Source organism: Chenopodium album, chromosome 10, assembly GCF_948465745.1.
Source record: "Chenopodium album chromosome 10, dcCheAlbu1.1, whole genome shotgun sequence".
In the NCBI taxonomy this organism is placed as follows: Eukaryota; Viridiplantae; Streptophyta; class Magnoliopsida; order Caryophyllales; family Amaranthaceae; genus Chenopodium; species Chenopodium album.
Genome location: NC_137843.1, coordinates 60,065,463 through 60,135,661, shown reverse-complemented (window position 1 = coordinate 60,135,661; position 70,199 = coordinate 60,065,463). Strand labels below are relative to the sequence as shown.

At 36.3% G+C, this 70,199-nt stretch overlaps 9 protein-coding genes, 1 long non-coding RNA gene and 3 other non-coding genes across 14 annotated transcripts; 9 read left to right on the top strand and 4 right to left on the bottom strand.

The window, feature by feature from the left end:
- The first annotated feature begins 1,580 nt into the window (after positions 1-1,580).
- On the top strand, positions 1,581-8,968 carry LOC145562774 (N6-adenosine-methyltransferase non-catalytic subunit MTB-like). 2 transcript variants are annotated; one of them, XM_081623151.1, is made up of 8 exons: positions 1,585-1,735; positions 2,135-2,228; positions 2,324-5,064; positions 5,544-5,627; positions 5,726-5,830; positions 5,917-6,025; positions 6,388-6,539; positions 7,875-8,968. In XM_081623151.1, the coding sequence occupies exons 3-8, from the start codon at positions 2,380-2,382 to the stop codon at positions 8,295-8,297; spliced, it is 3,558 nt and encodes a 1,185-aa protein (XP_081479277.1). In that variant the 5' UTR covers positions 1,585-1,735; positions 2,135-2,228; positions 2,324-2,379; the 3' UTR covers positions 8,298-8,968. The 2 variants fall into 2 exon arrangements, with proteins under 2 accessions (XP_081479276.1, XP_081479277.1); XM_081623150.1 differs by lacking the exon at positions 2,135-2,228 and having other exon boundaries at positions 1,581-1,735.
- Positions 8,969-9,487: 519 nt separating this feature from the next.
- On the bottom strand, positions 9,488-13,313 carry LOC145562773 (BAHD acyltransferase DCR-like). Its single transcript, XM_081623149.1, has 2 exons — positions 12,662-13,313; positions 9,488-10,730 (listed from the first exon to the last, which is right to left on the bottom strand). Exons 1-2 carry the CDS (start codon positions 13,145-13,147, stop codon positions 9,825-9,827), a joined length of 1,392 nt encoding a protein of 463 aa, XP_081479275.1. The 5' UTR covers positions 13,148-13,313; the 3' UTR covers positions 9,488-9,824.
- Positions 13,314-19,109: 5,796 nt separating this feature from the next.
- LOC145564409 (UPF0496 protein At3g49070-like) lies at positions 19,110-25,055 on the bottom strand. Its single transcript, XM_081624715.1, has 3 exons — positions 24,993-25,055; positions 24,818-24,896; positions 19,110-20,275 (listed from the first exon to the last, which is right to left on the bottom strand). Exons 2-3 carry the CDS (start codon positions 24,870-24,872, stop codon positions 19,212-19,214), a joined length of 1,119 nt encoding a protein of 372 aa, XP_081480841.1. The 5' UTR covers positions 24,873-24,896; positions 24,993-25,055; the 3' UTR covers positions 19,110-19,211.
- Positions 25,056-39,546: 14,491 nt separating this feature from the next.
- LOC145562772 (uncharacterized) lies at positions 39,547-40,717 on the top strand. Its single transcript, XM_081623148.1, has one exon. It carries the CDS (start codon positions 39,632-39,634, stop codon positions 40,544-40,546), a length of 915 nt encoding a protein of 304 aa, XP_081479274.1. The 5' UTR covers positions 39,547-39,631; the 3' UTR covers positions 40,547-40,717.
- A 2,582-nt stretch (positions 40,718-43,299) lies between these two features.
- On the top strand, positions 43,300-44,361 carry LOC145564407 (uncharacterized). The gene has a single exon (XM_081624714.1). The coding sequence runs from the start codon at positions 43,359-43,361 to the stop codon at positions 44,157-44,159; it is 801 nt and encodes a 266-aa protein (XP_081480840.1). The 5' UTR covers positions 43,300-43,358; the 3' UTR covers positions 44,160-44,361.
- A 958-nt stretch (positions 44,362-45,319) lies between these two features.
- Positions 45,320-49,063, top strand: LOC145562771 (rRNA 2'-O-methyltransferase fibrillarin 2-like). The gene is made up of 7 exons (XM_081623147.1): positions 45,320-45,450; positions 45,547-45,860; positions 46,304-46,399; positions 46,498-46,575; positions 46,657-46,833; positions 48,521-48,589; positions 48,680-49,063. The coding sequence occupies exons 1-7, from the start codon at positions 45,429-45,431 to the stop codon at positions 48,854-48,856; spliced, it is 933 nt and encodes a 310-aa protein (XP_081479273.1). The 5' UTR covers positions 45,320-45,428; the 3' UTR covers positions 48,857-49,063.
- On the top strand, positions 47,219-47,290 carry LOC145565940 (small nucleolar RNA snoR60). The gene has a single exon (XR_014095290.1). It is a non-coding gene; the product is annotated as a small nucleolar RNA snoR60 (small nucleolar RNA).
- On the top strand, positions 47,359-47,430 carry LOC145565942 (small nucleolar RNA snoR60). The gene has a single exon (XR_014095291.1). It is a non-coding gene; the product is annotated as a small nucleolar RNA snoR60 (small nucleolar RNA).
- Positions 49,064-50,861: 1,798 nt separating the features above from the next.
- LOC145565611 (F-box protein At2g26160-like) lies at positions 50,862-52,115 on the top strand. The gene has a single exon (XM_081625557.1). It carries the CDS (start codon positions 50,862-50,864, stop codon positions 52,113-52,115), a length of 1,254 nt encoding a protein of 417 aa, XP_081481683.1.
- A 944-nt stretch (positions 52,116-53,059) lies between these two features.
- LOC145565610 (F-box protein SKIP23-like) lies at positions 53,060-54,298 on the top strand. Its single transcript, XM_081625556.1, has one exon. It carries the CDS (start codon positions 53,060-53,062, stop codon positions 54,296-54,298), a length of 1,239 nt encoding a protein of 412 aa, XP_081481682.1.
- Positions 54,299-54,503: 205 nt separating this feature from the next.
- On the bottom strand, positions 54,504-54,587 carry TRNAL-CAA (transfer RNA leucine (anticodon CAA)). Its single transcript has one exon. It is a non-coding gene; the product is annotated as a tRNA-Leu (tRNA).
- A 702-nt stretch (positions 54,588-55,289) lies between these two features.
- On the bottom strand, positions 55,290-64,784 carry LOC145562769 (protein DETOXIFICATION 35-like). The gene is made up of 7 exons (XM_081623146.1): positions 64,301-64,784; positions 57,810-58,435; positions 57,546-57,602; positions 57,082-57,320; positions 56,787-56,905; positions 56,609-56,695; positions 55,290-55,795 (listed from the first exon to the last, which is right to left on the bottom strand). Exons 1-7 carry the CDS (start codon positions 64,595-64,597, stop codon positions 55,718-55,720), a joined length of 1,503 nt encoding a protein of 500 aa, XP_081479272.1. The 5' UTR covers positions 64,598-64,784; the 3' UTR covers positions 55,290-55,717.
- Positions 58,470-62,912, top strand: LOC145562770 (uncharacterized). Its single transcript, XR_014094450.1, has 2 exons — positions 58,470-60,644; positions 61,159-62,912. It is a non-coding gene; the product is annotated as an uncharacterized LOC145562770 (long non-coding RNA).
- Positions 64,785-70,199: the final 5,415 nt, after the last annotated feature.

The window sequence follows — 70,199 nt, the reverse complement described above, 5'->3', positions numbered from 1 at the left end:
TTGAAGTTCGATAAGCAGGTAAGCCTGAAGCCAAAGTTAACAACAAGCAAGGAGTCAGAGACGTTGTCTATACAAAAGGTGATTACATTCATATAAAATGCATCAATTTTGCAAGCACAACTGTGAGTAATGTTGTGCATGAATATACTTTGCATCAATTTTGCAAGAACAACTGTGAGTAATGTTGCATCAATTTTGCAAGCACAACTGTAAGTAATACATCACAATTCGCAAACATTAACATATTTTGCACATGAAAATGTTGTACAACACCAAGATATCTGCTTTATTTAATCAATCTCAATTATATATCCAACAGTAATTTTTTTCGTGCTTCGCCTAATCTCTAATGTGTTTTGAACCAATATCACCTTAAATATAAGTTCAGAACCCAAAAAATCAACAATCATATTACACCACCTTAACAAGGAAATTAAAAATCATAGCTAGGTTTTAGAGCTCAATTAAATCCCTAATATTTGCCTATTGCAAAGAGTGATCTCAATTAGCACATTGTGAAATTAGCAAAACTTCCCAACACTTGAAATCCAACCATCAGAATGCATAAACATAAACCCTAAAACAAACAATCAAAACCACAAAAAAAAAAAAAAAAAAAAAAATATATATATATATATATATATATATATATATATATATATATATATATATATATATATATATATATATATATCAATTGGAGCACCAAAACAAACAATTAGTACCCATTTTCCACAATCCTAACCAAACAATTAAGCCACCCAAAATCCAATTCAAATCAAATAACTCGGGGGTTGTTAAACGTCGCTCCCCTTTTACTAGGCATCGCTCCCATTTTTTTTAGGATTTTTCATTTTTACCCCTATCAAATAAATACCCACGACTCACTCTACGAGACTCACAACTCTCATACTTCACTCTCATACTCTCATTCACTCTCATATATCTCTCTAAATATATATATATATATATATATATATATATATATATATATATATATATATATATATATATATATATATATATATATATATATATATATATATATATATATATATATATAATTAAATAAAATCAGGAAAAAAAAAAGCCACAACATTGATCACAACAACAATAAAAGTACTAATACTAATTACTCAATTAATCACAAAATTAATAATACTCATAATAAAATAATAATAATAATACAAAGATTACAATAATAAATTTGATTAATTAATCAAAAAAAAAATACATACATACATCCGCCCAAAAATTTTGGATTCACCGAGGTGGATCCTAATTTATTAAGTGGAGCCACTTAGGTGGATCCTAATTTGTTAGGCGTATGTTTTATTTCAAATTTTTTTTAAAAAAAAGTACGACAACTTACGAAATCTTCCGACAAAGCTTCCGGTGTAGTGTCGGGATTTTTTTTTATCACGTGGTAGTAAGTGGAGGGGTCGGGAATGATATTATACCATTATACTCTACAACTTACACAGAGGGCAATATCGTCCTTCCATGTCAAAAAGGGAGCATTACCGTCTAAAATAGGAGCAAGGTTTAACAGCTCGCTTCTCCTTGGACTAGATCTTTATTTTCCTTTTTTCCCCGTTTGGATGTATTTCACGTTTGCGCTGCCCGCTGCACTCCTCCCCCTCTCTCTCTCTCCTCCATTGAAGCATACTTCGAATTCTCCATTGAAGCGGCTTTCGAGCTTTCTCTCCTCCATTAAACCAGCTTCTCTTCTGAGGTAAGATGTTTTTTTTTTTTAATTATCGAATATCAATTTCGCAATCTTGTGTTAATCTTTAATTTAATTGGCAGTATTGCCAATTTAGGGTTCTTCTTAGGTGGATTATTGAACTATTGGTTATAAATACATCAAGAATTAAACCTAATTATTGGAGCCTAGTTTGATAATCGAGTGAACTTTGCTTGCTAATGTGTTGCAGGCTTTGGTTTATACTGTATAACTCTTTAATGTCGGGACAAAACCATGAAAATGGACCTTTTCTTGATTAGGGATGGGCCTGAACAATTAGGGTTTTAATTTTCGTTGCATTCATAGTTAGTGTGATTAAGTGTGATGATGTATGAAGCAAGGGAAGAGAAATGGAGTTATGGTTTACTTTTTCTCTGGTGATTTTAGGAGAGGGGCACCAGGCGAGGCAGGGCAGGGCAGGGCAAGTGACAAGTTAAAATCTTTCGGGTTGTCGGTTTTTGTGAGGACACTCCTTCGTGTGGTGATTGATGACTAGCTGCAACTTTATTTTCTTTTGAGAATTTCCCTTAATTGTTTTTTTCTTGATTCTATATATTATCTTATATAAATTGATAGGAGCAAATCAAGACACCGAGTCAAGAATCATTGTTAAAGTTTGGTAGTATTTGGTGATGGATTCACCTGAGAGGAGTCGAGGTTATGCTAAAAGGGAAACGGAGGATAGTGTGGATGGCAAGAGGGAGATAGGTGGTGATGAAGAGGAATGGGAGGGGAATGGAAAAAGGAGGCATAGGTTAAGCAGCAAATCAAGAAGAGCTAGTAATGTAGAAGATGTTGATGGATGGGATAGTAGTGGGAGGAGGAAGAGCTCTGGAGATAGAAATGAGAGTAGGAGGATGTCAGGCGGATCCACCAGAGGGGATGTGGATGATGGTGATTATGATGCGAAAAAGGATTCAAGCTCCAAGCTGGTAAGGAAGAAGCAGGAGGTCAGTGCTTTGGAAAAATTGAGCAACTGGTATCAAGATGGGGATTTAGAAAACAGGCATGATGCGGGAGATAAGTCCGGAACTAGAAGCCATACTAGAAGTGATGATAATGAACGGAGTGTGTTAAGGAAAACAACTTCAAAATTCTCTGATCATGAAGGCTCTCATAGGAGTAGTAGAAGCAGGGACGAACGAGCTCGTGATGGGGAGGATGAAAAGGCACTGGAAAAAGATTCATATCATTCAGAAAGGAAAGAAAGCAGTCGAGAGAAGGGTCATGGATTTACTGAAGAGGTAAAGAACAGGAGAAGATGGGATGACTCTGATGCATCCATGAAAGCTGAGGACAGCAGTTTCTTGGGTAAATCTGAGCCAAAAGGTGGGACAGTGTCTGAATCCAAGCATGAGTCCTCTCGTGAAAGGAGTGCATCCACTAGACTTGATACAGGTGAAGGAAAAGAGAGAGTTTTGGAGTCAACCAGTGACAAGAGTAAATCCTACAGCAAGGAGGAAAGGAGGATTGATGCGGATAGGTCCAAGAGCAGACGATCAGATGTTGTAGAAGACGATAGCAAAACTAGTTATTTAAGTCGTGAAGATAAAATTGGTAAGGAGAAAAATGATAGACATAAGGAGCTGAAATCTTCTGGTCGTGAAGCTGTAGATATCCGAGATAGGTCATCTAATCTGGAAGAGGATGTCAATCCCTGGATGAGGGACAAAATTGCAAGAGAGGTTGGGCATTCTCGGCGATCAGGAAGCCCTGAGAGAAGTGGTCGGCATCGCCATGAGTTGGAGAACTCTGAGATGGAATACGAAAGAGGTAGCAGTTTAAAGCGCAAAGATGTAGAGAAGGATAATTTTAGAGGGGATGATAGAGCAAAAGCCAGAGATAATAGCTGGAGCGACAGGAATAGGGAAAGGGAAGGCTCCAGAGAAGGTTGGAAAAGAAGGCAGCAGCCTGGCAATGACAGGGATATGGATTTAGTTCATGATCGTGACAGAGATCGTGACTTGCCCAGACGTGGTCGTGATAGGATGGATAACGATAGGGGTCTAGGCAGAGCTGGAAATAGAAAGGATGGGAGGAGCGAAGCTGTCAAGGCCTCTTCGAATTTTGGAATTTCAACTGAGAACTATGACGTTATAGAGATACAACCTAAGCCTCTTGACTATGGAAGAGACGATCCTGGATCTGGTTTTTCTAGGAGAACAGAATCCGTTCCACTGCATGATCCAAAATCAAATATTCCTGATGAATGGGGACGTTCACAAGATGATCTACGGAGGGCTGATGCAGATGGGGCAACTGCTGATGATTCAAGTGTAAAGTATGTGGATGAAGCTGCATCTTCACAAGATCAAAATGCATGGAGGGATGATGCTGATGGTAGGCAAGGGAGACCAAGGGGCTCACAAGGTTCTTCATCTGCCCGACCTTCTGCTAGCCAAAATTCTGGTGGTGGTTCTCAGCCTCCTAATAGCAATCAAGAGCCGAGTAGCTTTGGCAGGATGATGCAGCAGGGTCCTAAAGGCAATAGGCCGGGTAGAGGAGGTAGAATCAGGCCGCCTGGAAGAGACAACCAGCAGGTCAACATTCCAGTGCCGTTGATGGGGTCTCCCTTTGGACATCTAGGTATGCCACCACCTGGTCCAATGCAGCCCATGAACCCTGGTTTATCCCCTGGTCCAGGTCCTCCAGTTCCCCCTGGCATGTTTGTTTCACCATTTTCTCCACCAGTTGTTTGGTCTGGTGGTCGGGGAGTTGATATGAGCATGTTACCTGTGTCCCCTGGTGTTTCCTCACTTCCTCCTGGGCCACCTGGACAGCGATATCCACCAAATATGGGAGCTCCTCCTAATCCTGGCATGTTTTTCAATCAACCAGGCCAAGGAAGAGGAGTGCCTCCTGGTGCATCTGGCCCAGGGTTTAATGCCATTGTGCCTGTTGGTCGTGTGAATTCAAACGATAAAAGCTCTGGTGGTTGGGTCCCCTCTAAAAGTGGTGGGCCTGCAGGTAAGGGGCCATCTAGAGGAGAGCAAAATGATTACTCGCAAAATTTTGTTGACACTGGATTGCGGCCCCAAAATTTTATTCGAGAACTGGAACTTACTAATGTTGAAGATTATCCAAAGCTTCGGGAGCTTATACAGAAGAAGGATGAAATTGTTTCAAAAGCATCTACTCCTCCCATGTATCATAAATGTGATCTTCGAGAGTTTGTTCTGTCTCCAGAGTTTTTTGGGACCAAGTTTGATGTTATTCTTGTGGACCCACCTTGGGAGGAATATGTTCATCGAGCACCTGGCGTGACAGACCACATGGAGTACTGGACATTTGAAGAGATAATGAATCTGAAAATTGAGGTAATTTTCCATAGATGTTTATTTACATATCCCCTTCGTCCAATAATAGTTGTCACATTGTGTTTCCCCCTCATTAGTTGTGATATATTAGTACTTCGAAACTGTTTCCAATAAAGATAGTTTCACCATTCCAAAACTCTCTCCACCATCCAATCTAAAAGTAGAGGCATCGTGTGAAATTTCATCATGAATCAGTCTGCCCTTTGTTGGCGCATCAGGTTATGTACACATAGACATAGTGGTTTTTTAATCTGACAAGTATTTTGTATTGATAATGTAAATGACATGGAACAGAATAAGTTAAATAAGTGGACAATAAAATGGAATTGATGATATTCTATTTAGATTAGATAACTAATGTTTTGCATACCCCAAAATTGTGTTTGATTAAATCTGTGTTGTGGATTGACACAAAAACATTGTTAATGGCTTGTTTGTATGTTGGCCCAAATCTTTAACACTTTATTGATGGCTTGCAGGCAATAGCAGACACACCATCTTTTATATTTCTTTGGGTGGGTGATGGTGTGGGCCTTGAGCAAGGGCGACAGTGTCTCAAGAAGGTAAGTAAGTAGAGCCATTCTTTTGGTTTTGAGGCCGTTCAGAGACTACAGACATTAATGTTTACACTTATTATTTCTTTCTTCATTTGTATAATCAGTGGGGGTTTAGGAGGTGCGAAGACATATGTTGGGTAAAGACAAACAAAAACACAGCAACTCCAGCTTTGCGACATGATTCTCATACCTTATTCCAGCACACTAAGGTTAGTCATAATCTCGTCTTGATAAGTTGATATCATTTTAACAGAATTGTTTGTGCCCTGAAACTGTGCTATGAATCATGGTGAAGGAACACTGTCTAATGGGCATAAAGGGAACTGTTCGCCGCAGTACTGATGGGCATATAATCCATGCCAATATAGACACTGATGTGATTATCGCGGAGGAACCTCCTTATGGTATGCTTCTTTTTTCCCCATTCTTTTTGGTATAACCTATGACCTTATAAAATTTTATTTTAGTTTGCTAAACTTTTGGGCTTTGATTTTAGGAAGGTATGTGCATCTACATGTTTAACTTTATTAATGTAATCTATAGAAGCAGATGTGGAATAATTATAATGTTTCTTTTCCCGGATATTAATAGTTGTGAGGAGACTCTTTCTGAAAGGGTTTTAATTTTTGCTTGTGTTGACAACAGAATTTTGTTTAAATTTGTTTTTACGTGCACCAATGCTCGATTGAGAGTTACTTCTATGTATCTTTTGATTTAAGTTATTGACAAGGACTTAACGAGGGTCTGGTCATCAATATTTATGTAGGTTCCACAGCTAAGCCCGATGAAATGTATCGAATTATTGAGCATTTTGCACTTGGTCGTAGAAGGATTGAGCTCTTTGGTGAAGATCACAATATCCGATCAGGATGGCTGACAGTTGGAAAGGAACTATCTTCGTCAAACTTGAATACTGAGGTCAAGTGCTTGAACTTTAAAACGCAATTGAATTCTGAATATATAGATGCATACACACACACAGAGGAAACTAGGTGCTTTCTCCATTCCATTCCCCAATCCAATTTAAAAGAAAAGAGATGTGGAGCAAGGATTTCCAGGGTCAATAGTATCATCTAATTTAGCAAGGAATGAAAGTGCTTTGATTGATGCAGTAATGATAGGAAACTATCTCCTAATGTTCCCTATTTTTTTACCAATATAAAATACAAAAATAATAGGAAGCTATTGAATTCTTATTCCCAGGCTATTGATTTCTAGGCTTTACCATAGGTTGACATTAGTTTTATGAAAACATGGATGGGACTTCTAAAATTTGCACATACATTTGATCTGTATCTTGATGTTCATTAGGAAGATTTAAAGTCCCTCCTTTACAGAAAAGATGATGGTTGGATCAGGAATTATACAGGTTATTTCTTTTTTATGTAGCTGTCATTTTCTTCTTCTTTCCGAGTAAAATGGTTGTGACATTAATGGGTCAACTGTAGGTTTGGGCATTGGTGAATAAATTCAGATCTTTGTGTGGTGATTGGTGATAAAGAATGTATCAAATGTCTGGGGTATGCCTTGAGGTTGCATTAGGATTTTTTTAGTATTTTTGTGCCAGTTGAAGGTATTAACTCAAATATTCTTGTGACCTGAGAGTCTAGTAAGTAGTAACATAGTTTTAACATTGTTATTAGATGTGTTTGGTTATTTTGGCGGAAACAAACAGTTGAAGGCTAGTTTCTCACTTCATGAGAGAACAAATTTTATTCTTGGGTTATATTCTCCAGTTCTGTCCATACAGTGAAATTTTCTTGTATTTTTCTTTGGTTAAAATTTCAGTAGTATCACTAGTATTCTTGAAATCAGAATTGGACATTTTTTTCCGGGATAATGGGTGGACAGGGTGGTAGTTGTGCAATTCTGATGAGAGGGGATTTTGTTGTGTCTGCTAATACCTTCCTAGTGCTAAGAGGTACCAGTAGTAGGCAACTTGTAGGTCCCAACTGAGTCTCTTTGTATGAACTGCCCCTTGAATTCAGAGGTATTCTGTCTCAGTAGACTGCTTGTCAGGTCCTAACCTTCCACTCCTTTTGCGTTGCCAGTCTCTAAAAGTAGATAAGATTTCTTTACATTTTATGTATGTAGTATAAAAAAAGAAAGGATTTCTGTTTCCCAACCTAAGGGACTAGAGGAGAAGAGTAGCCAGCCATCATATCTTGGTCTCTGATTATGGAAGTTTATCAAACTAGGTCTTTGTTCTCTGTCCATGCAAAGTACTGAGTTAGTTCATGGGCTCTTTTGCAGGCATATACAAGGACCTTTTCGGACAAGGAAGGGAAGGTCTGGCAGGGTGGGGGAGGAAGGAACCCACCACCAGATGCACCTCATCTTGTCCAGACAACACCTGAAATAGAGGCTCTTCGACCCAAGTCACCTATGAAGAATCAGCAGCAAATGCAGCAACAGCAGTCTAACTCCATTTCTCTTACAACAGCAAATTCCAGCGGCCGAAGAGCCACTGGAAATTCTCCTCAAAATCCGGCAGCTTTTAGCCTTAATCAGGAAGCTTCTAGTTCAAACCATCCTCCACCCTGGGCTCCCCCAATGGAGGGCTTCAAAGGTCCCAACGAGAATGCTTTTGACATGTATGGTTATAACATGCATCCGATGCCGCCAAATGGGGAGTTTCTTGATTTTGAAGCTCAGAGGATGATGAATATGATGTAGCGAGATCCTTGTCAACTCTTTGAGAGTAATCAACAGCCAAGTACCTTTTTTTCCATATTACAATAGGCTGTGAAAGCAAATGCTGGTTTGGGAACAGAGGTATGAAGTAGATCACGATATATGTGAGTAGACATGTCTCTCAGAGGGAATGTATCATTAGTCTTAGCAATTGTTATTTGGTGATCTTGGAAGCAGGGGCACATTGCTGCCTTCATAATAAGAGATTCATGCATGTTTACATGCACAAGTCAAAGCATGGCGAAAGTGAATAGAAGGGGAATATGAAGAAGCTGCTCAAGACGGTATCTTCGAAGACATTGTAGTATGAAGCTGCACAGTTCGCTGTACACTATTCACCGGATTCTTATTGCAACTCGAATGGAACACTGGGTATGGAGATGGGACAACTACGCCGAGTATCAGAACCAAGAGAGAACTGTATTCTAAAGCGCTCTTGAGTATTCTCTCAAGTCAATTTCTATTTGAAACTCTTGGTAATTCATTTAATAGATGAGCAAATGTAAGAATATGCAATTTTGTCTCGGTTGTGTTGTAATATGTTCAAACAATTTTGCCTTTAATTTCTCTCATAATTCTTCTCTCTGCCAAGATAATTGGATGGTACTCAGCTACTAGTGGTAAAGTTCTGCCATGTGTATTTTTATTTCCCACTTCTGAGTTTTTTATCATCCAATTTAAACCAGGCTTTCGTCCCTATTGCATTACATGTTCGCTTGTTCTATAGGTTGTTAATGGTGAAAGTGGTAACGGAATTGTGTTACATATTCGCTTGTCTAGGTTGTTAATGGTGAAATTGGTAACGAAATTGCGTTACATATTCATTGTTCTATAAGTTATGTAATCTATTCTTTAGTTTAAAGACAGTACAACGTTTATTTCGTCACCTTTAAGATGTACTGTCTTGTACTCCACAATATTGGTGAACACATTTTTTTGTTCCAAATTGTTGAATTGTATGGCTTCACATTGACAATATTGGCAATATTATTTGCAAAATACTGGAAAATAAATAAATAAATCCACATATTATAATTTCAAAGAATTTAACTACCTTTAATACAAATTTATTCAACATGTCTTCATTATAAATATAACTAAATCAAAAACAAACAATATACCTATAGTCCTATACAAATATAAAAGACTAATAATTTATCAACCAAACTAGGTAACACAATTTAATTTTTATAAAGTAAAAAAGGTAAAAGGATACATTTCTTTAGAAACACATTCCAATTATATAGAACTCTAAAACAAGAATTCAAAACTAAAATCTTACAACTAATATCCTTATTACAAAGGCTCCTAAAGACAAGAAAAATGGAGCTAGGCAAAAGTAAAGTCTTTCCCACTATCAATTGTCCATTATTTTTGCCTAACACCATTTTTGTTGTAGCCTTTTCATCATCAAATAATACCAATCCACAAACATAAAAGTAAAACTTATATCTTAAAATAATTAAAACATCAAATTACCAACATTTCTTTAATGATCAAACAATCAAATTAAACCACTTCACCATCCATCAAGAACTTCTTATCCCTCTCCAAATTATCCATTGCCTTAGTTTCCAAACTAATCTCCACATCAATCCCTTTCCCTCCATCCTTCTCCGGGTACAAATAAACCATCCCATCAAACCGGTTATTCGCCCCACTTCTAACCCGCTCGGGTTTTCCGAACCCAAAATCGACGTCGTAAACCTTAAACCTCGGCGAGCTGCCGACGGCCACACAATTCATCCCGGCATCCTTGTATTGGAAAATAATAGGCTTATCCTCCCACTCCTTGCACCTCTTATCTATCGCCGCATTATCGTGTGCCCCAATCGCCGCCTTGACCATCCCGGCGGCGAACTCCGGCGGGTGTCCGAGCAATAATCCGGCAGCAGTTCCGGTGAAGATTGCCTGAATCAGGTTTCCGAAGTAACTTTCCGGCATGGGTGGGTCCACCCTTTTCCTGCAGTCAGCAAAGATGGTGAAAACAGTTGGCTCCTCAGGTTTGAGCTCACGCGCCTCCGTGACAGCCCTCCAAAGGTGGGAGGACAAAGCCTGGAAGGTGGAGAAAGGCGGTCCAGCCGGGGCAGTAGTCCCATTAGTGGGCCCAACATCATTATGGGCCGCCTTAATTTTCTCAATCGCGGCACCCGAGAACTTAAAAAGCTTCTCGCGAAGCTTTGGCGCAGCAGCGGCAGCAGCGATGAGATCAGGCTGCGGCGGCGCGTCAGGAATCTCAAGACTGACGCGCGTGGGGCGGACCTTGACACGGTCCAAGACAGGAAGTTTAGAGATTGATTGGGCCCCATTGCAAAGTTCGGCCCATGAACTCATGAAGTGCCAAGTAGCGGACCCATCTAGTACAGCATGGTTAAATGCTAGCCCAATTGCCAGCCCATCTCGGAGCTTGGTAAACTGTTACATCACAAAAGTAGGAGAGAGAAAATTAGTCCAGTGGGCCTTTTCATTTTGAGCTTTTCATAAATAAATAAATATGGAAAAATTTAAACCGCAAAATTTAAAGGAGCCTATTAATGATCACTTTTCAGTACCATCAATAAGCCCATTAGTAGCGACATTGATTTTTTATTTATTTATTTTTTTGTGCAATTAATATTTGACCGAAAAGTTAGGCAGAAATATTATTGCAAATCAAATTACTCCGAATCAATCTATATATAGGACAAAGTTGAGCCGTTATTGTAGTTGTTTTGTTACCATTGTAGTCATGCAAACTCTTATTACATTCCTCTTTTATATGCTAGAAATTTTTACCTTAACAAATTTTGTGTCATATTATGATCTACATGAAATAAATCACACGCCGTTAGAAACATAAATAATATATTTCATATATTTTTTGGCTATGACCTTAAGCTTTATCCATATTTGGACATTCTTCAATAGTACAATTGTACAATCAAAAAAATTCTGACCTAATAATTAAATGATCTACACTAGAGAAACATTTTCTTAGTTTATAAGTTTGGTAAAGAATATAAGGGAGACAAAAAATTGACAAGTATGTAAAAAATTTTACAAATTTTGACTTGCAAGAACTATCTACCAACATGTAAAACAACAATTAATAGATGGAAGTCTTATTAGTATCTATACTTTAATAATTTTATATTCGTGGGTTGATGAAGCATTCTCCGAATAATTTATTTAATTCAATCCATTTTATAAAAGTAATTATTATTATATATATAAAAAAAAAATCAACTTTACACTTTGAAAAATATATATATATTTTATGACTATGAGACTACGACAATGAGGACAAGTCCTCCTCATTCCTCAACCACGGCCATTACTTTCTATTTCCAAGACTAGAAAGACAGCTAACGTTATTTATCATGCATGTGAAGTCAAGTAAATAGATATGGCAAAATACTAATATTTGTATTTTTAATTATAAGTAGTATTTGACGCGTTTAATTAATCATTTATAAAAATAAGACATTCTTTCTAGTCTTACATAGTCAAGCTAGGAACCTAGCTTGTAGTATGGGTTTGAAATTATAAAATACAAATACCCTTTTCAGCTCATAACGACTCTAAGTGGCCGAGAAATAATATTACGGAGTACATGTGTAGTGTGGAGTATATGCGTAGTGTGCGCGCAAACATGAATATGTTCAAGAGATCGAGTAAGATGCATGTAATGTAGTCAAAGAGGTGAACATTAATTTTCTTATCAAGAGATAGGAAAGAAAAAAAAAAAAAAAAAAAAAAAACATGAACTAAATTACTAGCACCCTATATAATCTTGGTGACAAACCTTACAATAATGAAAAAATAAAACATGAAATCAAGAATTAAATTACTACAATGAAGAACAAATATGTATCCAATTGGGGTACTCGGACCCCACTGAAATCAATTGCCACATCTAAATTTTGTGACTAACTATATGATCCAAGTAAATGCTTGGTCTGACTTTCAAACCCATTATTTTTTTTATTTATTTCAAAACGTTAGACCTTGTATTCAACCACCCATAGTAATAAGCAAATAATAGTCATGCATAAATTTTACTGAAGATTTGTACAACGTGGCTTGTGAGCCAAAAAGAAGAGCATTTATATTTGAAAGAAAGATGTACCATAACTACTATCTAGATCAAATCAAACCCTACTTCATTTTATATGTCAGTGAACAAACACCCCTCCCCTAGAAAGTATCTATCTAGAGTGTTCCCCAATAATAAAAATAGCCGGTCGATAAAATATTAGTATAGATATAGATATAGATTATTCAGCACATAAGAACGTTACTTAATATATCAATCGAGTAACATATATGACATGCGAGTAAAAAATGTTTAAAGGATAATTCATTACCTGAATTGCCAGGAGGGGACGTTGGAGACCCTCCAAATTAAGGATACCATTGTAAGGAACCAAATCTTTCATCATAGTAAACTCATCTTTTGATGATAATTCATCAACACTAACCATGACACCATCATGATTAACATCAACAATGGCATCTAAAACTTCAACACCATCCATATCATCATCATACATGACTTTAAACACACCATCATCATCTCTTCCTAGTTTACCAGCTAATTGGTAAAACTCTTCCAACACAACACTCAAACCTTCCTTCAATTTCTTCACAATTTCTTCAAAATCATCACTATTTGCTTTGTAAATCAACAACTTTTGGTTGTAGAAAAAACCCAAGTAAGGAAGATCAAATGTGATCAATTGACATTCCCTTCTTCCAATTTTCTTTTTGGGTTGAACATGAGTTGTTTGGGTGATTTTCACCTTAATTGATGAATCTAAATCTATCTTTTTCTCCTTAATTCCATTTTCCATGGTTAAAATTAAAATTTCTTGTTTCTTTTTGGTGGGTTTTTTTTGTCGAAAATTAAGGAAACAAAAGGGTTGAATTTAAGCTAAGAATAAATTAGAAATCAAAAAGAAGATGAATGAGAAGAATGGGTTAAGGATTAAAAATATGGAGGTGAAATTTATAGAGGAGAATTTCAAAGCTTATAGTTGGCTCAAGGGGGGGTGGCATTAAATGGGTAATCACAGGGGTAGCTGTGGGAACATTTAATTTCTTACTTCTCGTTCTTATGTGCCTTTTTTTGGTAGGGAACTTGAGTGTACATGCTTAATTGCTATTTTCATGCTTTGTGTTTAGGGTGAAACTTTGTGTTAATTGCAATTTTTGATATTTTTAGGTTTGAGGCTTGGGTTAATACTATATTTTTGTGTGGAAATTGTGAGAATGGGGTAAATTAAGAAGTTGATCAAACTCCAAGACATAGAGAAATTCGTGGTTTATTCCCTTGATATAGAAATAATGTATATTAAGTAGAAATTTGTGATGAATAATTAAAAATTTATGCAATGAAATTATTGCATGTGCAATTAGTCTGGCTATAAATTTGTATCTCTATATTTTTAATGTTTTTATTGTAATATTTAGTTTAATGTACAATCAGAAAATCTTTATATAATTTGAGCATCAATCACATAGACTAATAATAGAGAAACTCTTGGTTTATTTTCTTGATAGGAACAAATGTTGTACTTAGGGGTGCTAATTGAGTTGAGCAGCTCGCGAGCAACTCGTACTCGACTCGGTCAACGCTCGGTCAAAACTCGACTCGAATTAGCTCGACTCGAATTCGACTCGACTCGAGATGTTAACGAGCACGAGTTGAGCAAGCTCTAACTCGACTCGATAAGCTCTTGAGCAACTCGATTATATATTATTAATATAGAATTTAAAAACAAAGTTACTATGTTTAAACAAATTTGACACTTATTAAGTCTTAATTTATATCATAAAAAAAAGAAAGAGTAGATCTTTAATAATATCTATATATGATAAGGAAAACAATATAAATTGATCAAAAAATAAATAAAGGCATATAATAATAGAAGGACCAAAATTTTAACGAGCAGATCGTGAGCTACTCGACTCGACTCGAAACTTTAACGAGCAAGAGTCGAGCAGGTTTTATTTGCTCGAAACTTTAACGAGCACGAGTTGAGCACATGTAAAAGTTTTCGAGTTGAGTCGAGCACCCCTCAGCTCGTGATCGACTCGCTCGATAAGCACCCCTAGTTGTACTAAGTGGAAAGTTGTGGTAATATAATTGAAAATTTATGCAATAGCCAAAAGGTGCTTAGTGGGGGAATGACTAGTCCCACACCTAGAGACATTGGGAAGAAAATAGGAAGAAAATTATTGAATATGCAATTAATCTAGCAATATATTTGTATTGCATATATTATTGTTTAAATTATGGTATTTTGTTTCATGTACAATCGGAAAATCTTGATATAAATTGAGCGCCAATCATATAGATTAATAGTTGAATGATCTTACAACCTCTATGCGGTGCGCGCGTAATACACAATAAGGCGGGTTAGATTTAGTTTTTGTTGGACAATTCTAGCTATTTGTAGATTGATGAACAAGAATATAACATCAATAGAAGACTACTAGAATTAGATAGGCTCTAATCTAGTAATAGAATATATGAAGGTTTTGCATTTAGAGTAATATAATTTTATTAGAATAACGCATTTTCTGTTTTTGTCTTATGATATGAGACCGTTTCACACTAGTACGTACCAGTCGATGATTAGGTGTGAATATTGTCCACCCTGTCAACCAAGAGAATGTAACTGTCAGTCATGCATGCATGGCATGAGAAGTGAACTGTGGAAGATTTGGTGTATTATTATGAAGGAATACGATGTATGGTGTATAGAATGCTACGTCTAAGAGTACACCAAATTAACACCACAAATCCAACTAACTTTGGAGGTGCCAATTAACTTCACCCGGCCCGTTTATTAAAGACGGTGATTAATTCTATAATACGGGCCCCATTTTATTTAACTGTTGCCATCCCTTACTGTTTTAACACTTTTCAGCCCATACTAGGTAAAATTGGGTTGGGCCAATTATTATTGGGTCCATATTCTGTCAAATCTATGCATCTTAATTTGGGTAATATTAGGTAAAAAAAATGTGACAATTCTTAGCAACAAAAAAATAGGATGGTTACTTGAAGAGTTCTAAGTTCTAAAATAAAATATATAAGGAGTAACCTAGAAACATCACTAAATTAGAGGGATAGCTCAGCTTCCCTTCCAATGCCGAACGATTTTGGGATTGATTCTCATCACTCACCCTTGTGGCTCTCTAAACACCAAAAAAAAAAAAAAAAAAAAAAAAAAAAAAAAAAACTAAATAGTGCAATTGTGATCTAGTAACATATCTGATACCTTAGGTATTATATGGACAAAGTACCAACATAATAATTTAAAAGAGGGTTTAGTTTGCACAAATCCGCGTTTGTTATTTCATTATTTGTACTATTTAATAATAATTTATTAATGTATGATAAAATATCAATTAAAATAGCTAAAGTATCACATCAATCTCTTTCTATGTTATACATTTAGTCTTTCTCCGCATCTGAATTATTCCCCTACACATATTAAGATATAACAATCTACTGGTAATTTGAAATTTCGTTGTTTAATTGTCGAAGTATGTAAACTTACTTAATTATTCGGATCTTAACAAGTGGTCACACAACTTTGTATATTAAATTAGCAAAATGTACATACTTTGTCATAAATTGACACTATACCTTGTATGCTTTAAAACCCTTCTTTATCAAGTGGGTACGTTTTTGTTTCTCTTTCAAAAATGAACACAAAATGGAGACATAGTTTTTAATTGACAAAATTTTCTTTTTTCTAATTGGTCGCATTATTAAGGACTAAAGAAAATAGACGACGAATATTGTATTATGATTTTATGACTCAAAAGTGTCTTGTAGGCTTCGTTGATAGTTATATGCGATTTTTTGCAGAAACGTCAACCATTATTTTAAGCCTTATTACAAAGTCAAAGAAGCGTTGCCTATTTTGTTAGTTTTAGGTAGTGTCGCAATTAATATACAAAGTGATTTTTTTATATGTGAATATATATAACATTGGAGGTCCATACAACTATACAAGTGGTTATTGGTTAAATCTTCGTCGGTACTCCCTCGGCTGTTATTTAACTACTTTAATTTAATTTATACATGTGTTAATGCATAATTTTAACTATTGTATATAATTATTTTTAATCATAATTATAATTATATTTTAAAAGTATTGAGACAAATCGAAAAACATTTTACTAATTGATATATTTTTTTAATATTGGTAAATATATATATTTAAAGTGTGTCTTGTTATTAGTATCCTCAAAATGAATAAACTACTTACATACACTATTATATTTTAATATTAGTAAATACAGAGTATATATTTAAAGTGTGTCTTCTTTATATACAGAGCTATGATTATCATTTTTTTAAAAAAAATAGAGGAAGTAGTATCAGTCTTGGTATTTGTGCACTGCTCCTAACCAATATGCCACTTTATTCATTTTCAATTTTTTTTTCATTATTATCATCATTATTTTCTTCTCTTTGAATTATTGTCAATTTGTCATACTACATTGAAGCACATGACCTGAAGTTTCAAGTGCCAAAAATTCTTACAGCCCCATGTTGTGGGATTGGAGTGCCAATTAATAATATTTTTCAGTATTTATTACTCGTATTTTCTTTATAATCTCCACTAGATTTGATTCTGGTTTAACTCCATTAATCATTTCCGCTGTCAAAGGCACACAATCCCTCTGTTCCCATTTGTCATTTACTTAAAAATGAAAAGCAACCAAATGCAAATATATAATTATTAATTAACTCATCTTTATGTTCGTTAGGTGTGAAGTTATAATTTGATATGGATTCAAATAAATTAAGTTATACATAAATTCATATAAAATAACTGACGTAATTACATGAAGTTTACGTTTTGTTATAGCTAACATAAGTTCAAATATTATAGTTTAAAGTAATTTCTTACCTTGCCTCGACTCTTGCTCATTTTAACCTTTTCGAATATAGCCCTAATGTGAACCAAGACACTACCCTTTATTGGACACCACACCTACTCATATCAAACTAGTTGACATACACATGAACTATAACAAGTTTTATTGTGATTACTACCTACAGGTAAATTAGTTTTGGCATTGTATGTGCAGTCGTGCATTGTACAAGTCAAATACAATTGAATTTTTAATAATGTAATGATTTTTTATTTTTAAATTTTTGCAAAATAATTTCTCTAATTTTCTCCTCTTATGGGTCACTGTTTTTTTAATAGTCACATGCTCACATCTTGTTAAATTATGTGCATATTCTATGTTATGGGATTATGGTTGTTAGAAAAAAAAGAGATAATGGGGAGTACACATTATATATTTACAAGAAAATTTTCTCAGTCTCATCAATTTATGTGGAGTACACATTATATAAATGGGGCCTATGTTGTGGGCCTTGTGGCTTTAGTACTTTTGACGTCTTTCACATTACTACTCTTGTTTCTTGTAGGCTTGTACTGTAGTTGTAGCACATAAATTTGCAAAATTTCTAATTGTATGAAATTTTGTGACTCAGTTAATTTACATGCACTATGATAAATTTCCTTCATTTCTTATTAATACTAGCAACATTTTGTCATTTACATTTGTCAATGCACTATTTTAACCAGTAATCCAATTGATGTCATTGATCAATATTCATGAGTAAAAATTATAAAGTTATAACATTTGAAAATATACATTATGATCGATTAAAAACATTTTACTAAGGAGTACTTTCTTCAGGTCTCTTCATGCTTCTCAAATTGATGCAATACCCCCACCGGTGTTGGTCAGGCTATGGTAGCGATGCACATAGATGGATCACGCTTTGCTTTAAAGATGCACAACGAACAAGAATGAGTTGGTGCCTTGATAATGCTAAATACGAGTACTATGGATCACATAACTGTAGAAGAGGGCAACAGTATATTGGGAGTTTGGCTCCATACTATGAGGCTTTAGTTTGTCTTCATAGATTACAACGGGCTTGTCTATTTTAGTTACTACCTCCGTTAAATATTATGTGCAATTTTGGGGGTATTATTTGTGAGATATAAAATATTTCAAAATTGCACATAACATTTAACGGAAGTAGTATTAGAGACTCTTAGTCTCTTACGCTTTACTAGTTTAGTGTCTCTACTCTCTAAAATTTACAAGCATTATTTTGTCAGCATTGAACATCTTTAAACCTAAAAATGGACTTACAATTGAACAGTTGTACTCCAATTTGAATGGAGTATGTATTAAAGTCGATTATGATGTATCAGCTCATAATTTCTCTGTTTTTCATTTTTATGAAGGTTTTATAATTAGTAAAAAATATTCTGACATTCAATGTTACCCTAAAAATTATACTACTAGTTTTATGAAAATAATGTGTGTAGTATATATGAAATGTCATCTTCAATTCCAAATAATAGTGACATATTGGCCTGGTTTAGTGGTTGAGCTCTTTCTTGTATGTTCAAAGGCTACTTATTACCAACAAGAGTTGACTCAAGTGGTAAGTAACTTGATGTCGTTTAAAAGAGGTCTCGGGTTCGAGCCTCATCGTATGCAGATTCTCTTGTTGGGAGACTCACCCACCATAAGCCAGGTGTGCTACCGAATCAGATCTGAATGTAGTTGGAGCTAAGCTCCGGTGAACCGATCGGGCAATCTTAAAAAAAAAAAAAAAAAAAAAAAATAGTTATTATATGATCAAAACACAATTACGAGAGTCTAGGACAATTGAAAATCAATTCTTAACAATTAAATAGGCTATCATCTATATATCCTTTCAAATGATTACATACCACAATTAAGGGAGGACATAACAAGAGATTTTATAAGAAAATGAAAGAGAAATACTTTCTACTACAATGAATATATATATATACATGTAACAAAATATTTAATTTGTTTTGTGTCATCTAATCATCTTGGATGTAAGTCTAATATTTCTTTTACCACTAAGTTCCTAGCCCTATTGATGGTCATAAAACAAAGATATAGGTGTTCTTCAAGTTCATCTAATTGATCCATAAACTTTGCGTCATTTCTCTTAAGTTGGCGCGCCACTTCTTCACCGGCTTGAGCGTGTAAGTGATCATCAACTCGATCCATCCAAAACTCGACCATGGCTCGAATATGCTCTAGCTCATCATCAAGCCGAGCCACAAGCCGACTAATTGTATCCAAATCCCTATTCAAAATGTAGGTTCCTTTGGCAGCTGCATCAAGCTGAGCCGACGTCTTGGCTAGTTGTTTTGTTGAAGTTGAGCCTCTAAACGCAATTATAAGACCCGGAACAGCCATAGACATGGCTACAAAATGAGTTATGACAATTATAGTAATTGAAGTTGTTAGGGCTACAAGAAAAACAGCCGAGCTTACTTTAAAGCTATTTAGTACATGTAGCTTGGCTTTAACCCTATCACGTTGGGACTCGAGCCGTTTGAGTAGCTCGGAACAGTTAGATTTCACGGCTTGAAATCTAGCTAATGAAGAAGAAGAATTTACAAATGGGTTAATAGATTTAGTGATTTCGGTTAGTCGTGGTAAAATTATAGGTAAATGGTTAGAGGATGATGATGAAAATTGAGGAAAATCAAAGGATTCTAGGGTTTTCTTAAGGGAACGATACTTAATACGTAATCTGTCGGTGTCTTTTAGTAATTGACCACATAAAAAAGATGCGTTAGCAGTATGTTCAAAATAGTTAGTAAGAAGAGACATGATTTTTGGCCGATTTTTGGTTAAGGATAACAATTTTGTCACGGTAGGTTGATCTGGGTCTAAGAGATGATCAACAAAAATCCTATAAGAAAGTAATCGTGTTGTTGAGGTTGATCCCAAAGATTTTTTTGAGAGTGACTCTTTATGTGTTAGTGCCAAAACACGACCCCAAAACTCATTATATGATTCGGTTCTAAAGGCATTTGCATATTCCTCTCTAACATCCACGTTAAAAGGGACATGAAGTTCATTCGAAGTTGAAACTGCATTACATGAAATGCCAAAAATAAATGTTAGTTAGCCAATTATTACTAATTTACCTAATGAAAAACTAATTTAATTATTTTCTTACATAATCACTAAAATTCAATACAAGGATATATCATATATGTGAATGTGATCTGATCTTCTTCATGTTCTTGTGACAAATTATGGGTATCACAATTTAGTTAGTTGAAAACTTAGCTTGATGTTAGATTAATAATTTAATACCTAGAGTAAAGTGTGACAATGACATAATAATAAGAAAGAGATGTGAATATAAACATTAAGCCACAAAAAAATAAAAAATAAAATAAATAAATAAATAAAATAAATAAAATCCAGCAACACTAATAACATGAATGTGAATAATATTTAAACAACCCACCAACTACCTAATCTATCTTATCTAGTTGTTGCTTCAACCACTGGACTTGCTATGATTAATAATGAATTTACAGTGTGTTGCGCAATCTTTATATAGAAACACATCCAGTTTATTCTCAATCGTCTAAAGTAGAAACTATTTTTGACTAAAATAAAAAGTACAAGTAGTTAAATAAGAACAATAATTTGATCCAATGTGATAAACTTTTTTTGTGAAAGGCAATGTTATGAACTTTTAAGGAATGTGTTAAACTTGTACTCCTAATTCATCGATCCTTATGATTGGGTAAAAAAGTTTGGACTTGAGTTTTTTTATTTTTGAAGTGTTCTTGGTCCAATTTCTACGGAGTATATGGTTGTAAGTACGGACGAATTATTTATATTATTGATCACTACCTAACCCGTATTATAAGTTACCCTAATAAAAGCTTTTTTAAGTAGGTTCCTAATTAAAAGCATTGAAACAAAACATATTCAAACTTAATGATTTGACAAAAACAACCCTAAATTGGCCTAATAAAAGCCTTTTTAAATAGGGTCTTAAAAGCATTGAAATTAAACAAAATCAAACTTAATGATTTGACGAAAACACCTGAGTAGCACCGCCATAATTTGAACTTACTTACAATGAAGTCTAAGGTCTAACCTATTTTCGACAATTTCTTTAAAAGAAATTTGATAGAAGAATGCAAGGAATAAGAAGTATGTTGTCATTGTCTAAAACATATTTAGTATTTTTGGACAATTTTAGTTTTTAAAGTTGGTTTTATTGACTATAACTTCTCGTTTCATATAAAGGCAGACATTGCTAAATTGTTGGTTGTTATATAATACTATGTTTATATACATACTTCTCAATCACTCTTCACTCAACTCCTATTTTGATGGACGTTGAAGTTTAATAAATTATTAATATCCGTAGATCTCTTGATTTTAACAATTTAATTAATGATAGCGTTTGGTTAATGACAATGTGTTACACACTTGAAGGGTCGAGTTATAGAAGGTGGCATTAATTTTTATTGTTCGATTGACCGGCTCATGCGCACAAATATTGTTTTTGTACCTATTCTACAAATTAATGTAATTTACGGATTTACCCTACTTTTGCTCTAACATACAAATGCATTAAAATATTTATCTCCTTAATTGATAAAACTTTTACAGTATCAAACTATTAATTAATAACAAATTTTATTTAAACTTTTAATTAAAACCAAGTTCTCTATAGTTAAATTTTACAGAGATGTATAAATTAAATAGCTAGGCTTATCTATCTTCAAATGGTTTAGGTTAACTTCACAAACAAACTTCAATTTAGTGATTGATCGTACAATTTATTTATTTTTTCCCTAAATGGTTGATCGTATTACATCATTACTATACTATCCAGTATCCACCTTATAATTAAGGTAACAACTACCTAAAGATTGAGTTGGGGACTTGGGGTACATTAGAGAGATGAATAATTCCTCATTCTGGGACCAAGAAGGGACTACATACATGCTGTAAGTGATCAAAATGAGAGCAAGGTTTAACTATATTTGCCTGCTCATTAATGCATGCATATTTCACACACATGGTATACATTATACTTTAACTGTTTTTATCTTGGTGCGACTCTTTTTAATTTTTTTTTTTTAAACTATTCATACATATTGTGAATATTTTGAAATGACCTATAGTAGATAAAAATGTACGTATTGTAAAATTTTAAAATACAATACTTAGTAAATTTAAAATTTTACATACCATGATATTGTAAAGATAAAAATAAAAAAAAATTGTGTAGGGTGTTTGATAGTATATTTTTATACTCCTTAATATGGAGTATGATTAGCTCTTACAATTGAGTTTTGCCACAAAAAAGGGTTACATACTTGCAACTAATTAGATTATACAAGTACAAAGGTTTTCTTTATTTATTTTTTTTTATTTTTTTAATTTATATATCTTTCATTGACTTATTTTTTAGATTTGAAAATCCAATTATTATTAATCCATTGATGTGGACTCTTTTCTAACATTTATAATGCAGATGAATTATAATTTCTCATCAAACATTCAAACACCATGATTTTAGAGAGTTTGTTGGTGGCTGAATTAACTTGAGCCTTTTATTAGGTAGACATGAAATCTTCCAAAACCATCAAATATTTATTATCCGTCGAAAATTATCTCTATATTGGCTTCTTCAAGCTAAGTCAGACAAAAAACTACATTTGTAACCTTAGTTTTTCATAATTTCTTTTTAGAGTAATTTACATTAAAATATTTTTATGTCGTGTGACGACTCAACTTAGATGGAATCATGGAATTGACTTTTACGTTAAAAATGTACACTTTCATCAGAATGTCGACCATTTTATTTAATTTTTTTTTTTTTTAATGTAAACATTATAAACAAAGTAGTTTAATAATGGTTTTTAAGACATTATTTTGGACATGATCAAAAGCATGTTTTCAAAAAGCTTTTAAAGTAAAAACCTTTACTAAAAGTAAAAAAGTCATGTTTGGTAGAAATTGTGTTTTATGATGCCGTTTAGTTAACTCTTTTAGTGGTTAAAGACCTGAGATAGGTCATACTCATACACAAACTTTCAAAATACTACCTTTTGAAGGTAAATATAGCTAATAATCTTTTATATACATCCAGTTGCACATAAAATTAGGTGCACCTAAGGTGTTTTTTTTTTTTTTTTTTCATTTGATAATTTTTTTTGTTTATTTTAAAATAAGAAAAAAAAACGAAAAAAATGTTAAATAAACAAAAAATACCCTTGGGTGCACCTTGTACCCGGGTGCATATAAAAATTTTCAAATATTGCTGAACTATATGAAGCTTGTGCGATGCACGGTTTGTTTGAATTTTTAAAAATAATTTTTTTTATACATGTGCTAAAATTTGTTATATATTTAGATAAAATTCCTGATATCAAAAGATAATATTTTATATTTAATTAATTTAAACTGAGAAAACTCATTTGCCAATTTTGTTTACGTGTCAATTAAACTATTTAATTCTAAAAGAAATTAATAATCTCATATTTAATTGGATACCACTAAAATTTATTATCCTACATGGCACACTAAAAAAATTAAATCCTACATGGCTCTCTAAAAACCCGAAAAAAAACTCCTCTTTATATATATATATATATATATATATATATATATTAGATTTTGAAATGAAATTAAAAGTAGTACTTTTTATAGATGTACAGTTTTATACATATAATTTATCACCGTATTTAATCATACAGACTATAGAGTACGGAGTACTTTTTAAAAAAATTATTACCATATCTAATCATATGGAGTATTTAACACTGTCTTTTTGACTACTAACATCTACCCCTTAAAGCCTTAACAACTACAAAGTACAAGTAGTCAAGTAAAACTAACTACCAACTAGTACAGCTAAAAAAAAAAAAAAAAGAAAAAAAAAAGGAAAAAAAAACAACTACCAACTAGTACAACAATTATAAGGTGAATTAATACAGAGTAATTTTATGTCAAAAAAGTTATAACTCAACCAACGAAATCTTGGCTTAGTTGGTTAAGATTGAAGGTCAATATATGATATGTCTGAAATTCCCTTAATCATATGAATTATAATTTGTATTGTTTTTATGACTCATTTCAAAGGAGCCGAGAGAACACGATACTCGTATTTAGCTATTGACTAATATCACAAAATTGCTAATATGCTGCAACATACTCAGTCAAGACCAACAGACCTGAGAAATGGTGGGCTAGTTTTGGAACATACAAGATCTTTGTTAGTCTTTCATCGATGGGCCTATTTTTATCTTAAATTTGGGCCAGCATAGTAAAACAAAATGGACAGATATAAAGAGGCTGGCCCAGAACAAAAACATGGAATATCTAAAATCAATTGTTTAGCGAGATAACAAGTCACTTCAATTAACTACTCTCTTCATTTCTTATTATTTGCACCATTTAATCCAAAAAGTTCTCACAAAAAGGAGGCTCAGGGTGCAAACAAAAAGGGACCGAGGGAGTAGTTTCATTATACAAAAATATCTTATATTACAAATACTTCAAACTATTTAAGCAAAACCATAAAAACATAAGGTAAAGAAGTTAAAAAAATTGATAATAATAAATAAATAACGAAGGGTAAGAAAATTTACCGTTGCAAGAAAAGGCCTTTTTTGTTTGCAAAATTATTCTCCTCATCTTACCCATTTATAGTAGACTCTTAAAATATCACTGCAATGATAAACGATAACGATTCAGTACTATAGTTGTATAAGAATAAATGAAACATTAAAACAAAAAATGTTATTTGGGAAAATAAAGAGAAACCTTAAAATTAAGGAATTCAAGAGAGAATAATTATTAAGTTGTTTGGAAGAAAAGAAAAATTTGTAGAAAATAAAAGGGCAGAATTAAGAAAAGTGAGAGAAATGGAAGAGGCAGGTTTATATAACGCAATATTGTATAGATTGCTTTAAAGGGAAATTAAAGAGAAAAATTAAGCATTGATTAATAACCTCAAGTTTTTGAACTTATAATATAAGCTAACTATAATTAATCACGCGTCATGTACTTGAAACTTAGAAGCAATAAAAAAAAAGAGCACAATATTATTTTGTGTAAATGTTAGTGGTGCTCATTTTATCTCATGTTGATGATATGGACTTGTATAGACTATAATATTGTGATAAAATAAAGTGGTGTAAATTGGAACTTGTTGTGAAAGTTAATCAAGAAGCAATTACTAGCAATAACCGACTAAGAAGAAGATAAGAGGATCTAAGGAAATCATACATTCATTCATACATAAAGCATGTCTAAAAACAGAATCATCAATTCGTCACTCTTACTTGCTATGATTTTGGAGGTTATTTTCTGAAGTAGAACGTACCATCCTAGCATTATTATATAGTTCCGCCTAAACTCAACGATATAATTTTATGCCTTTTTGTGGCGTTGTGTACTTGTGTGAAGGTACAAGTATACATTGATTACAATGACTGTTTAGAGTTCGTTTTAGTCCTCTAAGCCGTGTTTAGACATACCAAGCTAAGCTTGGTCTATGGTAAGATTGTCACCTTCTAACTATGAGGCTAGGGGTTCAATCCCCACTAGGGACACTTAGAGGGTGGAGATCCCTTACCCTTCCCCCTCACTCTCAAAGTATAACAAAAAAACCGTGAGGGTTGAGATACGGTAAGGGTCTTTCTCCTTACCTTTAAAAAAAAAAAAAAAAAAAAAAAAAAAAAAAAAAAAAGTGGTGTTCATACATTGTCATTTTCTTTAAACAATTGGGTTTTGTACAATCTCGTAACTTATCATAAATATCGATCATTAATTAGTATAGTTATTCTTAGATTCATTTTTATTTTATTTTGTTGACTTTAAGGGTGCAAATTCAATCAATCATATATTATGGATTCGATAAAGCCCAATATTGAGACCAAATAACTTAAATATACGATGGCCTACGAAGTCAACTAGGGCCCAATGGAAAAATCAATCAACTCGAAGACAATCAAAAGTTACATTTTACATTCGCTTTATCTTTCCTTAGTTTTAGCACTTTAGCTTAGAGACGTAGATTAGTTCGTGGTAGCAATAGCATTAGTATGCTATAATCTTTAGAGAAGCTACTCATTTTCGATTGAGATTAATCATAGAAGTACCTCTTCCTCCTTGGATTTGATTCAATCGTCAACCTGTTTGTTTCTTTAGACTCTAAACTTCCTACTTGTATTTGTTTTTGGATTCTATTTCGACAACATCTAATTTAAGTTAAAGTGTTGCAACTAAAAGTGAACTAAAGAAGAATGTATTTTACGGGACTATTATTCATTCATTCGTTCGGTACTCCATAACTTTTATAGCCCAAGTTCAAATCCTCCATTCAAAGCATAGGAAGTATTACCGTGTTGGTTTGTTTCACTTCCTCGTTCACATGCATTGGGCCTGCAAAAGATCCGATCTAAATTTCTAGCGGGCTAGGCTTAGAACCCAGACTAAATTGTGTAAGCCCAGAATAATTACCTTTAGTCCAAATCCAATTTGGACCATTTACGTTAGTTGCAATTATTCTCGTTATGGTCTGTCACATTGAATTATGCCTTTCTTCCTTTGTTCTCTCCTGAATTCTGATAAGTGATCAACTTTGTAAATTCGTTTGTAAAACTTCACCAACCTAGCTTATCAATTGCTTTTGCAAATTGCGCAAAAAATTTAAGCCTAATTGTATGCTTAAGTTGTTTAGGGTAAAAATTACCTTAGACAGGTGTCCCAATAAGAGAAGGCCACGTGTCAAGACCAGGATGACCCAAGTGGTCCCCTAGCCATCTGACACGTGGCTCTTTCAGATAGATTCTGAAATGGCGGCTTTCAAGGGCCCAAATCCCAAGAAAACGCCGTAATTCGGCGCAGCCCACTAAAATCTAGGTCAAGTGACCTAGATAGGGGCACACCTACCAATGACCTTATAAATAGGGAGATATTTCCCCATTTTGGGGACACATTCAATCATTTATTACACCTACTTTCTCTCTCATCAGAGAAACACCTGAGCTTGGAATCCAAGCAGATCCCCACCTAAATTTTCGCACTCTTTATTCTCTTTCAAGTTACTAACTTGATCTTCGGAGGCGGAGCTCCCACCACCCGGAGTCTCCGTTGTTTTTGCAGGTACAGTCAGCCGGACCAATCTTTGTGACTTAACTTTCCCGAGGGACAAAAACACCCAAAACATTTGGCGCCGTCTGTGGGGAGAGTACCTCAAGAATGGTTCAAGAGTCTGTACCACCTCCTGAGCGTCCGGTAGACCAACCGGAAGTCTTTACTGACCAAGAGGACGACGATCCTCAGGTCGAAACTTATATAGCCAGTGATGGCTCTCTGATAACCAAGCGCATCCGGCCCAGAGACACTCTGGAGCGGGGTGTCAGCCAGGCGGGTACAAACTGACTCCCTGGATAGTCGGAAGGGGAAACCCATACGGCCAGTGGATCTGCTCCCGTCACTCGAGACGAACTCATGAAATTCATGACTAGTTTCAAGGGTGAAATTAAGGATCTGATCACCAAGAGCCGGGCTGGCCCAAGCAGGGGTCAGTCGGCAAGGAAGACTCCTCTGGAGAAGGGGAAGTCAGTCAGAGATAGACAGCCAACTCCACATTCAAAGGAGAAGGCAGCCGGGACCATTGATTGGTCCAAGATTCTTCTGCCTAAGAGGAACACCAACAATACCCGCCAGAGTGAACAGCCGGTGGGAAACAAAAAACCACCTCTTGATGCCCGGGAGATCATCACCCGCAAGAGTAATCAACAGTTGTCTGAGTCAGCTTCTACATCAAGCTTTCCAGAAAGCTTTAAAAATATATCTGTAGGGAATGTGCAATCCTTGCATAAGAGCCATACAGGCGGTAATACCGTCCATTCTGGCCCTCAAATGATTGGGAATGCACCGTATGTGCCACCTATGGTCTATGGTCCGTATTCTCCTCATTACATGCAGCCGGCCCTCTTCGGAGGTCAGGCGGCATTCAGCAATGTCCAGCCACTAGACTGGCAGCTTCGTCTGCTCCGCCTGGGTAAACAACCTTCTGCATTCACCACCCGGGAAATAACCGAGGCGGCATAGCCGGAAAAGGTTAAAAATGTGCCGGTGGGTACTTATGATGTTACCTCCAACCCGGAAGATCACCTCATAGCCTACACCAACCTAATGTATTTACAGGGGTTGGATGATGCCACTTGGTGTCGATGCTTTCCAGCTACATTGAAGGGCATTGCCCAACAATGGTTTGGCAACCTGCCAGCCGGTTCCATCGATAGTTTCAAGAAGCTTGCCTTCTTGTTTGCTTCCAACTTCTCAATGAACATCCCTGCGAAGAAAAAAAGTCTTGACTTGAGCACCATTAAGCAGGGAGAGAGAGAAAGATTGCGCTCCTACGTCAGGCAGTTCAATCTGACCAGAATTCAGATTCAAGGACTGTCTGATGAGGTAGCTTTTACAGACTTCTTTAAGGGTCTGAGAGACGGGTCGACCTTTAAGTTCGACCTTGTCAGAAAAGGGGCTTTTACTTTGCAGGCGGCCCTGAGGGAGGCGGAAAGCTATATTCAAGCAACCGACCTCTGCTCGCCTGGTAGCCAGTCGGACTCCAAGAAGTCTGACAGGCAAAAAGACAGCCGGCCTGCTCAGCCGGCCAAGAAAAAAGATGAGAGCAAAAAGAGAAAAGAAGTCTGGGCAGTGAGTGATTCTGACCAGCCGTATCAAAAGAAAAAGAAAGAATTTAAACCGTACGTCCCTAGGTACGAGTTTAACAAGGACTGCAACTCCATCCTTATGGAGATCAAGGATCGGTTGTCTCTAGAGAAGCCGAATCCAATGAAAAGTTCCATTCAATTAAGGAACAAAAACAAATTCTGCCAATACTATGAGGAAGTTGGCCATGACACCAACAACTGCTTCAGCCTTCAACGGGCGTTGGATCGTCTGGCTGACAAGGGGATGTTAAAGTCCTACATTTCTAAGTCCAAAAGGACTAATAAAAAGAACCTGGGACAGTCATCTAAGACACCCCAGCCTGCTAGTAGTTCGGACACCGATAGGGAGCCGGTCTACACCATAGCAGGCGGGTTCTCATGCGGTGGCCCTACCATCCGGGGCACCAAGAGCCATCTTCGAAAGATGGACAATGATGATGATGATGATCAGGCGGCAGGTAGTTCCTCCTTCCCAGACGTACTGATCACTGAGAAGGACAGGGGCACTGTACGCCGTCCGCATGACGATCCGGTCGTCATTGAATGTAAGGTCGCCAACCAGCTGGTTGGTCGAATCCTTATTGACACCGGCAGCTCATCGGACATTATCAGTCTCCGGTGCCTGCAAAAGCTGAAATACAACCTCAGCATTATGCATCCGGTTACCCACCCCTTGGTTAGTTTTGGGGGTGGGATGGTTTACCCAGTCGGTAGGATTGACTTACTTGTCCGGCTGGGTGAAAAAGGAAAAGGACGACACCTGGTCGTCAAATTTTTGGTCGTTGAGGAACTGACCGCCTATAATATCATCCTAGGTCGTCCAACCCTCAACGAAGTCAAGGCTGTAATAATCCCTTCTCTCATGCTCATTAAGTATGAGAGGGATGATGGCTCTGTTGGTTCCTTGAATGGAGACCAAAAGACAGCCCGGGAGTGCTACCTCTCAATCGTCAAGGATACTGTGGCCCTAAGCGGCCAAGGGAAGGAACCAATAGATCTTGACAATGTCAAGGACACCGGCACAACCCCACCAGCAGCCGGGAAGAAAAGAAAAGCACCAGCTCCTCAGCTGGTAGAGGTGAAGAAAGAGAAAAAATAGCAATCACTGACCGGGGAACGGTTAGATGAGCTCCGTCCCCAACCGGCTGGAGAACATATTGATATACCTCTGGACGACAGCCGTCCAAAGCGTACTGTTAAGGTTGGGACGGCTGCTTATGCTAAGCTGGGTGCAGACCTACACCTATTGCTGAAAGAATTCAAAGACATTTTTGCCTTTGAAATGGAAGAGATGCCAGGCGTCAGCCCGGATCTTGCTGTCCACAAACTCGCTGTGGATCCAAAAAAGAAGCCCATCCGGAAAAAGAAAAGAAATCACGGCGAGGAAAGAAGTCAGGCGGCAGCTGCCGAATTAAAAAAGCTGCTGGATGCTGGGTTCATTCGGTCATGTAATTTCCTCGACTGGGTGGCGAATGTTGTGTTTGTAAAGAAACCGAATGGTACCTGGCGTACGTGTGTTGATTACACAGACCTCAACAAGGCATGTCCAAATGATAGTTATCCGCTTCTTAAGATAGACAGTCTGGTCGATTCTACAGCCGGGCATGCCTTGATGAGCTTTATGGATGCCTATTCCGGCTTCCATCAGATACCCCTGTGGAAAAAAGATCAAGAGAAGACGGCCTTCGTCACTGATCAGGGGTTATTCTGTTACACTGTGATGCCATTTGGCTTGAAAAATGCGCCGGCTACATTCCAACGGATAATTAATACAGTCTTCATTAATCAAATTGGGAGGAATGTGGAGGCGTACATAGATGACATGATAGTCAAATCCAAACAACAGGCGGATCACCTTGCTGATCTCCGAGAAACCTTCACCACACTCAGGCGGCATAAGGTCATGTTAAATCCTAAGAAATGCGTCTTTGGTGTTGATTTTGGGAAGTTTCTCAGATTCCTGATTGATCAAAGGGGGATAGAGGCTAACCTTGAGAAGATACAGGCGGTAATTGACATGAAGTCACCCCGCACTGTTAAGGAAGTACAGAGACTAACCGGTTGCCTGGCGGCACTGGGGAGGTTCCTCATCCGGTCAGGTGACAAATGCCTTTACTTCTTCCAAGCAATCAGGAAGAAGACCAGATTTGGATGGGGGGATGATGTTGAGGCGGCCTTTCAAAAGCTGAAAGAACACCTGCACTCTTTGCCAAAGCTTGTTAGCCCTTTGCCCAAAGAGACGTTATACATGTACCTAGCCGTCTCAGACCATGCCCTCAGTGCTGTTCTCCTTGCTGAGAAAGACGGCATCCAGCTCCCGGTCTATTTCCTTAGCCATGTGCTAAAAAATGCTGAACTCCGGTACCCCATGGTTGAAAATTTTGGCCTTGCTCTATATATGGCATTCAAGAAATTGAAGCCGTACTTTCTGGCACATCCGGTTGTAATTTACACTGATCAACCCCTCAAGCGACCAATGTCTACCTTGGAGTCATCCGGCAGAATGTTGAAATGGGCTATTGAAATGCAAAGTTTTGAAATCACTTTTGAACCCAAAGAGGCAGTGAAGGGTCAGACGTTTGTCGACTTCATTGTTGAAATGACACGACCGGTACCACCGGATAACATTGATCAGGTTTGGAAAGTGTATGTAGACGGGAGCTCGACGAAGAACGGCTGCGGTGCAGGAATTATATATGAGTCCCCTGAGGGGGACAGATTTGAATATGCACTGCGGTTTAAGTTCCAGACCTCGAATAACGAGGCGGAATACGAAGCCCTGCTAGCCGGAATCCGCATGTGTAAGGCAGCAGGGGCAACAAAAATTGACGCCTACTCTGATTCACAGTTGGTCGTAAGCCAGTATGAGGGAAAATATGAGGCAACTCATCCGACTATGATCAACTCTAATTCACAGTTGGTCGTAAGCAGTCAAAGAAGAGGTTGGGGCACTTGAAGAATTCCGTCTGAGTCAAGTGCCCAGGTCAGATAACAACCAGGCGGATGCATTGTCCAAATTGGCATCCTCCGCCTGCTGTGATACGCCTCGATCAGTCTTTTGGGAAGTTCTGGAAAAAAGAAGTATATATGAAGAGCCCATTGGAATACTGGACCGAAGCTCTACCTGGATGGATGGCATCCGGGTATATTTGACAGACGACACGCATCCTGATTCACCATAGAAGGCAGCCGTCATGAAGAAACGAGCAGCAAATTTCGAGATGAGAAATGGAGAGCTCTTCAAGGCGGGTTTCCTTAAACCTCTATTGAAGTGTATTACCCTAGAAAAGGGTAAAGAAGTTCTCGAAGAATTGCATGCGGGATACTGCGCCTCCCATATAGGCGGCAGGTCCCTAGCCGTCAGAGCCAGGCGGCACTATTTTTGGCCTACTCTTGAAACAGATGCTAAAAAGTTGGTGAAGAGGTGTGACAAATGCCAGAGGTTTGGCAAGCTTATACACCGTCTGGCTACTGATCTGACGACAATCCACAGTCCAGTCCCGTTTGCTAAGTGGGGCATAGATATCTTGGGACCTTATACACCTGCACCAGGCGGAAAGCGTTATATTTTGGTGGCTGTGGATTACTTCACCAAATGGGTAGATGCTGAGCCGGTCAAGAACATTAAGACAAAGGATGTCATCTCTTTCATTTGGAAGAACATCATCACCCGATTTGGGGTACCTATGTCTATGGTGTTCGACAATGGCCCTCAGTTTGAAACGCCTCATCTTAAGACTTGGTTGGGAGATTAGGGAATCTCACATTGTTTTGCATCAGTCGGCCGACCCCAAGCAAACAGCCAAGTTGAAGCCTTCAACAAGCTTATCTCAGACGGCATAAAAAAGAAAATTGAAAGAGCTGGTGGCTTATGGGCAGAAAAGGATTCATGTCCTATAGGCCATCCGGACAACTGCCAAAGGGGCAACCGGTGAAACCCCATTTCTCATGGTGTACGGTGCTGAAGCCGTCTTGCCCATTGAGCATTACGAGCCGACTCTCAGAGTCATGCTTTATGATGAAAAGGCGAATTGGGAGGCCATGCGGCTGGCATTGGACTCCCTCCCGAACGAAGGGGCAATGCTGTCCTGTGTCATGAGATATACCGTCTGAGAATGACGAGAGCCTACAACAAGAAGGTACGCAAGCGCCCTTTGAAAGCCGGCGACTTTGTGTTACGGAAAATGGAGGCAACCGGTAGGGCCAATGAGCTTGGAAAGCTAACCCCCAATTGGAAAGGCCCCTACCGGATCTATGAAGAAGTCAGGGATGGCACCTACCGTCTGGAAACCGCAGACGGCAGACGCCTACCTAGAACTTGGAATGTAGATAACTTAAAAAAGTACTACTTCTGAGAATTGTAAATTTTTGTAAACAAAGAGTCTATTAATGAGAAATCAAGCTTTGTTTTCAAAATTGTTTTGTTATCTTTATAATTACTTATCCGTCTGGGTAATACCCAGACGACTTATTTTCTTAACCAACTAAGTTCGATACTTAGTGTTAAATTCAATGATCAAATAACACGCGGCCAATGGCCAAATTGAAAAAACTAAGCACAAAAACGCTTAGTAGCTATACAACCGGTCTCAAACAAGACCAAAGGCCAATGGCCGGATGGTTGCTCTATTTACAAAATCGCCTATCCCGACATGGACAATGGCGTCCGGCGACACCCCTCCGGGTGCAATCGACGCAGAGAGCAGACTCTTTGTCAGCTCTACGTACCTATGCAGATGACAAAGATTGAACGACTAAATTGGTCAACTCATAGCCGTCTGACCAGAAGAGTCTACAAGAACGATTAAGTTTTCGAATATCGGATGCCCTGAGGCATCACTCGGTTACCGGCTGAAGTTCTTACTTAGATTATTTATTCCAAAATTGCACACTCTCTCCCAGACAGGGCAAAAGAGTTTTATGTAATGGCTATGCAATAATCCCAGACGGAATATTACCGCCTGGGAAAGAGGCTCGAAGCACCTGTTTAAATGGCCGGCTGTGCACTTAGTTTGGGGCAATCACCATTGTGATTGATTAGCCTTAAAACACCTCATACTTCTCCAAGTATCAAGTGTTTTCAAGCCAATCAATCAATATTGAAATGAAACCAACCACACAACCGTCCAAGGGCAAGAACAGCCGGAATGCAAATTGCCGCATGCTTTTTTAAGTTAGGCAAAATATCAAAGAATTGTAGTATATACGCAAAATTCAAAAAAAGCAAAAATTCAAACACAAACATGTATAAACAACCGACTGAGTCGGAATACTTCATATAAATATTAAAAATGGCACTAAGGCCATAATAACTGTTAACTGGAATCATATCCGGTGAAGAAGAAAGGAAATGATTGTTAACCCAACTCCACAGTTGGTAAAAATACAACATACTCGACTTACAAGCCAGAAAAGAAAGAAACTTGGCATACTGTCGCTGAATTTGGGGAGGCTGGCCTAAGGCTGAGGTGGAGGCTGCTGATCCGGCTGGTTCTGACCGGTTGGGAGGGTTTCTAATTGGTTATAAGGCTGGCTGCCTTCATTCTTCTCATCCTCCGCCGACTCCTCCTTATTACCTGAGACATCATATCCCAGCTCTGCAGCCCATTCCTTGAAGCGAGGCGGAGCTGCCTCTCCCAACACTTGGGCATCATAACCGCAGTGGCGTAATCATACATAAGTTTATAAAATTCAAAGTCTATATCCGGATAGAGGAGACCCCAAGTGATCTCCAAGCGGACTGCATTGTCCCGCTCATTTTCTTCCATCAGCCGCTTCTGCTCCTTGGAAATTTCATCTGCATGCTGACTCCGCATGTTGATAATTTCCAGCCCCAACCGGGTGATGTCTGTCCGGAGCTTCGTGTTCTCCTTGTCAGCGTCTTCTAATGCCTTGAGTTCATCCTTAGCATCCTTCAGTTTTTGATCAAGGTCATTAGCCCGGCTGGTAGCTTCATCGTTCGCAGCCGTCAAACTCCGGATCAGCTCCTCCTGTTCTAACTCTACTGCTTTAATCTCTAAATCACACATATAATTAGCATATTCAGCAAAGTTGAGGTTTTCAAGGGCCCTTCTTTTGGCGTCATTTTCCTCTTCTTGTTTCCGCCTGAAGGGGCCCCGGAGCCCATCCACCCTCAGCATTACCTGAGAAAAGGGCAGCCGGATTATGAAACACTTGGTAAAAAATGAAGAACAAATATTAGAATTGAATTGAAGAATCTTTTACCTCAGCCAATTGGCCCATTATCCGGTCAAAGTCCACCACCTGCAGATCAGGTATGGAATTCTTCTCAGACCGGGTGAGGGTCCTCACCATCCGCTTGGCAAACCCAAGAAGATCCTGCTCGTCGGATGTCAGATTTGCACCAAAAGAAGTACTTGGTGAGAGGGATGCAGCGTAGTTGGCATTCATTCGTTGCCGGCTGCTGACTGAACCCCCTGAAGGGTCAACCTTAGTCTTGACTCTCATAAAGTCAAGTGACCAAGGTATTTCAATCTTGATCTTACCTTGGGTCTCCGGATAGGGCTTAGAGGTATCTTCCTCCCCAGTTGGTGCAGCATCGGTTGCAACATTGGGTGGCCGACCACCCTTCAATGCCGTAGAGGCATCCGGCGCTTTCCTCTGCGAGCGTTCTGAGCTTTCGCTCAGAATTTTCATGGCAGAAGGGGACTTACCACCGGTTGTAGGACGATCCGGATTGGCAGCAGGAGTTGTCTGGGAAGGATTCTTTTTGGCGGCCTTGGCAGCCGGAGTTTTGTCCAGCTCCTCCCCTAGCCTTTTGAAAAGCTTGGAGACGGAGCGTGGAACACGTTTAGCAGCATCTTGCAAATCAAGAACCAAATGTTATTAGCGACAAAAACCTTTGTAAGAAATTTAAAGAAAAACTGAAGTCAGGCGGTCTTACCCCGCCTTTCTTGGCCTCAACAGCTGCTCTCTTAGAGAGGGCACTTTCCTTGCGCAGCTAACTTAGCCGGAGTCTTAGTCGGGTCAACCATTCTCAAGGTGTCGGCTGCAAGGAGAAACCAAAAAGTTAGAGAAAATCATAAAAAGTTGGAAGTACAAAATAAAACTACAGAAAAGCCGGATGCAAGTGGATCTACCTTTGGAAAACATGGGGCTTAACCTACAGGCGGACAGGAAACATTCATCTTTGAAATAGTCCGGGTGGGGGATCTAGTTCTTTGGTACAATGATATGAGTCCCATCCCCCAAGGGCTCAGTAGCGGTCTCGAAGAAATCTGACTCCATTATTTGCTCCCGGGCCCTAGTAGAGAGCGCCGGGAGAGGGCATTTCCTGCCAAGGAGAACCGGTTCCTGATTATACCGGCGCAGTGTCCGGTTGTGTCTCAAAGTTGGTGAGGAGATTAAATAAAATTTGTCCTTCCACCCGGACCATTTGGACACCTTGTCCAATGTCATCAAATAATGGGGCAATGTGATAAGAGTATACCATGCCCCATTACCCCCTGGGGCCTTGCTCAAGTAGTGCATATGAGCAAAGGCAAAGAAACTGGGAGCGAGGTTCTGGAGCTCGCAGGCGGCAATATAGCTTAAAATGTTCACCCACGAGTTTGGGGTGAGCTGCCAGACTCCCAGATCATACCCCTTTAGGATTTTCCTAATCCGAGTATGGAGGGGGAACCGGAGGCCGGCTTCTATTACCGCCTCGTAGCAGACAAAATAGCTGTCTGCGTTCTCTATTTTGTCGTCCCAAGCCATTACTGCGTCCCCAGGCGGAACGATAATATCCCACCCCTTTCCAAAGGGGTCCTTTTCTTTGAAAGCCCTGAAACCACTCTTCAGCAGGGCTATGTCACTCGGAAGCATCCTAATTTTCTTCGGGTCAGGGTTGTCAGCAACTTTCGTCGGCTGACTCCGCGAAATTATCTTGATCGGAGCCAGAAGCCTCGGCTCCTGATCTTTCAGCGGCCTCAGTACCGCCTGATCCTTCCCCGGATCCATTAGAGGAGGCGGCCTCTTCACCGTCTACCTCTCGTACACTTGAGCTTCCGGAAGAAGAGGGAGCCTTTTCATTAGAATTGCTGCTCTCCTCCAAACCCTCATGTTCCCCATTCGGAATAACCTCGTCGGCAGGCACTTCCATAGTGCGCCAGCTCTTAGACTTTCTGGCCGTCTGTTTGACTCTAGCCATTGTGTCCTGCACAGACACAGAGAGGGAGGAATTCGGGGATGAGCACAGCAGTTCCGACAGTCCAGAAAAGGCACCCCCTGTTCTAGACTCAGCCGTCCCGGGAGACCGGCTGAGTGTCCTAGGCAGTGCCGAGTGTGTGGATTGAGAGCTCATTTTATTTTTAAGACTATGTATACAGACGGAAAAAAGAATGTATACAAGTTTGAAAAGAAAAGCTAAAAATGGTACAGGCGGTTACCTTGCGTATAACTCTGGAAACTCTGAAAACTGCTACAGACGGTGACCGGGTGTTGCAAGGTTAGCACACGAAAATCTTGAGAATTTGATGCAGACGGAATAAGAGAATCTCTCTAAAAAATCTCTCTTTCTCTCTCTAGAAGTCAAATGAAAATGAAGTGAGAGAAGGGGGGTAAAATTCTATTTATAGAAGGTGAAAACGGGGGCATCCCGGTTGAATTATAAATTTTACTAGCCGTTATTACTGTTCACCTTTGATAGGTGGACACGTGTCACAGGTCCCACGTGACATCCACGTGACCCCTGTAAGGGGCAAATGTTTAAGGTAAAAATTACCCTAGATTGGTGTCCCAATAAGAGAAGGCCACGTGTCAAGACCAGGCTGACCCAAGTGGTCCCCTAGCCATCTGACACGTGGCTCCTTCAGATAGATTCTGAAAATGACAGCCTTCAATGGCCCAAATCCCAAGAAAACGCCGTAATTCGGCGCAGCCCACTAAAATCTAGGTCAAGTGACCTAGATAGGGGCACACCTACCAATGACCCTATAAATAGGGAGATATTTCCCCATGTTGGAGACACATTCAATCATTTATTACACCTACTTTCTCTCTCATCAGAGAAACACCTGAGCTTGGAATCCAAGAAAATCCCCACCTAAATTTCCGCACTCGTTATTCTCTTTCAAGTTACTAACTTGATTTTCGGAGGCGGAGCTCCCCCACCCGGAGTCTCCGTTGTTTTTGCAGGTGCAGTCAGCCGGACCAATCTTTGTGACGTAACTCTCCCGAGGGACAAAAACACCCTAACATAAGTGTTCAACCTTTTAAATTAAAACTCTATATAAACATTTAGGCCCCGTTCTCTTCACCTTAATTTTGCTGAACTGAAATTATTTTTACTGAACTGAAATTACTTTTGCTAAACTTAAATTTATTTTACTGAACTTGAATTATTTTTACTGATTTTCTATTATAATTCTTCTTTAAGAAAACTGAATTTTACTGAACTGAACTTATTTTTACTAAACTGAAATTATTTTTCCCGAACTGAAATTAATTTTACTGAACTGAACTTATTTTTACTGAACTGAAATTATTTTTACTTAATTTTTTTTAAGGTGAAGAGAACAGGGCCTTAGTACATATATATTGATTGGATTGATGAAAATATTACTTCGTATGTTTTTGTCAACTTTTCTGTTTTATTAATAAATATATATCCGTAACGATAACATATTCAAAGTAGCATCGTATGTAATTATTGAGACAAGTAAATATAAATTGGCTTTCTAATACTTATATATAGTTCTTTCTTAATTGGCGTATGAAAGAGCTATTGATTGTTAAACAATAGAAACTTCAATATCGTACAAACTTATGAATGTTTGATTACCATATTATAATTTTTAAAACATACAGTTACACAAATACAAATAACCTTTCAATAATTTAGTGAAATTTAATTAATATCATTGCATAAGTAAAGCCAAAAATTTTTAATTTATTTTTTAATGAGGGCAAACAATATGTTAATAAACAAATGGGAGGTTGGAGAGTACTATTCAATATTAAGGAACTTGGTCAAGTGTCAATCGTCATACTCGTCAACTTTAGCAAGCCACCAGTTTCTAATTGAATCGAGCAGACTTTATTTTTATTTTATTTATTTTTTTTAAAAAAAAGAACCTTCTCACACAATCCAAGATTCCAAAAGAGAAAATAGCCTACCTAGGATATCAACTAGTCCAAATCTTTTTATGATAGCGTGAATCATACTAGATGTTAGTGGCCTAATGTCTAAAATGGAGGATCACCATGTTAAATCTCTACTGATTTCAATTACTATACCCTAAAAAAATCTCTAATAATTTCATGATTTGAGATTTTCTATGATATTTGATCATATTAATTACGATAATGTTATCTTGGTACTTCAAAATCATACAAAGTATCCTATCAAAAAAAAAAAAAAAAACATACAAAGTAATTAAGATTTCAAAAAATCAGGTATACACCTCTTTTACTACCAATCAGACTCTAACAAGGGAAGAAACCTTGTGGGATGAGATTTTGTCATTTTTTTTGTTTTTCTAAAAAAAAAAAAAAAAATAAATAAAAAATTGCATTCACATTCCACACTATTGATGTTTCCGCGTAAATGTCACACAAAATGAGGGTGTTTTATGAAAAAAAAGGAATTGGACTATAAATACATGTTGACAGCCTACAATATTCTATTCATTAGATAGTCTTTTTCTATAAAACAAGGCTCTTTCTCATTAGAATTTTCTCAAAATTGTCTCCTCTTGATCGTTTATCTAAATGGCGTCAAGATTTGAGGTAGAGGTGACCTTGTCATCTGCCAAGGACCTCAAGAACGTCAATTGGCGTCACGGCCCCATTAAGCCGTACGCCGTTATTTGGGTCGACCCAGATCGAAAAATTTCGAGCCGGGTCGACGAAGAGGGGGACACTTCCCCACAGTGGAACCAAACACTTGTGGTTCCCCTCGACCGTCCCATCGAAGATGCCACCCTTCACATCGACATCGTCCACGCTTACGCAGCTGAGGACACCAAGCCGCTCATCGGCTCGGCTAAGCTCCCTCTTCGGGAGGTAGTCGATGATGTTGGTATAGGCGGGCGCATCAACCGTAGCTTAAAGCTCAAGCGTCCTTCTGGTAGGCCACATGGGAAACTCGAGGTCGAGGTCGTGGTACGTCAACCAAGGTACCACGCCCCCGACCCTTACAGCGCGCCGCCATATGGTGTTTCTAGAGAAACATCATATGGTGGCGGCGCTCCTTATGCGGCCCCACCTTCTGGGTATCCAAATGCGGGTCCCCCGCCTGGGGGCTACCCATACGGGCAGCCCCCATACGCCCAACCCCCGTATGCAGGTTCTGCATACGGCGTTGGGCAACCCGAATACGCGCAGCCCCCAAGTTACGGTCAGCCAGCATATGGGCAACCGAGCTACGGGCAGCCAGGAAGTGGGTACGGTGGTTACGGGCAGGGGGTCTCAGTGGAAGAAAAGAAGAAGAGTAAGTTTGGAGGGATGGGGACAGGATTGGCTGTGGGTGCTGTAGCAGGAGCATTGGGTGGACTTGCATTAGCAGAAGGTTTCGACAAATTAGAAGATCATATTGCTGATGAAGCTGCTGAAAGAGTTGAAGATGATCTTGCTGCTGATGATGCTGGTTATGATGATGCTGATTATGGTGGGGATGATTGGTAGATTATTTCATTTTGTCTTGTTTTCCTAATGTATAATCAAATACATCTGATCATAGCTTTAATCCTTTGATTTTTATTTTAATTTTACATTTATGAATTATGATCATGTAAATGTTATGCATTTGGGATTTTGGATGTCATCAAAATGGAATAAAGGTTACTGCTTTAAAAATGGTCCAATAAATTAATGGTCCTTGTTTAATCAATCAATCAATCAAAGCCTTAATCCCAAAAGTGGGGTCGGCTAACATGAACCAAATTTGATTATTCCGTGTAGTCATCAACATAAATCTTTCTCCTCCATCCCTTACGATCCAAAACTTCATCCTCACGTAAATCCATGCACTTCATATCCTTCCTCACTCCTTCCAACCAAGTCATCTTTGGTCTCCCTCTTCCTCGTTTAATCCCTCCATGGTCCCACTCTTCCACTCTTCGCACCGGTGCACCCTCGGGTCTCCGTCTTACATGTCCAAACCAACGCAGACGATTTTCCCTTAATTTATCTACAATGCCCGCCACACCTACTTTCTTGCGAATAACCTCATTTCTGATTCTATCTCTTAAAGTGTTTCCACACATCCACCTTAACATGCGCATTTCCGTAACCTCCATCTTTTTAAATTAATGGTCCTTGTTTAATGGCCCACCTAAATTTTTATGTTATTGTATGTTCTTGTAGATTGATTGTCGAACTATGTAGTATATGCTTTTGAAGTTTTGATGTTTCTAGTAACTTGTACAAGTTTGAAACAATTGGAAAATTTTGATTTAGTCAAACTTGCTAACTGATATAAAGTCTAAATTTAAACATAATTAATTTGGGAATTATTGAACAAATAATAAATTGGGATTGTTTACACAAAAAAGAATTCTGTCACTCCTGAATTGGATTTCTTAGACTTATGTTTGTGTTTCATACGTTTTAAAGTGTATATAAAATAGTTGGATCTTTCAAAAAAAAAGTTGAAAGAGTGTAAAGGTTGATATCCAAACATGCATTTTAAGGCCATGTTCAATTCGTCGTTATATATATATATATATATATATATATATATATATATGGCGATAGATGTTTGTGTAGGATGAGTCTATAACAGTATATGACTAGAAATAATAAAAATAAAGCTCAGTCAACTTGAAGGTTGAATTAAGAAAATTCACTCAAAAAAAAAAAAAAAATGTATACAAAGAAAATAACTCAGTATTACTTCTATTTTTCTTTTACTCATATTTTATTTTCTTACAAATCTACTAAAAAATTATGGCAATATGTGTCCATTATTTTAGGACCCATTATTAGCTCTGTCAATTTTCAACCCGACCCTTTTTTTGGTCTTGAACAAAGTTTTTTGACCCGTAACCCGGTATAACTCAAACCCGATTAACCCGTAAATTTGTGGGTCAAATTCGACCCAATTTTAGGGTTTTTTTTTTATTTTTTTATTTTTTAATAAATACATTTATTTGAAAATTAATTTTAGTTTATCGATAAGTTTGATTGTTTGTCTACCATCGGACATTCATTTTATCTCTTTCACATTTATCTATCTCATATAACTCTTGCTCATCCACACCAATCACCTGGCACACCAATTATCGTCCCCACACTAATTGCATTCCACATCACACCGTTATACCACCGATCAACATGTCTATTAATATTATGTCAAGAGATATTATACTCCACGCACATATATAATTATATTGGTCTCTTCCTTAAATTTTAAGATGTTTGAAAGTTTTTTATTTTATTATCATTTTCTATTAATTAGGAGTTGATGAACTTTGGTGAAATGGTGATGATTTAAATTATGTAGTATATAATAGCTAAAAATAATATGGTGACAATGTTTGATTAAAAAACTATAAAAAAATAGCAAAGTATGATTGAAAAATCAGAAATTTTAAAAATAAGGCCAAAAAAAAAAAACTAACGAATTCGAAAATTTGGGTTAGTGTTGAGCATTTATCGACCCGTGATCCGAAGTGATTAGGAGCAACCCAACCCGAATCTGACCTGACTGGCCCGATTGACAGGTCTACCCATTATCCATATATGACAATTAATCCCGTATATCTGTAATTATCAATAGGAAAAATTATAATATCTCATAAGTGCATGTTGACATCATTTGTCACACCTTTCAATTACATGATTGCTTGAATTACAATTTCGGATTCTTAAAAAAGATTAATCAAATCACAAATGGATTGGCTCATTGGCAAATTGATCATGAGTAGTCGTTTTCTCATTCTTTATTAAAGACCATTTTTTTCTAATGAATTGTCAAAGAAGGCATGGAAGTGATGGAACCTCAAACAAAAGGATTGGTGTTCAAGTTATTCTGCCACCCGCGGAAATAACACGGCTAAGCTATTCTATATTTCTAAGGAACAATTTGGTGATTTGGTCCCCTAGTTATACATTTTAAAAAAAACAAAAAATTAATGCCATTTTAAAAAATACACTATATTTATATATATATATATATATATATATATATATATATATATATATATATATATATATATATATATATATATATATATATATATATATATATATATATATATATATAAATAAATAAATAAATAAAAGAATATGCTTCGTATATATGCACTTTAGTGTGCACTCACTACCTAAAAAGCTCCTAGAGAACATTGATTTAAAATAAATAGAAATAAATTGGTATTTGAGTCCACAAATTTTAGTATAAATAGCCATATATACATGGGACATCAATTTGTAGTCCACATTACTACCAATCTACAAGAAATCTTCATACAAAAGTTATAAAAGTATCCTACTAATGACATACGAATTAGAGGTAACGTTATCATCCGCTAAGGATCTCAAGAATATAAATTGGCGTTATGGGCCCATAAGGCCGTATGTTGTGGTATGGATTGATCCAGATCATAAAGTTACAAGCCGGGTTGATGACGAGGGGGACACGAGTCCAGAGTGGAACCAATCACTAATTGTCCCCCTCGTCCGTCCCATTGAGGATGCCACCCTTTTTTTAGACGTGGTCCATTACTCGTCTCCCGATGAGGACACCAAGCCCCTCATCGGCTCAGCAAAGGTCGATCTTTGTGACATTGTGGACAACGTTGGTACTGGAGCTCGTGTAACACGTAGTCTCAAGCTCAAGCGTCCCTCTGGGAGGCCTCAGGGGAAGCTTGAGCTCGAGATCATGGTACGTGATCATAGATACCGTGGTCCAGACCCGTACACTACACCCCAACACGTCGAATATAATGCCCCACCGTACCCATATGGGCAGCCTGCACCATATGGTAACCCGGGTCACGAGCAGCCTGCACCATATGGTAACCCGGGTCACGAGCAGCCTGCACCATATGGTAACCCGGGTCACGAGCAGCCCGCATACGGGTACGGGCAGCCTGGAGGGTACGGGTACGAGCAACCGGAGGAGAAAAAGAAGAGCGGGTTCGGAGGGATGGGGACGGGGTTGGCAATAGGTGCAGTAGCAGGGGTGGTGGGTGGTATGGCGTTAGCTGAAGGGTTTGATCAACTAGAGGATCATATTGTAGATGAAGCTGCTGAACAAGTTGAGGATGATCTTGGTGATGAAGATGATGAATAAAGTGATTAATTAATTGATTTGAATTGGTGTATGTGCATAATGCTAAATCAATTGTGACAATTGCATTAGCTTGGCTGTTAACTTACTGCTTTAATTAATCTGAGATGTTGAAATAACACTACACTTGTTAAAATGTGTATTGTGAATTTGTGATGTTACAAAGTTATATAAAGTTGACTTTAAATCTCCATGATTATATTCATGAATGTTTCTAACTTTCTATAGTGATTGGCTCTATGTCATGCATTAGTGGCATAACATTACAGCATGTTTCATGTTAAGTTGAAGGCTTCTTAAAATTATACTCCGTAGTTTCTGTCAAAAAAAAAATGTTTATCAAGTAAGTAGGAGATGAATTTTCTTGTTGGATCTTAACCAAAATGAAGTCATGAACTATGAATGATTTTTCAAAAATTATTTGATAACAATGAACCATTAGTGTTCACCAAAAAGTACTTGCAAACCCAAAAATTATTGTAATAATAAGAGAACTTTTATGTCATTGTGATTTTTTTTATATTTATTTCTATTTACTTTTTTTATTTTTGTTTGTCACGATGTTAGGAAGACCTTGAATTGATGCAATCTTATCGGGTACAACAGTGTTCCCCATAGTAAAATTTGAAGCCTGTAAATCAATCACATACAAGTTAATGCTGACCTATACTCCTATACACAGTGAAAGGATCTATGATTGTTGTTTAAAGGCAAAAATGAGACCGCACTCTGAACATTCCTATACTTATTAGTTAGATTGTATCTTGTCAATTTGTCAAATGATATGAAGAAAGTATTGCATTAAGGGCTTGTTCTGATTTGCTAAATTGAGTTGAACCCAACTGAACTGATTGGAGCTAAACTGAACTGAACTAAACTAAATAGATCTGAAATGAATTGTTTATGGGAGAAGAAAATTAGGAACTAAAGTGAATTGAGCTGAAATTAAGCTGAAAATAACAGGTCCTAATTTGTTATCTATCAACTAATTTTTGCTTTGTAAAAAGTTATTTAGAGTCCAAATCTCATAGCACTAAGGCCCATTCTAGACCCATGAAAAACGAGCAAATCCAAAACCAAAAATAAAACAAAGCCCAATAAGGGCACAATTGTCCTCTTACCCCAAAATGTCAAAACCTGAAAACCCTAAACCCTAAAATCAAACTCACTACCTCCTTTATAACATTCTCTAAACCCCCAGTCGTCTTCTCCACTCTCTTTCCTCCATTCTCCTTAAACCCTAATTTTCTCTGCAGTCTTGCTTACTCAAAGATGGCGCCCCCAGGAAGAGGAGGTAAATCCCATTTCCCCCAATTTATTGTTCCACTAATTTAATTTTGTCGATTTTCATATTTTCTGATAATAATGAGTGATAATTATTGTGTTACAGGAAGAGGTGGATTCGGCGGAAGAGGCGGTGGTTTCGGCGGCCGAGGAGGCGGCGGCGGTGGCCGAGGAATGGGTGCGCGTGGTGGTATAATGAAGCCGAGAGGAGGTGGTAGAGGTGACAGAGGTGGTCGTGGAAGAGGCGGAGGTCGTGGTGGAGGAGGAAGAGGTGGAGGGATGAAAGGTGGAAGTAAAGTGATAGTTGAGCAACATAGACATAAGGGTGTTTTTATTGCTAAGGGTAAAGAAGATGCTCTTGTTACTAAGAATATGGTTCCTGGTGATTCTGTTTATAATGAGAAGAGAATCTCTGTTCCGGTAATTGTTCTTTCTTCCTCTATTTTTTAATTTCATTCTGGGTATGAAACTATATATTATGTTTTAATCATGATTTAATTTGATTATGGACACCAAACTATATGTTATGTTTTAATCATGGTTTATGATATATATGGTTTGTTTGGGTAGTTTTTTTTTTAATGAGGAGATAGATTGCTGCTTAATGCTTATGCTAATGTTTTATTGATTATAAAAGTTGTTTGCTTTTTGATTCATTTTGGAAAACTTTCGAATGATTTGCTTTGGTGATGGTTCTGTCTAGTAATTAGTATAATTTTTGTTGATTTTTGTTCAAAATGATGTCATGTGTCTATACCAATGTTAAATTTGTTAATTGTTGGTTGAGTTACTTTTGATAATGTGGTACAATTTTTTTATGGGCTATATTGTTTGTGTTTTGAATCGTTGTTCTTTCATTACAGCAAGAAGATGGAACAAAGGTGGAATACAGGGTTTGGAATCCCTTTAGGTCAAAGTTGGCAGCTGCCATTCTTGGTGGTGTTGACAATATTTGGATTGTAAGTATTTGATTTTTGGGAGTTTTGTAAGAAGTTAATGACTTGGGTGTGCAATGTGTATATTGACTGATGGAACTTCAATTTGTATATGATTGCAGCAACCTGGTGCCAAAGTCTTGTATTTGGGTGCTGCTTCTGGAACAACAGTATCCCATGTGTCTGATCTTGTTGGCCCTGTAAGTGGCTTGTCGATGGATGTTTAAGCAAGATATTTGCTTATTTTAGAGTTTGATTTGATCAATTTATTCTCATTGCAGGAGGGTGTTGTCTATGCAGTTGAATTTTCACACAGAAGTGGTAGAGATTTGGTTAACATGGCAAAGAAAAGAACTAATGTTATCCCCATCATCGAAGATGCCAGGCATCCAGCCAAATACAGGATGTTGGTTGGCATGGTTGATGTCATCTTTTCTGATGTTGCTCAGCCTGATCAGGTCTTGATTTCTTTTATTGATCTAGCTTGGTGTTGTGCTCAATAATTAACTTTTCATTGTTTACCTTGTTTTCTATTATAGCTGCCTTCTTCTTCATGCTAACAATTTTGCTGATCTTTCGGCGCGAATTGACATTTTTGTTTTCTTTTTTGACCTTGTCCTTGTTCTATGTGTTGTATAGCTGTAGTGGTTTCTGATGACATTTATACTTTACTCATTTTCAATACAAATATTATTTGGTGTGGCAGTGTCATTTTGGGTGTGTTGATTCATTTCTAACTAAAACAATGCTTCAAATTTCTGACTTGTTTTTAAAAGCTATCTTCCAAGTTTGTTGTTTTTGGAGTTCTTTTTTCCTTTTGCGTTTATCGCTTATCACTAAATCATGCATATGATGAGTTTATCGGATTCCCCTTCAAGACTTATTGGGTGATGTAAACTCCGATTATCTGATGCAACCTTTTTAATCATGAAATTTTTTCCAAACCTTTGCACTAGGAATTAATGGTTGATGTTAATTAGACCAAGTATCTGATGAGTTTATCGGATTCCCCTTCAAGACTTACTGGGTGATGTAAACTCCGATTATCTGATGCGCCAAAATGTATTTAATTATTAAGCATTTCTGAATTTTGTTAAATGGCTTGTTTTTGTCTGGACCTATTTCATCACTTGCTGTTTTTGTTTTCTTCACTTATGAGACTCAGTTGTTGATGTTAAACTCCAAGTATCTGTTTCGTCAAATTGTTTGTGTTTCATAGTGATTTTGTACTATAAATCAACATGTTTCTTTATGTACCACTTAATGGTCCACTTATGCTTCTTCTTTATTTTTCAAACATTTTACTTGTGATCAGTAGAGTAATCAGAAATAACATGCTCTTAAGCTGTTGCTGCTTGTGGTGTAGTTGAATACAGTATTAATGTACAAGTTTGATTTTGAGGTGATAGTGTAATGGTCATATTGGTGCAAGCATAAGTATTTGATGTCCTACCTTGAGGTGATTAAATGGGAACTCGATCCTTTTACATCCCTAGTTTAATACTTGGTGCCATATATTTATGATGCCTTTTCTCACTTTTTTTGTACCATGATATCCTTGATGGGTTATTATGACATTCAAATTCATTCTGAAATGCTTACTTGTGGTCCTAGGTGTTTATAAAATTCCCTCCTACAAATATCTGTTTTGGGATGGGAGTGTAATTACATTTGTTACTGCTTGAATGAGTTAAGTGTGCTCTCTTTGAATTCATTTTTATGAAGAGTTCAAATTGTGTTACTTGCTGTATATTGTTATTTCCTCATGAAGCTTATAATCTACTTGTATATTTGTGTAGAAATATAGGTTTCTCTTTCTAATTTGTGAGTTGAAAATAAAGTATTTTCTTATGTGCTATTTATTTCCCGTCATATTTTTTTCCACGTCTCGTGTCTTATCGAACATGCTCTATACACGAGCTCCCTTCCTAGTTGATTTCCAGAATTTTTAGAATGCAACTGTAATTGAGTCCATACTAGTCTTTTACTTGTGGAATTGAACTATTTATCTCCCGAAAACAGGCTTTTTAAGGTCTTGTGGTGGTGAGTTATCACCAACTCTTCATGCTTTTATGATTCCAGCATTGTCGAGTTGAAGTGAACAAATTCTGTTGCTTGTCCTTATGGCGCTCTTCTTTCATACAGGCTAGGATTTTGGCACTCAATGCAACATATTTCTTGAAAGCGGGTGGCCACTTTGTTATTTCCATCAAGGTTTGTCATTGTTCTTTGTAGAGCTGGTTTTGTCCCATGTATGATTTATCCTTGTTTCTCAATATAATGGATTTGGTTTGAATATTGCAGGCTAACTGTATTGATTCAACAAGTCCTGCCGAGGCAGTTTTTGCTGCGGAAGTGAAGAAGCTACAACAAGAGCAATTCAAACCCATGGAGCAAGTCACTCTTGAGCCATTTGAGCGTGACCATGCTTGTGTTGTTGGTGCTTACCGTGTGCCCAAGAAGCAGAAGGCCGAGAAGTAGAAAACTGTAGTTCTTTTATCACCCAAAGTATTAGTATAGGCCGTGACTATGGTCAACTTCTTGTACAACTTAGTGTTACCTATGAATCATGTGAGATACATTGTCAGAGCTTTTTGTGTTAATGTAGTTGGATCATAGAATTTCTGCTATCAGTGTTTTTTTAATTTATCTCCTATGGTTTTTGAATGCATCATTATATTTTATGAATTGGGTAATGTCGTTGAAATATGTGGGATCCCAGAAATTATGCATCTGACCTATTTGAACTCTGAAGGTGATTATTGATTCTGTAGTAGGATCATACTGTATTCATTCACTGATCTTTTAGTATTCCTTCTCTTGAATCATAAAGATTAATTAGATGAGAACACATACATGTAGACTAATTTACACGAACAATTAAAATATAAGCCCAAACTCTTTTCATTAAAAGGCCCCAAAATTATCAGTCTTTCAAAGTCAAGCATAAAAGTCAAAAGCGGATGTCCTAACAGTCAATGGCATTTGAGATGGTTAGAGTTAGGGATAGCTGAAGTGGTTAAAGTTTTCTTCTAAGAAATCTTGAGATCGATTCTCATCATCCTCCCCAAAAAATCACGAAGTGCATTCAATTTTACTATTTGGTCACATCTAGTCAAATCGTATTTATACGCAAGTAATACCCTAATATTAAGATCAAAGTGTTATTAACCCATCAAGCTAAGGAACACACCTTGATTATACCCAAAACAACCTCTCAGTCTCTTAGCACTCTTGCGGTCTTGCCTCACTATATTTTGGCTTTTACTTTATTTATTTGCTAATGCTTCACTTCTCAGTTCAAACCTTATAAAACTTATGCACATTTAAATCAATTATTTTTCTATCGCAAGCTAATAAAGAAGCTAATGTAGACTATGCAGTATTCTATATTAATATAAAATCTCATAATTACTCCCTTTAAGTTTATAAAAAAATTAGGTAATTTTCTTTAACAAAAAAAAAAAAAAAAAAAAAAAAAAAAAAAAAAAAAAAAAGAGTAGAGTTTATAGTTAATTGAGTAACCGATCAAAACGGTACGATTATGATTCTCAAAACCTTGAATTAAACTTTCCATAGCTGATTTGAGATTAGATTTTAATCATTAAACTTGTGCATCGACAAAAGTGTGAAAAAATGAAACGTGTAATTTAAAACATGCACAAATAAAACTATTTAAGTCCTTAGCACTACACCGAGACAGAATGTGATAATTAATGATTTTTGTAATTTATCAAGCAATAAATTATACAATATCCTGTCTATCCAACAAAATCCTGTTTGAATATTGAGGTGTTCGTTACTAATGACTAATGAAAGTAGACTATGACCATCATATCATGTTTGTTAGCTTGTCATCCTTAAACGTTTTAAGAGAGAACCAGTTTAAACAATAAGATTACAATTTACAAAATGTCTAGCCGAATTTTTAATAAGTGAACCAAGTTTAGTTACGAGATGGTGAACCAAGTTTAAGGATGACTACGGTAGAATTTTCATTAGAATTTAGTAAGTACATGGTATGTCCTATATATTTCTTAACGCGAAATTGCACCTTATGATGAAAGGTGATAAACTTCATAAAAAGTTAATAATCCCATAGATTTCTATCATGTAGGATATAATCCTATCCCATAACAACTTAACATTTTTTTATCACATTATTTATACTATCAAATAAGATTATTAAATCAACCTTAATACTTATGTGAATTAAGTGTTTAGTAGGCTTATTTTGTTATTAAAGTTAATCATCTTTTTTGATAGCCTTTTTCTTGTATGAATGTAATTTGATGAATTATTGTCTAGCAGATCACTGCAATCAGTTCAGATACAGAGAAAAAAATCGATTCGAGGTAGATTTAGGCCTTAGATGATTGCTTTCCTAGTATGTAACCATTGTTCACCTATATAATGGAGCTATGAATGCAATGGAAAGTGCAAACTTCCTCAAATCTTTCTTCTTTCTAGCTGTTAATCTTCAAATATGACAGCAACCAAACCCCTCTCCTCCTCGGCCTCTTCCTCCTCTTCTTGTTCCTCTGAATCCGATACTGATTGGTCAAGTCTCCCTCGAGACTTGCTTTACATTGTGCTAAACAAGCTCCTACTTCTCTCTGACATGATTATGTTTAGCAGTGTATGTACTAGTTGGCGTTCTGTTGCAAAAGACGCGTTACAAAAGTTCAAACTCTGCCCTAACATGTACTTCAATCGAAACTTTCCTTTGTTACTTTTACCATTTACAGAGAACAATGACTTCATCCGAAGTTTATACAGCATCAATAAAGGTGAGGTTTATGATCTTCAGCTCCAAGTTCCTTCCAATAAAAGAATTTTCGGCTCCTCTCATGGTTGGCTGATCACCCTCGATGAGGACTCTTTCGAGGTAATCCTCATAAACCCTTTTTATTTTGGTAGTATCAGCAAGGGAATCATTCGTATTCCTCAGTTTTCTGCAGCTTCGGAAATGCACAAAGAACACGGTAATTATGGTTTTAATTCCGAGTATTTTATATGTAAAGCTGTTTTATCCTCTGATCCTATTTCGTGTCCAAACGATTTTGTCTTGATGGTTATCTATGGTGAGATGAAAATGTTGGCCTATTGGAAGCCAGGTGCCGAAAATTGGACATATATTGCTTGGTCTCTCCCTATGTTCTTGGATATTATCTATGTAGAAGATCGATTTCTAGCAGTCAATACCTTAGGACAAGTGTACTCATGTAAGATCGATGATGAGGCCTACCCTCCTTATAACTTGCAAATGGTAAGTGCTCCACAATTTGGTCTCTTAGGAACATTTTGTCGAAGGTACATTGTAGAATTACCAAATAAAGTTGTATTACAAGTTATAAGGATGTTAAAGACTAGTAGGATGTGTGCCTTAACTAGTCCGATTTTTACTATTGGCTTCTTCATCTTCGAGAATAAGGTGGATGAAGATGGTGAAAGTCTTTGGATTTTAGTTACGAACTTGAATGATGGTGCTTTGTTTTTAGGAGTTAATCATTCTCTTTATGTTACGGCTTCTGAATACCCTGGATGTAGAGCAAATTCAATCTATTTCACCGATGATTACCATGATACGGATGCTATGCTGCTCAATCCGTACCAGTTTACTGGCCCTCTTGACATCGGTATGTATCGATTTGATGATAAAACTGTCGATAGATTGGACATTCCTCTTCTGGAGAAATATCACATGCCACCACCAGTTTGGATCCTACCAACTGTCTAGAGAAAATATCCGCTTATAAAAGATTATATTCGTGTTTTCTTGTAATAATAAAGATGTCATTTTATTCAAGTTATATAAACATTTAGTCATTTAGTTGATGTTAACATCAGTCTGTAAATATTTTATCTAGTTCTTTCAAGTTGTCGCGCTATAAACTTGTTCGGGATATTATCATTTGCTAGAATGCTAGCCATTTAGTTCTGTATATATCTTAAGAACCTGTCTCATTATTGATGGGTTATTTTGTGTTGCTCCCCTGATTCGAACAGCAACGTGTACAATGTTTTGACCAAGATTTTGAATGGAATAAATGACTTCTGATATACTTCCATATATATAACATATTTCTACCTTATTAAGCTTATATAATGCATCTGTTTAGTGTGAATGAAATCATAGTAACAAGTGTTAAGAAATCATAAATGTGATGCTAATAATGCAATGTTCAGACTTTGTAACGACTAGTGTATCATAGGAGATATTCCATGAGAAATTAGTAAAAAAAAAAATCAAGTACTTAATTCCATAGAAGTGGACTTGAGATGTACTTGTGCTGATTCTTAACAAATAAGCATTGCATATCGGTTACAAATTTACTACTATTAGTAAGGAAATACACGATAACATACACTTCTAAATCGAATGCATCTTAGTGAACTGATCTTTCCTTGGGAAAAGTTCGGTATTAGGTTAGCCTAACGGTACGTGCATGTTTATAAAACTAATTCGTAAGAAAATTTGATTTACGTAACAACAATTCTAATCAAGTGATTATTAAGCATGTACCGTAATATTATTTGCTGTTGCTTAGGATGTAAATCCATCCATTCCAGCAAATTCTTTAGGAAGCATTTTTTTTTTTTCTTTTTTTTGGTATATATATGTGTGTGTTTTCTATGTCCTGTACTCATTTTAGTCTTTTATTTTCAAAGCACATTCTAGCAATGGATTCTTCTCAAAACTCTTCCTCATTTTCTTCTGAAATGCCCGATTGGGCTCTAATGGCTGAAGATGTGCTTCTGCTGATCCTAAGCCATCTTCTGCTGTCAGACATCATTTCCTTTGGGAGTGTCTGCAGTAGCTGGTATTCTGTCTCTAAACGCAAACTCAAATTACTCAACATCACTCCCAAAATGTCCTTCAGCAGACGTGCCCCTATGCTTCTGATACCAACAGATGACAGCAATGAGAATTCGCGCAATCTCTATAGCCTTCCTAAAGGAGAAGTTTATGATCTGAAGTTATCTGTACCTGTCAATAGCAGGTGCATTGGCTCTTCTCATGGCTGGCTTATCTATATCGATAGTCTGTCTCTCGTGATAACTTTATACAATCCATTCTACTTTGGATTTAGCAAGGGAACCATCAAACTCCCTGCATTTCTGCCTGCAGGAAAAATCAATGACAAGAAGAAGGCCATCCTTCAACGCGATTTCTATACTGATTTATACATCAGTAAGGCTATACTGTCAGCCGATCCTTCTTCCTGTTCTGATTTCATTGTGATGGCGATTCACAACGAAAGAAAAGGCTTGGCTTATTACAAGGCAGGGGAGGATGCAACTTGGACATACGTCCATGATCACCCAAATGGATCTACCTACTCGTCCTTCTGTGATATCATGTATTATCTAGGCCGCTCTTTTGTTGCACTCAATTACAAGGGTGAGGCTTACATATGTAATGTGAAATCCAACAGCAAGACTTGCCAGGTGATGGCCGAGGCTGTTGTAGCCGCGTTTGCAGAAACAACGCGAAGATACATTGTGAAATTAGATGATGGATCCACCATCCTGCAAGCAGTAAGGATGGTGCAGACTCTGACTAATCCTGATGGTACGCCTTTTGTAGACACCGCCTGTTTTCTGATTTACCAGTTGGTGAATCAATTGCAATGGATAATGGTTCACAACATCGGCGAGGGTGCATTGTTCTTGGGAGATGACAGCTCATTCTATGTCAAAGCTGCTGATTTTCCTGAAGTCACTCCTAACTCCATTTACTTCACTGATGATTACCCTGATGGTAGCACTATGAATCGTCGCCTTTATCAGTACCATGGCCACCACGACACTGGTATATATGTGATAAGGGAGAAAATAATCCTGTATAATTATATACCGTCTCCTGAACCTGAGAATCTCCCTTCCCCTCTCCCTGACTGGATCCACCCCACCATATAGGTGGAAGATCTATGTGTTGTTTTCAATAATGAATTTGCAAGAATAAAAGATATCGCCTTTTTAAAGTATTTGATCTCCATTTTTCAATGTTTGTTTTGTGCATAAATCTTCATGATTCTGGTATGTATACAATCTTTATTGATTGTATTGTGACACCAAAAAAAAAAAAAAAAAAAAACAAAAAAAAAAAAAAAAAGAAGACAAATGTCAGAAGTGGGATTTGAACCCACGCCCTCGTTAGAGGACCAGAACTTGAGTCTGGCGCCTTAGACCACTCGGCCATCCTGACTTAGTGCTAATTGCATCAACTTTATTATATCCATAGTTTTGTATAAAATAAATTGGAACAATAGTGAAGCACCTTCCCAGCAATGATAAGCCTTGAGTAGTTTTGTATTTCTTCTTGTTAAAATATTATTGAATTATTCCTTAATGTTCCTAGTGGCTAGTGTCGGATTTAGTATGTGCACATTTAAGTTTAACTATTTAAGTGTACTTGTAAAAAAGAAAAAACACGAATATTTACTACAGAGTACTAAGTTAATCTTATAGTAAATTATACCGAGTAGCCTTTAAAATTTATTCATTGATATTCGACTGTAATTCACCCAAGTGATGGCATTTACTTTGTACAGTGTTTCTCCTTAAGGGTTCAGTAATTACCCTAATTCACTGAATTACTGATGGATATTGCTATTTATAATTTTGGACTATACTATGATTATTAATGTGCACAGAACACTTAACATAATCATTCAATAATCAGTTTCATTCTAGATAAAACTTAGAGGGTGTTATGTGTTATACATACATGTCCTTGACCTAGTGACGTATGGATCTCACCGCGTAAGATTGACCACATTATGTTGGACCTTTGGTCTGTGATTCATTTTCTTTAGTACAGAGTACTGCATGAGTGAAGAATGCCAGAGGGGGAAAAGGGGATAATCCTACTAATTTATGATAGGCTCAATCTCGAAATATAAATGTTTAATTTCATCAAGATGTTTCGATTAAAGAGTGAGGAAGAGATCGAGAGTAGATTGATTCCATATCTGCTGCAAAGATGTGCAATAATACATGTTTAACTAAAGGAATAGCAGCTAAATAATGAAATCACAAAAATTCCAACAACGATCTTGCTTCGGCTTCTAGACTAGCAATGCCCTAGTTTAATGAGCAAATTTCCTTCAGAACAGCGCATTGGAGGGCAAACAAATAAGCTAAGGAAAATGGAGTAGAGATCTGGTAACTCCACATTATGTGAAATAAACTTTTATTCTCACCAGCACAGTGATTGCAACCCTCTTAGACAATACGGCATTGGCAAGAAAGCTCCGGTCAAAAGATCCAAAACTCCGACAGTGGAACATCGAGTGATGAAAGAGCATTAAGTCGACATCACTATCAACAAGTCAGTCATATGCTGTTAGCAATCTTATCTGTCTTGATCTCCTGGCCACCCCACTTCCTCATACGGCTACTTGTTTCCTCAACCTGCACATTACATTCCTTATAAATCTAAACAGAACATTTCGAGTAGGTGACAGCAGTCACTCCTTGTATTTTATCAGCCACCAACTGCTACAAATAATTTTACCTAAGGTGGGTTAAATTGTTCAGATGCAAGTAAATAACCTTATAGTATGTGTACTGTTCCAGTGGCTAAAATAGAATGCCGGAGAGCTACAATACTAGAATATTAAGCTTGTTATTTTATCTCAAACTTCCATATATCAGATACTCCACAATTCCACTTAAGTATGTTAAGAGTATATAACATGCAATGACACTCGACACTAATTTTGGGGTTCGAAGTAAAAGCATACAGAGATTTTCATAATATGGCCGCGTTACAAATGTTTATATATAACTTGGATCAGTATCTCATCCAACAGCAGAAGCCAAGTTTTAGGAACGTGATTAAAGAAAATCCTAGACCACATGAGCCAAAAATAGCTGATCATGCAAATACACAATTACTAAACCAAGCATGGAAGTGTGATTTGTTAACATGTGAAATAACTTGACAAGGAATGACAATCATGAATTATGCCTATGACAGACAGTAGTTGATATAAGGACTCTGCCACAAGTTTCTGATTTGGGAGGTTCATGAAAACATTGCATATCTAATACAATTAAACCTAAAAGAGGCTACCTAGAAGCATCGAGTATCCAACAGTGGTAATTGAAGGGATTTAAATAGATGCTAATATCTAGTCCATTTAAAACAGCTGTCCACTGGATCTAAATGTCAAGAGCATATGATCCCTAAATGAAAGCAAATGAAAGCTTTGTCAGAATCACCTCTTTTGTCCAGTTTGTTCGGTAGAGAATGATGAGTAGAATTATCGTCTGCAGGGCAGTTCCAGCAATCATGCCCCCCCAAATTCCCTATCATTAGTGGAAAATATATCAGAAACTAACCAGCTGGGATTGCTCGGGTAAAGAAAAGGTCCATAATTGCAAAAGGAAATTTCCGTACCATTACTCCAAAATCTGCTACATATCCAAGAATAATAGCAAGAGGTAGCCCAAAAGCATAATAGCAAGCTAAGTTTAGATTTGCAACAGTACCTTGCCATCCCCCTCCAACAGCCACTCCTACAAAAATTATAAGCATTTAATAATTGAACGAAGAAACAGATTGTCAAAGGGTCAATGGTATAAATCTGAAAGGATATTATTGTTCAGAATTCCATCAGTGGTGTGTTGATTGGACGGAAACTCTGCTGCAAGTTCGAGGCATATAAAAAATAGTTATTATGCAAGTTCGATACCTGAAATGACTGGCTGAATGCTGTTAAGAACCATAGTCACACCAAGAAGCCAAGCTAATCTGGAAACTGCTTGCTGCAATACCTCGCTGTCAGTGAAAATAACAGCAAAATAGTCTCTAGCAACAAGGATGACCACCATGCTCAAAAGCCCAATGACGAGAGACTGGACAACTGCAACACAGACGCTATATTTGGCTGCCCTTGGATGCAGCAATCCAAGCTCATTTGATACACGAACACTAGAGTTAAGGGAGCAAAACCACTTCAGAAAGGATAAAATATTTGCAACAGCCAATCATAACATCTTAATCATTTATTTTATTGAGTAAAGTAACAACTCGAAGTACAAATAAAATTTTGTGTCTACATAGTGTCTTCTAACCAATAAATAATATTGCAGAATCCAAGTAATAAAACAAATGAATTAAAGGGATCAAAAGTCTCTAACAAAGTGCAGAATTTACCTTATAGCAGCATTTATTCCAATGAATATCATAGCTTCTATTCCGTTTATATTCATGCTGAAACAAAAATAAGTGAACTGCATTAACAACTTTAATCATGGAATATCCAACATACTACAACTGTTCATCTCCCGATAACTGTTGTGCTTCAAAGGAATGATAAAAAAAAAAATTGGAACTAATAATTCTATAATAAAAGGGGGAAAAAAACTTTTAAGTTTAGATTGGCAACATACAATGGCATGCATTGTTTCAGCAACTCACCAGATAGATAAGGACCCTACAGCAATCACGGCATTTGAAAGGTGACCGGCTAAGAGAGTTATGCTCATCATATACCAGATTTCAAGGCAAAGCATAACAGCAGAGGCAATTGAAAGCCTAACAAAGGCCCATATCTCTTTGAAAGCAGCCCATGAAAACCCTGACCAAGAATCCTTGCACCAACCAAAAACATAAACTAATTGGGCTATTGCAACCAACCAGCTTGTGAAGTTAAAAGCTGCTGCAGCCCCTAGTAGACCCCAGCCAAATACAGAAATGAAAAGCCAGAGAAGCACCACATGCTCAATTAGAGCCAAAAACCCAATCCAAGCCAGTACATCAACCTTGCTCTGGGCTTGTAGGAATTTTTGAGTAGGAAAATTGATAGCCAGAGAGAATAGCTGTGGTATGGTGAGAAGGGTGAACTTTCCGGCAAGAATAGCTATATCATGGTCCTGTCCTAGAAGCTTTAATAATGGTGCAGCGAAAATGTATATAGGTAACAGTACAAGACAGCTCATCAACAGGATAATCCAAGAGCGTTGCATGTAAATTCCAAGCATAAAAACTTGTCCGGCACCAAAAGCTTGGCCACACAATGTCTCAAGTGCGCTCCCCATACCAAGCTACAATATTCAACAACAATAAAAGATCACTTAAAATCTCAAAAGATACAATTCTAGAAAAATTATGTAACATATCCGGTCCTTCAAGTAAGGAAAGAAATTTGACAGAGATAAAAGAAACTTAGATATGAAATATTGGCAACTGTACGCCTCTAGTGTTTATTAGGCGTAAGTAATAACTGAAGCTTTCCGGAGTTGTGGCAAGTGGTAACATTTCAATGAGGAATAAAAAATGTCTGACCTTTATAACCTTCTCAAGTTGTTTCCATAATTGATTTGGTAAGCATGCTTATAACTTGCCATATACCCCATTTAAGATGTACGTAGTATATTCTATAACATATACCTAGATGGCCCATCAGTGCCATGCAGCTCAAAGTCAGCCCTAATTAATGTCTGCTATATGAACATGTACTTAATCCAAATCCAGGGTTAAGTATCTGTACCCATGTTGGAGAAGTATAAATGTTCAGTCTTAACATGATAATTTGAGATTTTATTGAAGAATCAAAATAACAGTTTTGGGTGTATTCCATGGTCAGTTGCACTTAGTACTTATGAGAGAGCAGGTGGGTGAGAACCCTCCGAGGGCTATTAGTCATATATCCTATAACAGTCTGAAACAAAATCTACTACTCAAAAAAGTTCCTCAAACTGAATGTCTACAACAGAGAGAATGAAATCAACCAAGGGCATAATGATTTGCCATTAGTTAATTACAACTTAGTTGCAGCATTGCAGCAGGACAACAAAAGGGTATATACTAGACATTGAAATGTGCTCAGACTGATTATAAAATGGGCCAACCAAATGGTCCAGACTTCAGAATCTCAATAAATTTTCCGAAAACATTACTAGCACAACACTTCCAAAGAAAAAATCTTGTCCAGAAAAACCATATTTCCATGTTTAGTACTACATAAGTTTTTCCACTCTACTAACTCTAACGTTGGATCCCACATCCAACTATCCACCGGGCCATTATCTTCTTCTGGTTATTTCACTTTCTTAAAACTTCATGCAAAATAGAGAAAATAATTGCATCAAGAGATGGAAGGAATTCTATAACTAGATTGAATTTCATTTCAAGTAGACAGATGGAGCTTCCACATTCTCGCATTTTACCATTGTTCATTTATCATACGCTCTTTGACATTAAGAAACTAAAACATGTACGGACACAGTCAAAATTAACAATGCAGTAGAAATATATCAAGGATAAAATTATGGTATGCAGCCATACATAACCTAGTTCATCAAAATATGAAAATGGACGCACTCAAAAGTCAAAACCATGGACCACATTCAGTACTCAACAGATGCTTATTTACTCAAACCCATCCTGTTTGGCCACTAATTTGTGGACCAACTTACCATTTCAAATTTACAAAAAAATTCCAAGGTTGGCAAAAAAAATTTTAGACAAACCAATAATCCTAACATCACAGAGCTTATACCAATACAAGAAAACACTATTTTGTTTATACTTATAAGTGACAAAATTTATTTATATTACAAAAACAATGGTCCTTTAGCTGTTATGATTTATACTAGCAAACAACTTGTAGTTAGACAAAACTAATAAGTAAAACCAAGGAAAGTCACGGAGGGGGAGCCAAAATGTATTTTATATTATAGGGATAAATATCATAAATTTTTCAAAATTTCCAGATATCGTAAAGTAAATTATGATTCACTAGAAACAATGCCCTGGTACTGGCACTCTGGCAGTAAAGTGGACAAAATTAGAAGTTTCCTTCAATAACATAACTTCAACTATGATTGATAATATAATTAAGATTTAAATAGTGGTTACACTGTTACAGTGTAGTAAAAGTTGATTAATTCTTCATCTGTTTCGATTTACAAGACACTGAGGGGGTGTTTGGTATGGGTTTATCATAGGGAAGGAAACGGAATTAGATTACCGTTTCCGTTTGAATCTGTTTGGTTAATCACTAAAGTAACAATATCCGTTTCTTGGTGGTAATCCATTCCACCACTTTGTTTCCGGTGTAAAAACGGAGAAAACAGATCACGTTACTTTCTTCTAACCCAAAAAATCATCACTCTACCTTCTTCTCTCTCCTCTCATTCCATAATTCTCCAAAAAATTCCCAAATTTGATCGAGCAAATCTCCAGATTTTCGCTCAATTTGATCGATTTTCCAACCTCAAATTTTCTCAAATCAACAATCTTAACACACAGGTTTGTTATGTATCAATTTTTTTGTTAAGGAAACCCTAGATTTTGAATTAGTGTTGAAATTAATGTTGAATTTGTATAATTTTGATTTAGATTTTGATTGTTTGTATTTTTTATCTTGAAATGCATGGATTGCTATTTAATTTCCCTATTTTCGATTTCATAATTACCTGTCATTTCTCTTGTTCAATTTCTAGGGTTCATAGTCTTAATACGATATCAATTTCGTCGCTTTTTGGTTTGAATTCTCTACTTGCATGTTCGATTGAAATTTTCTTTTCTTTCTTAGGGTTTATATTTCTCAAATTTCGTTGATTTTATGCTGAATTTATTGGTATATATTGCTATTATATCCTGTAATTGTTGTGGTTAATTGATTTAGGGTTTAACCAATGGGTGCCCTGTTAAGAATTCTACTCCTGTTAACATTCATAATGCTTCTTCTGGTACTAAGCGGGTTGTTCCTATTGCTAACTGATGATTGTTGCTGCTCTTCTTTTTTTTTTTTTTTTTACAGATTGCTGCTCTTCTTCATGATACTGCTGTTGGCCCTAATTTGATAATTGTTGCTAACAGTCATATAATTGTTTATTTGCTGGTTATATTGTGTTGTTCTCCTAATTTTTTCCCATAATTTTGGTTTACTTTTGGTGGGTTGATTGTATAGTTGGGGATTTTTCTGGATTTTAAGTGCATTAGGAAGTTGCTTATTTAGAATTTTGATTTGGGTTGGTTATTTTGCTTGTTAATTTGCAGCCTTGGCCCTTCTGCTTGCTTCTGATGTCGGTCTTCAACTGGTGCTCTCCTCCCTTATGCTGCTCATCTACTTCTGCCCCCCTTTTGCTGCTACTTTGCTGCTTCCCCCTTCCCTTCTACTATTCCCCTGCTGCTGCCCCTCTCCTTTCTATTGCTTTTTAATAATATTATGAAATATGGGTAGTATGGAGAAATCTGGTGCTTTTGTGTTGTTTTTTTTATGTGCGTGTGTGGTTCAGTTTGTCAACTTGTTAATATGGTTTTTTTTGTTGCTTTGTTGTAGTGGGAGATGCAAGTGAGTCGTTCGTTGATGCTATGGAAGATATGGACCGAGAGATTGCTCTAATTTTTGCTGTTTGACTCCAGATTATTGGGTGTTTGGTATGATTATTGTGTGCTGCTACTATTTTGAGGCAGATTGTTAATGTTGTTCATGTTTGTCATTTCATAGGTGTGATGTATAGGGATATAGTGATTGATATTTTCATTAAAGGAGACTGAATTTGTGAGTTATGATGACCCTACTTTTACAGATTTGAAACTGAATGAAAATACTAGTATGTCATCATCAGATCATTCAAAGGTGCCTGATCTTGCTGCTATGAAATGCAGAAAGAATAACAAGTTTTGGAAATGGTTTTTCAGGCCTCAAAATAGTTCTGCTAAATTTGATGATCATGATTTTAAGTCTTGAATAATTAGTGTTCTTCATGTAAATCATTTATTTATTTCCTAGTTTCTATATTCTATATCCATCAACAATCAAATGGTTTTGTTTTATATCATTAATTCCCCTGTTTCATCTTGTGAATGCATGCTTGTTCTGTGCAAGAATTTCGTGAACTTATTTTTTTCATATTTCACTTATTACATAGTTAGATTGCATTGCTAAATTGTCTACAGCTTGCAGTTCAAGTAGGTGAGCAACTGTGGAGGTGCTGAGCAAGGATAGTTTACTTTTATGTTATTATTGAATACTTGAATATATAGTTTGAATCATACAGCAGAGAGATTATTCTGAATCTGAACTCTTAACTCTGAACAAAGAGTTTAGTTCAGAAACTAGTATAAGCATAAAATGTATTAATCTAGTTGTATTATCTCTTATATGGCAGACTTGTAAGAAAGCTAAGGGGTTGTTTAGAGTTCCATTCATTCACTATGAAACTCTTGCGGTGATATACGCAAAAGACAAAGCTATCGGAGATGCAAGTGAGTCGTTTATTGATGCTATAAAAGATCTGGATCAAGAGATTGATAAGCAACCATTGAATGTCGAGAGTGATGAAGAAGATGATGTGAATTCTACTCATTCAACAAGTCAATCCAGAAAACGTCCCATGAAGAAGTAGAAAGTTTTGTCCTAAGTTGTTATTGGAGATAATGTTTCAATGGTTTTTATATACTTTTTTTTATTATTTTTTTTTTAATTTGAGAATACCAGAATTTCAATGCTTTTGTAATCAATAATTTATGAGACTTTGCCTATATCTAGCCTATGATATATTATGGTAATCGGTTCAATATATATATATATATATATATATATATATATGTTATGGTAATTAGTGTTACTTTACATTGTATAATGTATAGTGTATATCAAAAGTTAGCCAAGACAACAAAAAATAAAAGGAAAGCTATTTGTTTCCAAATTATTTATGCCAAACAAGAGGAAAGGAATTGGTTATAATTGTTTACGTTTCCTTGGTAATACCAAACAACTAGTAAGGGTAACATTATATATTACCCTTTCCCCTCCTAATTTGTTTCTATTCCCTTACATTTACTAATTTGTTACCAAACGCCCCCTAATACTCAAGGGAAAACTCTGATAATAATTCATAACTAATTTGCTCTTTAGTATACATATATTGATTATTATTAGAAATTGATGTAAGTATAAAATAACTTTCAATTTAAATCAAAGAGAATTAGAGGTCAGATTCTAATCACATATACGCATATAGCAATTCTATGGACTTAGAAAAAACAAAGAAAGTAATACTGATATACATAGTAGTATAATACTGTATTTAAAAGTCAATCTCACACTTTATACAAAGTACTATACAAAATAAAAGGAGTACTTTTCAAGGTTTGATTTCGAAAAATTTGTCAATTACAGCCATTTAAATTTTATATTTTGCAAATTGCACTCATTTAAAAAATTACAAATTGCAGCCTTAAAATACTAATAAATTGTAAGTTATTCCGTACCACTCAATTCAATTTTTTCATTGACTTACGTGCCAAAAAAAAAATTCCATCAAGGATTTATGGCCATTTTAATTCTCTGGGGTCAAATTAAGCTCGAAATTGACAAAAAATTTCACATAAGTGTCTTGTTTTTACAACAAAAAAATAGTTATACATTTTGAAAATCAGGAACGAAATCCGTAAGCGCGACCATCACCATAGGTATTGTTGGTGCGAGATTAAAAATACAGTTTCCTACAACCAAAAGTAATACTGATTACTAAATACACTTAAAGTGACGAGTTAAAAACGAAATCGGGGCAAACAAGACATAAGGAATATGAGTATGAGTTTAATATTTACAAGATATTTGAAAATGAGGGTAGTTTAAGTGGTTAGAGTTTAAGTGGTTAGAGTTTTCTCTTGATTCAAATTTTCAAAAGATATTGATTTTTATCAGCCGTCCTAGTGACCAAAAAAAAAAAAAATTACGAGTTAAATTTTGACAATCAACAACACATGGTATACGTGTTACTGGTGTTCCCCTACCAAACACATACCTCATACCAAAATTTCGCAAACCAAAACCCTTACAATTACACTTACACCATAACACCCTAACCACTCATTATCACAAAACAACATGCAATCAATCAATTAAATTTCTGAAAACAAAAATGAAAAGAAAAGATAAGAGTAAAAACCAGAAATCCGAAGGAGAAAGTTCCGATAACAGAGAGAGAAATGGAGATAGCAGAAAGCTCAAGGTCTCCAATATGTCCAACGAAAATATTAGTCAGCGAATTAGTACCAAACTGACATAGTATATTAAACACCAATGGACCACCAATTTTCCAGAGTTTGACCGATTCCGACCAATATACCGACGTGGCATCCTTGAAAGTCGTAATCGGCGGATAATCACCTTCTTCTCCGGGAACATTTACGGCCGCGATAAGCGGCTCCGACGTATCAACGCCGTTTAACAATGGTGCATCCATTGTTGTATTTGTTTCTCTCTCCTGTTTTGATTTTTGGGAGAGTTTCTCTCTCTAAAAAAATCAAGTGAAAAATGTGATGTGTAGAGTTGGTTGTGGTGAGAGCGGAAAAAGGTGAATAAATAGAGAAGGCAAATTGAGCGCCTAAAAGGAAGCTGGTGCATCGTTGGGAGGATTTTAGGGCGGGTAGTTAGAGGCTCTGGACTCTACTTTGTCACGTGGATTCTTGTTATTTACATATAAAAATACAGTCCGTCTGTGGCAAGTCACACCGTGTGGCCACTTATAAAAGAACAAGATAACTCATATAAAACTGATCAAGTAATCCCTATAATACTAACCGAGTATCCTCTATAACATTAACCGAGTAACCCTATAGTATTGACGAACTAACCCCTTTAACACTAATCAAGTAGCCCCTATTACACTAACGAAGTAATCCCTGTCACACGGTGGGGCCAGCCACATATAAGACTTTGTGATAAAAATAATCTAATGTTATTTGGATTATTGTACCAATTGGTTGTTGGTGTAGTGGTAATTGGATAGGGAGAATTCATGTTAGATTTTCCGTAACAATAATTATGAGGGGGTGGAACCTAACAATCCAAAACTGATTTTTGAATTCAGATTAGCCCAAAAAGTAAACTTTTGAAATACTAAAAAAAATCTAATGTTATTGTTGTTATGTGATATTGTGACTTAAATTTTCATTATCATTGATCGTCAAATCTATTGTGTCGTATTTATTTATTGCTCTTTATAATTAATGTCACATAATTAATGTGGCGAAATAAAGGACGAGGTGGGTATTCGCTCATTTTAATGCTTCTTGTCATTTTTGAGGAATTGAGGGTCAGACCGTGAGAGCGTACCATTTTGTTCTATATACAAGTGTACAAGTAATTTCTAATTTGAATGTGTTTTCTACCGAGTATCAGTTCAGATCTAATCAGTTCACTTTTTAATTTTCTTCTCTATTAAAATATTCAGTTAAGTCCACTTCAATTCAACTCACTTCAGTAAATCAGAACAGGCCCTTACTCGTAAATTCCCAACTTAACACTAAAAAAGGGAGTATAAATGCCTATATGCAGCGTATATATAACATTACCCTTTTAATAATTTATGGATAGTAATTATCATGGGTAAATTGTTTTTAGATAGGTTAAACTATTAATATGAAATTTCATAATACTAATGTTTAATTATACTTCGTATATATGAATGGTCAAATTTATATATTGGCACATATATTTGTTAATGTAGGTTACGAGTATTTATTTTTAATTTTCTTTTAAGTATTGTTAATGTATTTTTAGAAGTTAAGTTAAAATACGGTCCCTCAACTTTAGTATTTGGAGCAATTTGGTCCTTCATCTTTCAAATGAAACAAACTGGTCCCTCTACCACCTTTACTTGACTAGAGTCACCATATTTTAGGGACTAAATTGCCCATGTGGCAAAAATTTAAATAATTTTTTTTACAAAGTTTAGGGATCTTCTGGGTATGAGTTGGCATTTAATTAATAGAGAAAGATAGTTTAGGGACTACTAGACTTAGGTGGCGTATGTCATGATTACATATTAAAGTTTAGGGATTGAGGGGGACATGTGGCGCAATGAATAACCACATAATCAAAACAAAGCGTTTGGGGTTCTCCATTTTCCAAATACGAGTGAATTCTTTGGCAGGATAATCAGAGAGACACTATTACGTACTTCGCATATAATGGCCATGTTTGGTAATTAGAGTTTTGACAAAGCTTATTTGACCAAGTTAGAGGTTTGACTACATAGATCATCTAATTTGGTTGTTTGGTAAAAGAGCTTTTTAAATGAGCTTATTAAGGCAAATAAGCTAATTTGTAAAAAGCTAAAAAATAGAGTTTTTTAGATTAGCTCATTGAGTAATGGATGTCAAAAGACTATTTTATCCTAAAAGTTACTCTAATTCACATTATTGCCCTCCCAATTTCTTATCCAAGTCAAGTAAAAAATTATCAATGTCCCAAATTGTCATTTCATATGTTCAACTAACAAACAACTACAAATAATAAGCTAATTTTACCAAACAACTCCACATAAAAAGCTCTTATAAATCAGCTAGTCAAAACAGCTAATGCAACCAGCTAGTCAAAATAGCTAATGTAACTAACTCTTACCAATCAGCTAACCGCTAATTACCAAACAGGGCCAATATCCCTCTAGAAAGTTACCAAAAAAACCCACAATTCAAACTTAATTACTCCATTTTTACTGATATCTGACTGGAAATTTGGTAAATCCTTGGAGCAAAAGAAGGCGAAGATAGCGAAACTCACAATGACACCTTTGAACACTTCCACTAGATCACTGCTAAGTCTAGGCATTTCCTGTCACCAACAAACATATTATTATTGTTTAACTCTTCTAAAATTGAACAACTACTAATTACCTTAATTCCTTATTTTATTGCAGATACCTTGGCACGAACTTCCGTCTTCACTGCAGCAGTTGCAGTTTTTTTTTTTTTTTTTTTTAAAAGGATTTTTGCTTAATTTTCTGATGGTTTTAATGGCTACAAACAACATTTTATACAACCACTTTTTTTTTTTTTTGGCTGTTACATTCCTTCGGAATTAAATGCAAACCCCCTAAACTTCAAGCTGCCATTTTGTTGCAACGGAAATTATCCATGTATGCATGCAGACCCCTAATCTTTAGCAGAATATATGTGTAGCCCCTAAACTTTGGCTGACTAAGTGCAAGAAGTCCCTAAACTTTGGCTTAGTTGGCTTGGAGATCCCTAAACTTTATTGACTAGGAAGTTCCTCCACCAGAAATGGTGAAGCAAGGATGATAGAGGGGCTAATTTGCTTCATTTGAGAGATGAGGGACCAAATGTGCAACCAATGACAAAATTGAGGGACCGTATTTTAGCTTAACCCGTATTGTTAGTAATTTAGTGCGCTATGGAGTACATGCCCTACATGGCTACATGGCATGGCATAATTACTCGGGACTAGAGTGTATCAGATAAAGTAATGAAATTGCATCTTAGAAATTACGAATTGAAGTGGATGTTATGATCGGAGATTCTTATGAATTTTGGTTTACATTATTGGAATATTAACTAAGAGTATTAGAGAATTGATGGATACAATTATATAAAACAGGTTATAATGGTAATTAATTCTTTGAATGTAGCTGCGCTTAGTCATCAAAAATAAAATTTGTTACACATGGCCAATGGCCTATAACAAATTGCAATTTATCTTTCATCATCATTTCTTATCAACTCCCAATACAAACTTAATTTATTGTATGTATATCAAAAAGATTGGTCTCTCTGTGGCTAGCAATACTATATGGTTGTTTGTAAAATAATAAATTAATATATCATATCATTAACTGAATAACCCTATAATACTGACGAAATAATTCTATATCACTAACGAAATAATCTCATTTTATATAAGTGATTTAGGCCATGTGCTTTTGTATTTTCGGACAGAGCAAAGCTGAACAAGGGTCAACAAAGCAGAGTAGAGCAAATTTCAGCTGAACATAACAACTCAAAAAAACAGAGTCTTACTTCCTCCACTAATATTGTGGGAGGTAAGATGATAACATAGGTTTGCTAAAAGTAAAAATAATTCGAGATTTTTAAAGAGGAAGCCCCGGTTTATCAAATTGATAAACTTCAAACGTTTATCAAATGGCAAATTAGTAAATAAGTTGCCTCGTTTTTCGCGAAATTTTGTTTTTATATTATTTCTTTTCTCACTGGTTAGCTTGTACAAAACGGAGCAACGTTACTATCTTCTCACTCCAAACAGAAGAGAGAGAAAAAAGACCCAGCTTCTCCCTTCAACAAGGTCGGAAGACGGTGGTGAAGTCAATTGCCCACAAAGATCAGTGAGAATGGACAACCAATTTTATCACCATATTTTCCTCCACACACACATATACCCTCCAACCCTCCATTAAAGTTACTTAGGAGCTACCATTTCTACCACCATATTTACGGCGGCTTCGTTGCAAATTAAAAGAAAAATCTAAGATAAAAGAGAGAATTAAAGGGAATGGTAAACCCTTAAGGGTAGAATTGAAGCTGGGTATGAGTGTTTGAAATTATTTTAGTTTTGGGGAAGAAGATGAAGATGCTGAACAGGAAGGGTTAAATTTTTTTTAGTTTTTGGGGAAGGAGATGAAGATGCAGATGCTAGTGAAGAAGATGAGCTATGCTCAGCAATTGTAAAATATGACTAACGACAAGGCTAATGTCGTTAGCTGAGTTTGTCTAACCAAAAGTATAATATGGCAAAATTGTCCTTACTATTCATGAGCAAATAGTCCAACATACCCTTTGATAAACATCACATGTTTCTCATAGTGATAAACTTGAATTAGCTCATTTTTAAAACATTCAAAAACGAAATATGAGTTGAACATTTCTTTATTATTATTTTTATTTTTTTTTGGTGAAAAGAACCAATTTTTTTTTTTTTAGTGTTTCGAAAATCACAAGGACAAGTGATAAGAATTAATCTTAGGATCTTCTAAAACCGAGTGGAAAACTTTAACCACTTGAGCTATCCCTCACTCTCAAATAATCAAATATTATGAAACTAAGAGAATATATACACAAATACTTGTAGACTTTAGAGCATAGATTAAGATATCTTCAACATGAATATTGCAAAAGTTAGCATCACTGATCTAATGTTATGTCTGAACATAATTGCAAACGAGTATTTTAGAGTTTTACTCAATACTCTGCAAATAATTCTGACTTTTTTCAGATTAGGAGAGTTTCTTTTTCAATAGGTAATAAGAATGGAATTATGCCAGATTTTATTTACAAATGAAAAACATTTCTCATTAATCGTGTTGCTTTCAATCCCCAAATTCTGCCCAATTAGGCAAAAGTATATCATCCCTTGATAGTTTAATTTACCCGATTTTATAATATTTGCCTCCTTATATTATCATCTCTATCATATGTTAATATCTACTCCATAACTTATTTGTCAAATCAGTTAAGTCTCGTGCAATACACAGATTTTACTAAACTATATAGTGAAGTACAACATTAATTTAACAATTATACACTAAAAAAAGAATTATAATATCTTAAGATACTACACATTTATGCTCATTTTTATAACAAAATTACTTAGTGTAAAATATATACATATAAAAATATTTTGTTTGAGTGCGTATAGAGAAAATATAATTGCCATAGACTATAAATACTTTTCTTAGAGTATAGACAAAAAAAATATAAAAATAAAAAGGAAAGATAAAGTGGAGGGAAAGTTTTTTAACGTCATCACTAGTTTCGCTTTTAGTACTCGTATTAAGTTATTGATTGATGCATATATTTTAAGTCTTCTCTTTGTAAACTTTTTTAGAAGTCATTTTAATTGCCCACATTTTATTTTAACCAATGCGGAAAAATTTCACACTACAAACGTAGAACACTTTAAAAAAAAAAATAAAAAATTAACTACAAAACATCCATAATTATTTTTATTAGAGATCGTTGCAAGAACTGAAGAACATGACATGATGAATAGCTAATGAAACCAAGAGAGTGTCGTATGATCAGATTCAATGA

What these genes read in the sequence shown, in the direction of transcription:
- LOC145565610 (XM_081625556.1), top strand. Translation starts at nt 53,060, where the DNA reads ATGGATTCTTCTCAAAACTCTTCCTCATTTTCTTCTGAAATGCCCGAT.
- LOC145565611 (XM_081625557.1), top strand. Translation starts at nt 50,862, where the DNA reads ATGACAGCAACCAAACCCCTCTCCTCCTCGGCCTCTTCCTCCTCTTCT.
- LOC145562771 (XM_081623147.1), top strand. Translation starts at nt 45,429, where the DNA reads ATGGCGCCCCCAGGAAGAGGAG. An exon ending in GTGTTGACAATATTTGGATT is followed by an intron (nt 46,400 to 46,497) that starts GTAAGTATTTGA and finishes ATATGATTGCAG; the next exon opens with CAACCTGGTGCCAAAGTCTT. An exon ending in ATGTTGCTCAGCCTGATCAG is followed by an intron (nt 46,834 to 48,520) that starts GTCTTGATTTCT and finishes TCTTTCATACAG; the next exon opens with GCTAGGATTTTGGCACTCAA.
- LOC145562769 (XM_081623146.1), bottom strand. Translation starts at nt 64,597, where the DNA reads ATGGATGCACCATTGTTAAACGGCGTTGATACGTCGGAGCCGCTTATC. An exon ending in CATTCAGCCAGTCATTTCAG is followed by an intron (nt 56,906 to 57,081) that starts GTATCGAACTTG and finishes TAATTTTTGTAG; the next exon opens with GAGTGGCTGTTGGAGGGGGA. An exon ending in GAACAAACTGGACAAAAGAG is followed by an intron (nt 55,796 to 56,608) that starts GTGATTCTGACA and finishes TGTAATGTGCAG; the next exon opens with GTTGAGGAAACAAGTAGCCG.
- LOC145562774 (XM_081623150.1), top strand. Translation starts at nt 2,380, where the DNA reads ATGGATTCACCTGAGAGGAGTCGAGGTTATGCTAAAAGGGAAACGGAG. An exon ending in GGCGACAGTGTCTCAAGAAG is followed by an intron (nt 5,628 to 5,725) that starts GTAAGTAAGTAG and finishes TTGTATAATCAG; the next exon opens with TGGGGGTTTAGGAGGTGCGA. An exon ending in CGCGGAGGAACCTCCTTATG is followed by an intron (nt 6,026 to 6,387) that starts GTATGCTTCTTT and finishes ATATTTATGTAG; the next exon opens with GTTCCACAGCTAAGCCCGAT.
- LOC145564407 (XM_081624714.1), top strand. Translation starts at nt 43,359, where the DNA reads ATGACATACGAATTAGAGGTAACGTTATCATCCGCTAAGGATCTCAAG.
- LOC145564409 (XM_081624715.1), bottom strand. Translation starts at nt 24,872, where the DNA reads ATGGGTAAGATGAGGAGAATAATTTTGCAAACAAAAAAGGCCTTTTCT. An exon ending in AAAGGCCTTTTCTTGCAACG is followed by an intron (nt 20,276 to 24,817) that starts GTAAATTTTCTT and finishes CATGTAATGCAG; the next exon opens with TTTCAACTTCGAATGAACTT.
- LOC145562773 (XM_081623149.1), bottom strand. Translation starts at nt 13,147, where the DNA reads ATGGAAAATGGAATTAAGGAGAAAAAGATAGATTTAGATTCATCAATT. An exon ending in GTCCCCTCCTGGCAATTCAG is followed by an intron (nt 10,731 to 12,661) that starts GTAATGAATTAT and finishes GTGATGTAACAG; the next exon opens with TTTACCAAGCTCCGAGATGG.
- LOC145562772 (XM_081623148.1), top strand. Translation starts at nt 39,632, where the DNA reads ATGGCGTCAAGATTTGAGGTAGAGGTGACCTTGTCATCTGCCAAGGAC.